General features: G+C 43.0%; 2 protein-coding genes across 2 annotated transcripts in view; one reads left to right on the top strand and one right to left on the bottom strand.

Annotated features, from left to right (window-relative positions):
- Positions 1 to 916: 916 nt before the first annotated feature.
- On the bottom strand, positions 917 to 38727 carry LOC144509871 (dnaJ homolog subfamily C member 11). The gene is made up of 16 exons (XM_078238795.1): positions 38592 to 38727; positions 24644 to 24773; positions 23222 to 23295; positions 21677 to 21778; positions 20101 to 20226; positions 18597 to 18719; positions 17128 to 17201; positions 15073 to 15262; positions 13136 to 13221; positions 12198 to 12314; positions 11192 to 11347; positions 9384 to 9453; positions 6644 to 6701; positions 5393 to 5535; positions 2332 to 2461; positions 917 to 1313 (listed from the first exon to the last, which is right to left on the bottom strand). Exons 1-16 carry the CDS (start codon positions 38661 to 38663, stop codon positions 1288 to 1290), a joined length of 1677 nt encoding a protein of 558 aa, XP_078094921.1. The 5' UTR covers positions 38664 to 38727; the 3' UTR covers positions 917 to 1287.
- A 19594-nt stretch (positions 38728 to 58321) lies between these two features.
- The window catches only part of LOC144509869 (calmodulin-binding transcription activator 1-like), a 1175789-nt gene continuing 1172659 nt past the window's right edge, over positions 58322 to 61451 (top strand). Inside the window, exon 1 of the mRNA XM_078238794.1 lies at positions 58322 to 58441. Coding sequence (XP_078094920.1) covers positions 58417 to 58441 — 25 coding nt within the window. The 5' untranslated portion in view covers positions 58322 to 58416. The remainder of the gene's footprint in view (positions 58442 to 61451) is intronic.

Raw genomic sequence — 61451 nt, 5'->3', positions numbered from 1 at the left:
TCCAACTGCAGACTCATAGTCCTTCTTGAACAGCCTGCAGGCCCCTCCCCAAATCATGCAAATGGGCTGATACTCTAAAGACCTGGATCATGTCCCCTTGCTCAATGTTCATTTCTCCACAGAAGACAAGTTCAGCACTGGGAACACAGTAGTGCAGATTTAAAGCAGAGTATTTCCAATGCAAAGATCCAATAGAAAGAAATCTCAACAAGATACTTTGTGGTCGATTTCGAGTTTGTGCAATGGTGGAAACGGGTGATGGAAAGTTAGCTATTTGTTTCACATCTCTTCTTGATTTTTCGATTAAAAAATGAAAACTAGGCTGTGACCTGATGTCACCTGTTTTAAATATTGCACAAGATTGAGATCCACCCTTTTTTGCTCATATCGGCCCAGTAATAGAAAACCTATTCCAAAGCATGTCACATAAATGAACAAAGGGCACTAAGCATGAAGAGGAATTGAGATAGGTGGTACAGTGGTTAGCACTGCTGCCTCTCAGCACCAGGGACATGGGGTTTCCTCCGGATGCTTCAGTTTCCTCCCACAGTCTGAAAGATGTGCTGGTTAAATTCCCCCCCCGTGTACCCAGAGGGGCACCGGATTGCAGCAACTAGGGGATTTTCACAGTAACTTCATTGCAGTGGTAATGCAAGCCTACTTGTGACACTAATAAACAAACTTAAAACTTAGATACCTTGATTGCCCATTTCTGAAGTGGGAGAAAGGTAGTGAGGCAAAAGGTTTTACAGAGGAAATTCCGGAGTTTAGGGCACATACAGGCGGAGATGCAGCTTGTGGGGTTGGTACCCGAGGTCCAAGCTTTGGTTGGGATGGAGAGCTTGAGGAGTTTGCAGAAATGGTGTTGGGGTGCAGGGATAGGGATCAAAGCAGGAAGGGATTTCTATACAAGCATAAGGTTTATAATGGCAATTGTGTCTGGTTTTATTTTTTTATTATACATCAAATAGACTCAATAAAACGGAATCTTCTTCCAGGGCACAGGAATCACTGACAAAAGGTCTGGATCCTGTACTTCAGATTGTTACAGACTCCCATGACAAGTATGACATGGAGAAAACCACAACCGAACGTTGCTACTTAGTGATCTGTAAAAGCAGTTTTTAAATCTTTTATACATGGAAAAGAACCAAAAAAACTCTACATACATAAAAATAATTATATATGTGCACTTTCTTTTTAATTTATGGGACATAGAGAAGATTTTTAGCAGCTGGTCTCTCTTCGGGTCCAACTTTTCCATCACTGTCTGCACATCACTTCCCCTCAGCCGTCTGTGTCAATCCTGTGTGCTGTGGAGGGAATCAGAGGGGACGGTGATCCCGCAGTCACAGATTGCACGATTGACAAAAATAGATACAACTTCAAAACTTAAAAGCTGATGAAGCAAAACTAATCTTTACTAAGACACAAAGGGACAGTGGGATATATGTTCCTATTAGCTCAAGTTGCAGATATATCCAACATCTCCATCACCCTTATAAAGGAGAAAATATTGAAAATAAACAAAATCCTAGTCTGCAGCAGTAACTTAAAAACTACTGCATGGGCCACAAATCTTGATTGTAATGGATTTATTCTCCATGTGGAACTGGAGACACGGGAAATGCTGAAAAGTGCTGAATGACATGGCAAAGTTTGGTTTCCCATTTTAAGCCTGTTTCCAGCAGTAGTGCTCACTATTTTATAGATTGTACTCCTGTATTGTAATTCCATATCTCAGTCATTAATACACAGCCTGTCCAGGAGCTTTCTGAATGCTCCTCTCCACAAGGCCATTAACATCTTTGGGGTAAAGGGAATATATGTACAACAAGCTAATTAAACATCAAGATAGTTAATCCCTTTCTCGAATTCATGCTAACTGCCCTTTACACTCAAGTGTTTGCATACCATGTCTTGCAAAATCACTGCAAATTATTTCCCTACAACTGATGTTAAACTAACTAATCTGTTAGTTTAATTCAATTCCACCCATCATTTTTCAGATAATGAAGTAGTCGGTGCCAGTCTGAGGCATAACTTGGACAACATTCAGATTGGGTTATACATGGAAAGTAACATTCGCCTCAAGTGGAAGGCACTGACCATCTCCAACAACTTTCTCTCAACAGTCAGTGTGGAGTAAATCAGCCAACAAGATTCATAACTCAAGACACATCCTTAAATCCCCTTTGCTTGCTGTCTGAATTGTACATTAATAATGGTGCGCATTGTTAACACAGTTAACATGGTCCAGCTTTGACCTCCTTTGCTAACAAACTGATGGTCAACAGGGGTGGTATGAGGATCACTTTGAATATAACTCACATTGCTTTGGTATCCTAAGGGACTCGTTGTCTGCTGTCATGACCTGGTGCAGAACCCCACGGAACAGATAGATCACTTTCAGACTCTTTTCCTCTCCAACACATGGGTCATAGAATCCTGGTACGCCGATCTGTGATAAAGATCGTGAATGAGGAATTTTACAAACAAAACTTGGCAGGAAGAATCTGGGAATGTTTACTGTACCAGGCTCCCAAGGAACTTGCAACTGCACCCCACTGCCCCACTCCAACCCACTGCTATGGGAGATTGTTAGTGCAGTATGGAGTCATACAGCCTGGGATTCTCAGTCATTAATTTCATCTGTGATGAATCATAATCAGGGCGGTAGTAAGAGAGCAGCAACAGAAACTTGCTAGTAAGATGAGGAAAATGAGAATAAATCTTCCAAAGTCCCTGCTCCTGAATAATATGCAGGGATTCCTGTTGTGGAGGGCACAACTACAAATCCTGGTTGTGATGAAATGCAAAATTAGTTAAATCGGCAGTCCCAGTTCAAGGATTACAGTTCCTGGTGGGCCTTGGGATTTCTGTGCATGCACTGGCTGGGAAATGGCTGAACATATGCAGCCATTGGTTTTACATTCTTTATGTCATAAACTGGTGCTGCGCACCTGCACAGAAGAACAAAACATAGTGAAACAATTTGCAATGCAGGTCTGGTGACCAGAGCACCATTACGATGAGGGTGTCCTCGGGAGCAGGACACAGGGAAGGGGACAGGGAGGTCCCGGGTACGGACGAGGACAGAGACCAGAGGCAGATCCTGTTGAGTAAAGTTGAGAGAAGGGAGTAGTTGAATAGGTCTGAGATAAAGAGACAGCTGCGGGGAACCGACTTGACGTGATGCAGCACAGCAGCCCAGAGAGGTCAGCCCAAGGTTGGTGACTCTGTCGTGTGGGCAGTGAGACAAATGTACTCTTTTTGTAGCAGTGGTATTCCAAAGACCTATAAGTGTACATCGAAGGTTTAGCGTGAGCGTACTTGGAGATCCATGGGAAAGGAATCTTGGAAGGCGAGATTGAAATCCTGGAGATGGCTCCTTGTTGAAGACGTCCAAGTGGGAGTGATACTGGCAGAGCATTCTCAGGGCGATTTCTTCAAAATTGGAGACAGGAAACCCTTCTGAGAAAGACAGAGTTTCAGTGGGACGAGTTGGTTCACTATGACAAGTGTCTGGTTGGGTTGTTGAGAAATCCAAGGAATCTGCTTTGGTTGCATCTGTCATTTACTATGGAGTATGTTATGTTTGACCACAGTTCAGAGAGTAAAAGAGAGTTGAAAAAAACTGGTAGTTTTCCAGGTGGCAAGGTGTAACTAATGGTGTGTTACAACAATCCATGGCAATGACTTGGATAATGGGATCGAGTGCCATATGACCAAGTTTAATGATGATGCAAAATTAGGTGGAGAAGCAAATTATGAGAACACAAGGAGCTTGCAAACAGATACAGACAGATTAAGTGTGTGAAAAGAAAGTAGTAGATGGAGTATCATGAGGGAAATTATCCACACATTTGTCGGGAGAAAGGAATTTTCTTTTAAAAAGGAGACTATTAAATGTTGGTAAGTAGAAGAATTTGGATTGCCCTGCATATGAGACACAAGAGATACAACAAACAATAAGGAAGGCAAATTGTATGTCAGCCTCTATTGCAAAGGAGGTGAAGTACTAGAATTAGGAAGCCTTGCTGCAAGTATATGGGGTTTGGTAAGACCACACCTGGAACAGTGTGCAGTTTTGGTCTCCTTATGGAAAGAAGGATATACTAGCTTCAGAAGACTTGCAACAAAGGTCCACTAGATTGATTCCTGGGATAAGGTTACTGTCCTATAAGGATAGACTGAGTATAAACCTATATTCTCTGGAGTTTAAAAGAATGAGGGTGATCTAATTGAAAGGTATAACATTATTAGAGGACTTGACCAAGTAGATGCTGAAAAAATGTTCCTCCTTCTCATGAACTAGGGTCATGGTCTCGGGATAAGTGGTTTGCCAAGTTAAGTGGTTTAGGAATGAGATGAGGACAAATGGGGAGGCGGTGGTGTAGTGGTATTGTCGCTGGACTAGTAATCCAGAGACCCAAGGTAATGGTCTGGGTTCAAATCCCACCACGGCAAATGGTGAAGTTAGAATTTAATAAAAATCTGGAATTTAAAAAGTTTAACGATGACCATGAAACAATTATCAATTGTCGTTAAAAATACCCATCCCTTTAATGCCCTTTAGGAAAGGAAATCTGTTGTCCTGTGGTGTACATGTGACCCCAGGCTCACAGCAATGTGGTTGACTCTTAAAATACCCTCAGGGATGGGCAGTAATTGTTGGCCCAACCAGCAATGCTTACATCCTATGAATGAGTAAATCCAAAAAAAGATTTTCATTCGGAGGATCAAGAATCATTAGAATTGTCTGCCTTTGAGGATGCTCAATCGATCGATATATTCCTGACTGATATCCAAAGATTAGTGGTCACTAAGGAAACGAGGGATTTCGGGATAGAGCAGGAACGAGGTGTTGACTTGGATGAATGGTGAAGGAGGCTTGAATGGCTGCTTCAGCCCCTATTCCTCGTGTTCTGATGTCCTGACCAATATTTATCCCTCAGTCTATGTTGTGAAAGAGATTATCTTGTCATCATCATATTGCTGTTTGTGAGAACTTGGTTTGTGCAAGTTGGCTGCTGTGTTTCCCACATTCCCACCAGTAATTGAAATTCTTCAACAAAAAATAATTGTGTGTGAAATGCTTCAGGACACCAAGGCTGTGGAAGACGTTATATTGTGGAGATCTTCATTTCCTTTGTTTCCTGATCCAGACTTGGATATTTGTGTGGGCGAGCCAATGCAGGTCAGGGAAACCTCAGGGGAGGAAGTGAAGAATGGTGAGCAGGAGGTGGACAATGGTCTTGGGGGACAGGGAGGGTGAGGCGACAGGGAGGAAAAAAAAAAGACCCCACAGAATGAGAGCAGTGTAAGCAATACAATGTTGGAGAACTGAAGTGAAGAGCAGGTCTTTATCAAAAGAAACATTCAGCCTCACCTTACAGGCTTCTGTAAGAATTAGTTTTGACTCCTTCACCAGGCACTGAAGAGGAACAGTCACATCAATCACTTTCGCCCTCTCATTCCTCCCACTGCTGTCGGTCACAAATTTCCCATACCAGGCATTGGTGATAATTAATCCTGAAGACGACAAGTGGACACTTACACATGTTCCAGCAACACCACTCCCACATCAGACACGCCCAGTATTACTGCACAAGCCAGTGAAACACTAAAAAAAGAGATTCTCAAAATGACCTTGGAGAAGTTCTCCAAGGTCCTGAGGAGGGCATGGAGTCAGAGGATTCCTGTGTATATAATCTCTGGCACAGGGCACATCTGGAGCAGTGAGTTCATACTTGTTGACTTACTGAGGTTTGGCCTTTACTGCAAAATACCAATTAATATATTAGATCCGTGGCACTGTTTTTGTTTAGGTTCCTGAACCACTCTTGCCAGTTGGTACAGGGGCACCCCAGGACTATGTGGATGCTGGTCACAGGATACACCTGCGAGTTATGCAGATGTGGTTCGCGAGGACCTCTTGGAGTACGCAGGTTTGGCTGCGGGTATTGGCCTTGGGAGTGTAGAGTCATGGGGTGGGGGGGTGGGGGGAGGGGAGCGTTCCCATCCTGCCTGTCACGGGAATTTTAACGGGCGGAAGGGACAGACCATGCAAAGGTCCACTGACCTCAGGTGGGATTTTCTGGTTTTGGGGCGACCATAGCCAGAAAACGCCACCCATAGTGTTTTACAGCACGGAAAGAGGCCCTTTGGTCCAGGAGGACATGGATCAGAATTTCTCCCTGAAAGTACATCAAAACTAGCTGGAGGTGTCCACACAGGGGAGATTGGAAATGTGACTCTTATCATTCTCTTTTGAAACTATACACAGAATCCAAAGAAGTAGACTTTGGGAATTGTGATTTCCTTACAGGACACAAGCCAAAGAATTCTCCCTCCCCCTCATAAAGAACTTGGGCTGAAATTGGTTACATTTTTCATAAATTACTTTCTGCTGTGGCATACACCATTTTTCTCCGCTTGAGATTACAAACATGAACTAATCTCTAATTTTTGCATTTATTGCGGGGAAGAATTTCAATCTCAGTTACTGTGGTTTGTATCATGTTACAGCAATTCATCATACGTGTGGCTGGGCTAAGGCAGCATTAATGAGCAAGAAAGAAAATGCAATGAAAGAAAAAAGACATTTAAAAACAAATATGCAACTCAAACTAACTCTTACCTAGTTTAGATTCTTCCATTTCTATAATCCTCCTCACAGACTCTTGCATCAACCGAACCTAAAAAAAACCATAAACAGTTACACAGATTCCCTGCCATATACAGCAGAGAATGTCCATGCATTAGGTTAACTTTCTTACTCGATACAGTAATAGGAACATTTGTGAACAACACCCACTTATGTTAAGACTTTTTGTTTTTCTATACTAAGGGCGCAAGTTGTTGCTAATAATGAAACATAGGAACTGTAGGGTGAGAAAAGACCACAGCCCATCTGGTTCAGCACCTACCATTCAGATTGACATAAGATACAAAAATAACAAACTGGCTGACTAACTCCCAATAGGAGATTCCCTAATTTTAAGGATATTTTAAGGATATTAGTAAACTAGAAAGAATGCAGAAGAAATTTACTAGGATGTTACCGGGACTCGATGGTTTGAGTTATAAGGCGAGGCTGGATAGGCTGGGACTGTTTTCTCTGGAGCGTAGAAGGCTGGGGGGTGATCTTATAGAGGTCGATAAAATAATGAGGGGTTTAGATCAGCTAGATAGTCACCATCTTTTCCCAAAGGTAGGGGAGTTGAAAACTAGGGGGGATAGGTTAAAGGTGAGAGGGGAGAGATACAAAAGGGTCCAGAGGGGCAATTTTTTCACACAGAGGTTGGTGAGAGTCTGGAACGAGCTGCCAGAGCTAGTAGTAGATGCGGGTACAATGTTGTCTTTTAAAAAGCGTTTAGACAGTTACATGGGTAAGATGGGTATAGAGGGATAGAGGCCAATTGGGACTAGCTTAGGGGTTTTTAAAAAAAAAGGGCGGCATGGACAAGTTGGGCTGAAGGGCCTGTTTCCATGCTGTAAACCTCTATGACTCTAATTGCTCCACCTTTGGCGGCCATGCCTTCAACTGCCGAGACCCACTCCTGTGAAGCATCTTAAGATGTTTTCCTGTGTTGAAGTCGCTATACAAATGCATGTTGTGTGCTGCTAAAGAAAATTCAAACTGAAGCCATAACATTAATAACAAACTTTCTTGCATCAAAAGACCCAGCAGTGAAAATTGACTTTTCTTTCTAAAAGAAGCAGGCTCAATTATGAGTTACCTAGAAATCTCCAGAGCAATAATTCAGAAAACACAAAAGCTTTGGACAGTCAGTGCTCTCAAACCCTCCCCGTAGATGCATGACATTACCCACAATTTCTCACAATTCCATGCCCTAATAGCTTACACTTATTCAGTGATTTTAACTTTAGGTGCATCCCAAGGCATTTCACAAATTCAACACAGAGGAATGTAACATCAAGAGAGGCACTGGGGAGGGGCAGCTGAGAGCCTGGCTGAACACCTGAGGTTTGGGGGAAGGTTTTTTTTATTAAAAAGGGTGAAAAGAAATTAAAAGAATGAACCTCAGAGAGTAGGGTTGTGGTGACTGAAGGTGCTGCCAGAGGGATTGTGTGGCTGGAGTCAAAGGAGAATCAGAGGGAATTGCAGACAATTGTAGAAATCAGAAATTTAAAAAATAATACCCGAAATGTGCCAGCTGTGTTAAGAGAGCTTGCCAGTGTTCAGATCAAGTGCCTCAACTCGAATCATTATCCAGCCCTCCCCATTTTCAGATCCTGCCAGACCTCATTCTGGGCTGGTGGAAAGCTCTATGTTTCCACATAGTGGTGGAACTGTGGTACTACGATACAACACAGAGGCCTTTTGCCTTGTTTCTTGTGTTTAAAATATGGATCAATTTCCAAGAACATTCCATGGTTTGTGCTTCCACCTGATTCTCCAAGGCGCCTCACAATTTCCAACTTCAGAATTTGCGTTTTCACAGCAAGAAGAAAGTACTGCCACTTTATCTTTAAGCTAACTTGTGTCATTGTTAAACTAGGGACTTCTCTGCACGCTCACCCACATAAGAGCTATTGCATTTCAGCAACATAATGAGGAAATGATTTTTCCTACGGGCGTAAATCTTTCTTCCCTCTCAAATTATTGCTGGGGCACAGTTTCCAGGTGCTCTACATATTCTAGTTTTGGCTCAAATGACCATTTTTACTGCGCAAGTGTGGACTAGATACCCAATCACAGCAATTATCACTGCCTCCCCAACTGAGATCAGATCACTTAACACAGCCAGGATCAACTCTGGATCAGCCTGGACTTTATAGTTCACAAGTAGCCATGGAAGGAGTGCAGCAGATTGAACAGATTATCATCAAGATTCAGATGGCGAGAGATCACTCAAACTCCGTCTAAAGTTCCTGGAATATGGACAGTTAGTAGATTAGAGATCTTTTATTATTTTGAAAAGCATTGATAGGATAGACAGAGGAAAGCTTCTAATGCTACTGAGAGTCTGCGACAGTGGGACATAATCTAAAAATAAGAGCAAGGCAATTAAGGAGAGAAATTAGGAAGCGCCTTTGGAGTAAAGAAGTGACGAAAGTGTGAAACCTTCTCCCACAAACAATTAATAATTTTAGATTTATAGTTTTTTAAACAAGCCATGGGTATTTTGAGATATGGAGCCAAGATGGCTGGACAGAATTATGATACCAATCAGCCATGATACCACTTGGCAGTGGGATAGGTTCGAGGGACAGAATGGTCTCTTGTTTCTACCTTCCTATTGTACAAAGTGCTACTTTTATTCCCTCACGGACTGTGTGAGAGATTTATACTGTTATCAGTCCTAACTTTAGCTACAGCATACAGGGTCTGTGCCTTAAGTCGCATCACTTACCGCTGCCTCAGCCTCCTGCTTCTTCAGTGCTACAGTACTCGATGAACTCTCTCTCTGTTTCTCTAATTCTCTGTCAGATAGACACACACAAAACAAAATGGCAAATTACCTCAGTAACTATCCAAAGCCTCAAAATTTTTATACCTTTAAAAAAAAAAGAGAAAAATGATATTATAGGGGATTGGTAACATAGTAGAAATTATAGAGGGAATAACAGACAGCGGAGAGTGAGCTGCAGGCTGAATTCTAATGGAGGGGGTTCACATAACTTATGGGAATAGAATTAAAACATTTCCAGTTGCTGACAGTCAATTGATGGATATGCTTCTCTGCAAGGTTGTGGTGTAGTTTGGACAGGCACTTCAGAAACTTGCTTCACAGAGCCACCCAGTGGCTAGAACCTGTCACTACACTTATAGAATCCCTATGCCGGAGGAGGACATTCGGCCCATCCTGCCTGCACAGACAACAATCCCACCCAGGCCCTGTCCCCATAATCCCATGTATTTACCCTGATAATTTCCCTGACGCTAAGGGGGTATTTAGCATGGCCAATCAACCTAATCCGCACATCTTTGGAGTGTGGGAGGAAACTGGAGCAAACCCTCTCAAGACACGGGGGCGAACATGCAAACTCCACACAGTGTAAAAGATAGTAAGTGGAGCTACGGGCTAGAATCTAACACAGATTTGTATCGTTTGGACAAATAAAGTGACAGAGATCGAAGAACATGCTTCAGATTGGAATCTACCAGAGGGGTCTGAAAGATTTAGAAGTTGAATAATGCATACTTTGGAGTCAGTTGCAGGCTGGTGTCAAACCAAGGGGATCAGATAGTTATAAATAGAATAAGGTCTGTGAAAGTTAAAATGCTCAGACTTTAATAAAATCTTGCCTTCCCTGTAACAGCTTGCGAGAATGTTATTATTTTGCAGACCTTCAAGGGAGCCTGTCTACTTTGAATTAATCTTTCCCTTGCCTTGGATTCAAAACATTCTGCTTTTCGACCTTCACCGAAGGTTGAACAAGATCAGATTTTTTCCATAACAAATACCAAAGGCGAGATATTGGGATATGCTATGCAAATGAAGGATTAGCAGAAGTCAATTTTTCATCGAATGAGAAAGGGCGAAAGGCCAGGATTTAATTGGCAAATATGTCAATGAAAGATGTGAAAAATCTCTTGTTCCTGATTTGCTGTAATTGACTGCTGAGCTGTTTCTCTGTAACCTCAGAACCACTCCAGCCATTTCGATGGAGGGAGGGGGAGTTCCCCTTGTGCACAAGTAATTAAGGACCTCGCATTGGTTGCATGGTGTCCAGCGCTGTTTGTGTTAATAGTCGACTGAGTGTGCCTAAGGTTGCTGGTACCCAAAGAGCTCTGACAGGTTCACATGCTGGGAATAGTGGCTGACTGTCGCCAGGGTCCAATAAACAGCTTGTGAAAGCTGATGTGGCGCTGACATTCTCTTACTAGATTGTCCCAGTGCATTTAGCAATTACTGCAAGGTGCAAAGTGCACAAGGAATTTCAGAATCAAATGTTTGCTTTTCCCTTGGTCTATTTTCTCTCCCAACGACACTGACTTTTCGGGGCACAGATGTTGAGGTGCTCATTGGTCTCTCAATCGAATAGGCATTATTTTCAGATTCCTGGGGCTTACAGCTGCCTGGTTCAGCAGCACACGAGGCGGTACATTCTCTCTAACGAACAGCTGGATCTGGTGCAGCTGGAAGAATCTAAAACGTGGGAGATCCAGAAGGGAAAAAAAAAGACAGTTTGACACCCCCAATAAAGGAACACTCACTTTTCTTTCTGTAATTGGAGGTAGGGTTTGATGATGAGCCGGTGCATGGCAAAGTAGATGAGCAGGGGTCCGACAGTAGCGTAGAAAATGGCACTGGGCAAGAGTTGGTCTGTCAGATGAATAGGGAAGAAGTAAGTCTGGCTGGCTCGATTTAACCTGCAGTGAAAGGAGTTTTAAAAATAGAATTCAGAGGGGTAAAGTAAAATCCATGGATGAAGGTTACCCCACTGCTTAAGGGACTCCAGCTTGTTACACAATCTTCAGACATTATTTTAAGATGCTGCAGGCAATTTCACTTGCACATAATATACAGACTCAACAGCTGGACACCCCCTTTAAATTGCAGGGGTATGTTTCTTTTTTTTACAACAACAACTTATATTTATATAGACCAGAGAAAGCATTCTTTCTGGTTGTATCACAGCTTGGTTTGGCTCCTGCTCTGCCCAAGACCGCAAGAAACTACTGCCTTGGTTGTATAGCCCTCAATACTTGCACTGAATGAAAATCAACAGTGGACGGATGCAACACTGAGACACCTGTCAGGTGCCCGGTCTGGAATCGGGCAATACGTGTTTTCCTAAAATTTATTTTTAATGAAGTTTCTTTTCCTGCAGTCCATACAATCAGAGGTAGGCAGACAATCCGCCCTCTGCCAGACAGTTTGTTAATGAGTTGCTGAACGCAGACTGAGGAGGAAGAATTGGAGTCAACTCCTCTGATTTTTTATTTATCTGCCCTTCCTTTGGAAAAGCCATCACAAATCTTGGCAGTTTCCCCATGGCTCCACTGTCTGTTGGTGAGCTGCAGGCTGAGGTAGTGGGGTTGAAGCCACACTGTGCCACTCAGTTACTCAGCAGCTGCACATATCCAGGACCCAGGTGACCGGAAATGGAAAAGCTGCAACAAACCCCTCAAGTCAACAATTCTGGCTCCTTAACTTCACAAAGCAAAAGAATGGTCGCTTAAAGAATTTTACACATGCAATACATTGTTCAATACATACTTAATTTTGAGGGACACTCCCTGAGGCACTCCAATACTGACTGTTGCTCCTAGGATGCTGTGTCTGGAGATCTTCCTCTCAGCACCATATTCAACCAGAGTGCCAAAGAATCCTGTTCTGTAGGCAGAACCACACCAGTCTCCATAAAACAGTCACTTTAGTGCAGTTTTCATTCCTAGCTATCTATTATTAGATACCAGCCTGCTACTCACTCCAGAGTATCTGTTATTCTATACATGAACCCCCCCAATACCCTGTAACTTACTTCCAGTTATGTGCTATTTCGTATGTACACCAACTGAACCTTCTGAAAACCCTGCAGTCTGGAACCCATTCCTGGACGTACTTTATATAGAAACCCCCTGAACCCCTCAATCAGATTGCCAGCCTCTAACTCTCTCCCACATATATATTCTGAGAATTACGTGACCAGTCTACATCATAATTTTTCCCATCAGTGTTACAGTGCCTTTGCATTAATAAATAGTATCTAATATTATCATTTTTTAAAAAATTCATTCGTGGGACATGGGCGTTATTGTCCACCCCTAGTTGCCCGAGGGCAATTGAGAGTCAGCCACATTGCTGTGGTTCTGGAGTCACATGTAGGCCAGACCAGGTTAAGGCGGCAGATTTCCTTCCCTGAAGGACGTTAGTGAACCAGATGGGTTTTTCTGACAATCGACAATGATTTCATGGTTATCAGTAGATTCTTAATTCCAGATTTTTAAAATCAAATTCAAATTCAACCATCTGTCATGGCGGGATTCGAACCCATGTCCCAAGAACATCAGTGGAGTTTCTGGATTAATAGTCTAGCAATAATGCCACTAGGCCATTGTCTCCCTATAATACTTCTAATACAGTGTATTACAAGTGTCTGCTCCTTATACAGCTGAAGTCACTATATATTTAAAATCACACCAGATGTATCTTACTTGATTGTCCCCTTTATTCTGGTTTGGTCGTCATCCTGGAATTTGTATTGGTAGCTCATTAGCATAAACGAATTAGGAATTCCTAGCTGTAAACAAATCAGCATACATTATTTAAAATATTTACTTGAAAGGTTTCAATAACAGAGTTGGGACTGGGCGGTGCAATAGATGTACATCCTGGGATTTGGATTCAAACCCTGGCAGGCTGGATTATGGTCTCATCTCTAGCCTGCGGGAGGCCAGTGTAAAATGGGTTTGGACAGTTTCAATGCAATCTTGAGTGTCAAGCCACAGAACAAAACTATCTCTAATTGGACCCAAGCTGCCAATTTTAAGTCAGTCAAATATGAGTGGCTCCTCCTGTGGCCTAATGGTATGGATACCGAACTGGTAATCCACAAACCGAGGGCAATGCTCTGGAGTTCCAGGCTTGAATGCCACCAAGGTGGATGGTAAATTGTCCTGTGGCAGGCATGGGTGAGGTGAAAAATTTTGAAATGTAAAATCACATGAGTACTGTTGTTCGAACAGCTTAAAGGAAACTTTATTTCTAACTTATACTAAACTTGCCCTGATAGCGTTTGATGGTAGTGTGGGGGGAGCATTTAAACTGTGCTACGTGCAGTATCTGTCTTGGGAGTGTTTGATGGGGGAATGCAGAGGGAGTTTTATTTTGGATAAAATTAGTGCTGTACCTGTTCCGAGCAAGTGTTTGGTGGGACTGTGTAGACAGAACATTTAGTTTGTATCTAGACCATGTTGTGTCTGGCTTGGGAGTGTTCGATGTGGCAGTATAAAGGAAGCTTTAGAAGAACATAAGAAATAGGAACCATATGGTCCCTCGAGCCTGCGCCACTATTTAATCTTCGGCTCCAACTCCACTTTATTGCCTGCTCCTAATATTCCTTAATATACTGAAAATCAAAGGCTTTTTTTATCCTTTTATGGAATGTGGGCATCCTTGGCTAAGGCTAGCATGTACCGTCTATCTCTAATTGCTCTTGAGAAGGTGGTGATGAGCTACCTCCTAGAACCACTGCAGTCTATGTGGGGTAGGTAACACTCAGTGTTGTGAGGAAGGAAGTACCAGGATTTTCACCTAGTGACAGTGAAGGAACAACAATACACTTCCAAGGATGGTGTGGGGCTTGGGGGCGGAATTTGCAACAGGTGGTGCTCCCATGCATTGGTGGGTTGTTGCAGTGCATCTTGTAGATGGTACACGCTGTTGTCATTGTGCGTCAGTGGTGAAGGAAGTGAACATTTAAGGTGCTAAATGGGGTGCCAATTAAGTGGACTGCTTTGTCCTGGAGAGTGTCAAGTTTCTTGAGTGTTGTTGGAGCTGCAGTCATCGAAGCAAGTGGAGAATATTCCATCACATTCTTGTCATGAGCTTGGTAGATTGACAGGCTTTGGGGAGTCAGGAAGCGAGTTACTCTCTGCAGAATTCCCATCCTCTGACATGCTCGTGTAACAATAGCATTTATATGGTTGGTCCAGTTCAATTTCTGGTCAATAGTCATCCCCTGGATTTTAATAGCGGGGATTCAGAGATTGTACTGAGATTGAATATTATGGGAGATGGTTAGATTCTCTCATGTTGGAGACAGTCATTGCCTGGCACTTAAGTGGCACAAATGTTACTTGCCATTTATCAGCCCAGGCCCGAATGTTGCCAGATATTACCACATTTGGACACAAACTGCTTCAGTCTATTTCACTCTGCAACTAACCATTGCTGTACCTGGCCTGGGAGTGTTTGATGAGTGACTGAGATGTTCTAACCATCCACACCAGTCAGGATGATCATAATAAAAGTCACTAATTGCTAAGAGGAGGGCTGAAATGTTACAATCCAAAGTGAACAATAACTAGAGGAATGTTTGTGATCTAAAAGGCAATAGCACCTATTTTAAAAATGTTTAAATCCCCCTTACCTGCAATGCTATTGTAAAGTGGCTGGTTTTAGTATCCCTTACTAGACTGGTATTCATGGCAGACTGACTGCCCCAGCGCCACTGCAGGTAACCCATTGTGTTCTTGTCCAGGTTTCGTGCTAGGACTGTGGTTAAGCCAGGACGGATTCCACGAGATGAAAACTGTAGCCCGCAATGAGTGGTAATAAAACTGCACAGGATCAGGGAGAACAGAGAACATTTGTTGGTGAAGGCAATGTTTTGTTTAAGTATCTTTCCTGATTTTCCTCCCTCTTAGATTACCCGCATAGATGTTCATTAGGGGAAAGCAGAAGCAATGAATGTAGATCAGCCAAACCTGACCTTGCCCTCCCCAATTTTCATACCTGCAGGCTAGGAGTAGGGGAAATGGGCCATCAATGGAAGTGATTGGGTGTGGGAGCTCTGTCTGATTTTTTTCCCTTCCCAATCCAGGTACTTTGCCTCTATCAACACTCCAGCCCAGATCAGCTAACTCAGCAACTGGCCAGATTGTGCTTAATCTTCTTGTACATTGTGTATTTATCACTCCTTCAAAAAGATGAGTACTTTTAAGATGAAGTCTGTTTAAAATATTCTCAACTAATTAGGACATTTTCCCTACAGCAAAATAGTGTCGCAGCATTTTGTATTTGCTAATTGATTGTTGCCCATGAACCAACTTTGGATCTTACAGGCCATATAGCCAGTGCTCTCAACTGGGAAATGGTGTTGACTGTGGAGGGAAGGGAACAATCCTCATTGACTCAGTTTCAACTGAATGTGAACCTGAGGTCCTCGTTCAATAACAATGCCACGCATTCATCTCCTTCCCCACACACACTGCCTTAGAAATATAAGAATTGATGGACATAAACCACAGCCTCGGTCCCTCCAGTTTACCTTCCTCCATCCTAGTAGACATGGTACAATTATAACGAGTTAACTAATCAGAGTAAGTAATCTCTATTGAACAGTCTGAATAATTCCAGAAATGACACCAGGAAAATTCTGGGCAGTGGAGAGTTTTGAGAACCATAGGCCTAATGTCATCTGTTTCTCCAGACCATGTCACACTCACTGAGCCAAGTGTCACTCATTCATTGAAATAATGCTTCTTCAGATTAGTTTTGCATTTACTGTGTTAGGAGTGCAGGCTCTGCAAAGTCAAATAGCTGGTTATATCCGCTATTATATAGTCTATTTAGAATCTGGAAGATCAAATCATCTTTCAACATTTCCTATGGCAATGAGAAGATGCCCAATTAACCTCATAATCCAATCCCCCATCTCCCCAATCATTGCTCTCTTCCATATCCTTGCAACAACTGAATTATTATTTTTGTACTATGGTGATTGGAACTTTACGCAACAGTCTAAGTAAGGTCAGGGCAACAATTTACAAGTTGTAGGATGACCTTACTGTTTCCACTCAACACTGATCCTTTAACTATCCGAGCATCTGTTTTGCTTTACTTACTGCCATCGGGCAATGTGGCTCAATTTGTCAATCAGGATCCTCAGATCTGTTTCATTGTCCATACTGAAGATCATTTTCTGATAGAGAGCAAGTTGGCGAGTAGCTGACTTTTGGGTTCTACTTCTGTTGTTCTGTGACCCTCTGCCAGATCTGGCAAGAACCCAGACAGAAGCCCAAGCATTTCCCAACTAACCATCGCCTTGGGGTAACTATTATAAAGAGGAGCCAGTCGCAATAATTTCATATCAGCATTGGTGCATGTAGCACATTGGTAGCCATTTAATTTTATGGAGTGCTTTGCTTGAAGCTCAGGAAAGATATACAGGGGTGCAGTGCAGATTCACCAGACTGAGACCTAAGCTCAGAGGGACAGGTTGCATAGACCTGGTTTGTAGATTGAGAGGTGATTGTGATATGAAAGGATTTTCATTGGGTGAATCAAGAGAAACTTTCCTCTGAATATGAGCAGGAAAAGTACTGCTAGCCATTTTACTTTCCAGTGAACACAGAACAAAACACCAGTAACAACAGTCATATCTATTTGGACATTAGTATTGGAAACGGCTCAGGTCACTTACCTTTGTGAAGTGAGGTTCCTAAATACTTTTAACCCAAATAAAGGTCCTTGAATGTCTCCTGCCCCGAATTCTAACTGCGAAACACAAAATGAGTATTTAAGAATTATTGGAACATTACAGGCTACGTACTAATTTATATGGCTGCTTTAATATCAGGATTCTATGTTAATTTTGAATATTCCTCATGTTGCTAATATTCTTGCCTCCGAGTGAGTGGTTGCAGATTCAAACCCCACCTGAGACTTGAATATACAAGCTCGGCTGAAACGTGAGACGATATATTAGGATCTGTCTACTTGCTTTGCAGAAGCTGGCGAACGTTAAAATCCCAGGACACTACGTGAAGAATAGGAAGTTCTCCCTGAGACCTGGGCAACTTTCCGCCTTTTAGAAGAGAACGAAACCTGCTCATTCATCTTATTTGCTGTTTGTGTTTGCTATGGTTGTACAAAAGGCTGTGATGTTCAGCTACACAGTATTCTCTGTTGTTCAAATAAACTCACCGCTTTGAAATATTCTACTGAAATGTAATAAGGAACTGTACAAATGCAAAACTTTCACCTGCAGAGTATTCAGCTGGGTGTTGGAGAGCACAAATCACTAAAATCCTTTCCTAGTGATTAAATACCAGAGCCATTTTTAATGTGTTAATAACGATGATGATCGCATGCTACTTCACAACACAACCTGTTGCTGCATGACCCTGCACTGCAACTGATAACAGCAATGTGGCTGCACGCCTGAAGATCTCTGCCAAGTAGCTGGGAGACACTGGCAGTGGAAATAGTTACTTGCTGCTGTTGACTGATACGCATTATTTGAACAAAAGCTGCACAGTGCAAATATTTATCAAACAGAGAGGCATGGGAATCAATTAAAAGGAGCACTGCGCTGTATCAGCCTCTACTGGGGGACATAGCTGCAAATTCTCAAACTGACACAACCAGTCTGCCAATTAAGGATCAAAATATATTGGGAACATGCGATATATTTCAATTTGTGAAAGGAGGAGTTTGATAGCATGCCGTATAGACTGCAGAGATAAGTTGCCTCAGCCTTATATAAGCAAGCTATTTTGTATTCTTCCATGAATCATAGTCTCGCAGAACATGCTGTATTTGAATTAAAAAACATAAGAAACACAAATTTAAAGGTTACGCCAAATAAATTCACATGTATTCCAAAAAATCTGGGTACGAGTGTAAAATTCCAATGGATCAAACCCTTTCCAATTCACTCGCGCTGCAGAATTGGGTTTGGGGTGATTGAAGGAGCAGTGGAGCAATCATTTGCAAACTGTCAATTTTATGCAACTTTTCCACATCCAAGCACAATCCAAGTTCAAGCTCAACACTTCTTAGCAAATTCACCCTAGATTGGGAGTGAGGTTCTAAACAATAACTGCAAAGGAATTCCAAGAGTGGAAAGTTACACTCCGTCACTGTAAGGAGTAAAGTTTCACCCCTTACCTCGCCCCATCCCTTTGCAGAGGTTACCCGCCTCAACGCAATGTTGATCGAACCACCGCCATTGCCATTTTGTGTTGAGAGGCTTCCTGCCAGAACAGCTGTATCCGTTGTGGTTAATGGAGCCTGAGTGAAAAACATCAAGTAAGTTATATTTAACTTCACCTTTCTAACTTACTCTCCTGAAGATACTAACCCCCACAATGCAGTGCAGAACCACAAGTGGTGGCAGTCCTCTTGTATCTCATGTAGGCCAGGATTAATTTTGTGCCAGCTGGATGGCAGGACTTAGCAAGGTGGATGTCTTTACAGCCAAGTCCAAAAACACCCTCAACAAAACATCCACAAGCATGCTCCTTCCATTACTGGGTAGTGATCAGCAGCAGGAATGGCAACTACCTTTAACCCCTCCTCCTTACTAACCTACCAGTGTACTTTCGGCATCTCTTTAAACTCCACAACAGGGCCTGAGGGAATATAGTATTGGACAGCTTGATTGTATCTTCAGATTACTTTACATGAGAACAAAAATATAGCCACAGACCATATGTTCCCACCAGGCTGTTCTGTCATTCAATATGGCAATGGTTGATCTTCTGTCTCAACTTCACTAAGAATCATAGAATCCCTACAGTGCAGAAGAAGGTCATTCAGCCCATTGAGCATGCACCGACAACAATCCCACCCAGGACCTATCTTTGTAACTCCACATATTTACCCTGCTAATCTCCTGACACTAAGGGGTAGTTTACCATGGCCAATCAGCCTAACTTGCACATCTCTGCACCGTGGGAGGAAACTGGAGCACTCGGAGGAAACCCACTCAGACACAAGGTGAATGTGCAAACTCCACACAGCCAGTCACCCGAGGCCGGAATTGAACCTGGGTCCCTGGCAGTGTGAGGCAACAGTGCTAACCACTGTACCATCGTGCCGTCCCACTTCCCTGCCCACTTCCCACCCCCCTTAGTTTTCTGAAAAAAAGATTCTCAAAACGCTGACTTAAGGGTTGGTTTGCCTAAAGCAGAAAATAGTTGGATTGTTTAGCGCAGGACATTTGAAAAAATTAACAGATACTGTGGATTCAATGCGCAGCGGTTACAATCCTCTCGGCAAATGCAGCTCCTCACTTTTGCCTCAATCAAGGTCAGTTTATTTGGCATAAATGTCCTGGTCTAGAAGACTTCACACCACACCAGGGGCAATATTTGTTAAATCGACATCACGGCTTGTCACTCCAAAACCACAGCCAGGATCTGGTGGTGCCATTTTATCTCAAATAGTCCTTCAGGAGTAGAGGACATTGGTAGGAACAGCAGCAGAAAGTGTTCAGTTTTTGTTTCAGCTCTCTACATTTACATCTGGCATGGTTTATTCAATGAAACATCAGGAAAGTGTGACGGTACAGCTTCAAAACAATTAATCTTTTTGCAAACTTTTATTAGGAGTTCTGAAACAGTGCCCCGACAACACATGGAGGGCGCCAAATGATAAAGATGCCACCTACTTCAATAGATTGTGATATGTGCATTTTATTAATTTCGATTTGAGGAAATCGACTGCCTGACTCTTCAAATTCCTCATCGTAGCGATCAAACAGATCAGTGGCATCCACACCAACACTTATCGTACCCTGCAAGAAGATTAAGTAAGTTACTGCTGTTTCATTAGCATGTGCAATTCTAAAGTGACAGTGCAGCAAATGATGAATGCAGTTCCTGGAACTATTCAAAAGAACCCCAGCCCTTAAACTAACATATGTACCTGCCCATTTCATGCTGTGATGCACAAGAACTTAAAACCAAGTCTTATCTTCAGAGGAAATAGGGGTCAGTGGGCAAATCTGTAGTTTATGTCACCATTATAAGTTCCTATGTCCACATTTATAAGGGAAACAATGTACACTTGTCTCACACTAATGCCACACTAAGTTGTGGCACTGCAGCACCTCCAGTGGTGGGAGGTAGAAATTAGAACGTGACAAATTTATCAGGTACTTTACTTAAGTTCACACATAAGAATTTATAATAGAAAATGTTAACAGAACTCATACATTTTTACATGTAGCTATGGATATAGACTCAGACATACATGCACATGTTGAAGTGGTTTCAATTTTTCACCTCCTTTACCTGTTTGAAATTTGAAAATCACCAAGTCTATAGCAATACAGCGACTGTATTTCAAAAATACTTAATTGGCTATGAAATGTTTTAGGATGTCTTGGCATTGTATAAATACAAGTCTTTTCTTGACAGCTTAGGAACACGGGGAGAACGTTATGGTGAATGTGGTCAGTATTTTACAACCACACAGGCAAGGGCGGGGTTGTATTGAATTGAAACAGTATATTGTACTCCATGTGATTAAAATCTAGAAAACTGTGCAAGAAATGTCCTACAAGTGAACAAAACCCATTGGAAATAACATATTTCACAAATTAACAGTTAAGTTTTCAAGTCCAAAGCTGTCTTTGGACATCAAATAGTGAGCACAGTAATGTAAATGTAGAGCTTAAGACAAAGAGGTTAAAATACAACCTTGTACAAAGCTTTGATAACACTAACAAAAAAAAGGGTAGAACCCATCCAATCCTTCAATTAAAAATCATTTTAGAACCTACGGTACTAATGCTTTGCAGCTTAAATAATTTGGCCACTCTGTTCTATTTTTTAATCGCTGTACCGATTTCCCTGTCCTTCCTGAGCAGATCAGCTGTTACTCAGATGCCATTGCACAAGCAATGGCATATGTTCCAGTGTGGTAGCTATCCCAGTCAATCCTGACCTTGATCTCTCCCATATGTCCCCTCCCTCCAGCTGAAGCAGGAACCCTGGCTGATTTGTCACGTTCTAATTTCTACCTCCCACCACTGGAGGTGCTGCAGTGCCACAACTTAGTGTGGCATTAGTGTGAGACAAGTGTACATTGTTTCCCTTATAAATGTGGACATAGGAACTTATAATGGTGACATAAACTACAGATTTGCCCACTGACCCCTATTTCCTCTGATAGTCCCCTCCCTCCTCTTGGAACGCTGTAGCTCATTCTGGCACCTTATTTCCTAGCAGAGCCTGCTGTACCTTGGGATTTGTTCTTTGTTGTAGTCGCCTCTCTTCCCTTTCTCGTTGTAGCCTTTCAAATTCTTCACGTATTTCAGACGCTGCTTTCTTCCTTTCTACTACCTATAAAAGAGACATGAATTCACAAACTGCAGAATTAGTTTCTTTGTACATTACATGGCTTAATTGCAATTTTTTAATGAGCCAAAATATAACCCTGCATAACCTAATGCTCTCCCACCCATAACTGGTAAACTCCACTCCCTTCCGACTCAGGGGTTTGTGGCAGCGAGTGTTATCTGAGCCAGAGCAGAAAGGTCTCCGAACTCTGATATGGAGTTAGCTGATCTCAGCTGGGTTGGAAGGGCCAACTTAATAGTGCAAAGCCTCAGTTGGGAGAGAAAATCAGAAACTCATCAAGATGACTTTGAAAGAATCTTCCTACTTGGCAAACCCCACCATCAATAAGGACAAGTGAATTATCATCCTGACCTGGGCATATATTGCCATTCCTTCATCGTTGCTGGGTTAATATCCTGTTACTCCCTATCCAATATCTTTGTGGGAACACCATCATCACAAGGACAGCAGCAGTTGAAAGAGATGGCCGACCACGACCGTCTCGGCCATCTCCAGATGTTCAGTAGCCAAAGCCTCGCCTGTATCAACTACATCCTATGGGCACATATTTTAAGAAGCATAGGTTCTGTTTCAGACTGTGATCCAGTTAAAACTGATGGTGAGTGTGCACATGTGCAGACATCAATTAAGACAGTATTCAAGTCAACACCCAAAGCATAGGCTCATACAAGAAGCAAGGTGGTACCATATTGATTGAATTATACAATACCAGCTCAGTTGCTTCAGAGATGAAGATTGGGAAAGGGAGAGAAGCTCAACCAGGTGAAGTTTGACATGGATGTGAGATGGTACGTTTAAGAAGAGGGAAGGGCAGAGTTGAGAAATCGAAAAATCAAAGTTGATAAATGATATCTCAAGTAGGCCTGATGTGCAATTCCCTCACAGCGGTCACAGGGATCAGGGAACATGGCTTCTTGTGCAGTGAGTAATATCTTACAAAATGGAAAAGATTAAAACGAGATTGCTAGTCTCTCCCATACTACTAGCTCCTTAAGTGAATTGTGTACCATGACGTGCAAGGAAAAATAAAAAATAAAACTACTCCAAACTTCTGGATCTTGTATGGTTCCAACAGCAATTTGTACATCAGCATCAGTTTAATTCATCATTCTAGGAGCAATCTTTAAGCATCTGCAATATGTGTTTAAGACTGAACACTACTGCCACCAAGATGTGGGTATCTTCTGCTGCACCTCTGTGACAATTTTTGCCATTCTTCTGCCAACAAATCTGCGAGGTTGTTAATTTATTGCTGGTTTTGCAAACAATTTGGACTATGGCCTCATGGTCATCAGGAACGGGATTGAGAACACCCAAACTCCTTTCGTGCAAGACTCTTGAAGCCAGTAAAGAAAGATCCTTCTCATTTCTGTCTAAACGTGAATCCAACTTTGGGGAAAAGTGTGGGATAGAACATTGTCTTACCTCCCATCCTTCCATATCCAGGCCCCTTTTACCATAGATGTCATAGATGGCTCTGTTCTGAGGATCACTAAGTACTGTCAAGAAAAACAGGAAAAATAACATGGATGTAGAATGAACTATTCTTTAAAAGCAAGACACAGGATATACGATTCTACAACCATGGAGAGTTAGTAATCTAAAATGTGGCATGAAAGTGTGTGACAGAGTGGAAGAGAGAAAGAAAGTGAAAGAGAAAGGAGTGAAAGCATAAGAGAGATTAAACGAACATTTATCACAATAGAGTGAACAGAAGGGGAGCAGAGAAAAGGCTACGAGCAGAATTGAAGATGGCAGCCTCTTAATTTCCTTTTTGTCTTCAGACAGGATTGATTGTAGGAAAGGTGGACAATTGACATGCCACAATCTGAACTGGTTCACAACCACCTGCGCTACCAGAAAAAAGAAATATGAATAATTTGGGATTATTTTCTATGTAATAGACCAATTGCGCAAAGGTGATGAGGAAAAGGGTGGTAGTGGGAATATGGAAAGAGGAACTCAAGTTGCGTGTCCCACTTTTTTTCTACCACCTGTGACGCTATTGTGCCTTTAAGTGTATTTTCAATCATGTTCTCTGCGGTTTATAAGCAACCCTGTTTTTTGTTATGGGCCCAAACTGTCTAAGCCGATGATGTCCTTTTTTTGTTTTATTTTTAATTTGGGCCTAATGCAATGAATTGTTGGGGGAAGACTATTTGAATAAGTCAGGTGCTTTTGGACAGTTTTTTTTTCCATTGGGTAATCCAGAGCTCTTTATTTTCAGTTTTAGTTAGAAGCTGTTAAGACTGCAAGCAGTGTTTCTGTGTCACTTCCTGCTATTGGAAATTTGGCTCTTGGTGGCTGGTCAGTTAGGAACTAGAGGCAAGGAATGCCTCTGCTTCTTGAATTGGTTTGCTGGCTAGAAGCTAGAGGCCAGCAGTGGCCCTATCTCTACCTCGAGGTGTGCTGGGAGCTCCAGGACGGGGAAGTTAAGAGTTTCAATTCTCCATCCAAACGACGAAGTCACAACAGGTGTTGCAAAGCTGCAAGATCCAATGTCCCATGAACATACTTATTTTCTGTGCTAAACCAAAACCAGGGTGCATGGTGATAAGAATGTTGCATTGGAACAGTATTTGTAGCTGTTAAGATTTATACAATATCATTTTTTTTTGTTTGCAGTTGGTAAAAGCTATTGCTTTTTTTTCCCATGTGTCAACTGTATTCTTAAATAAACTTTGTTTGATGAAAGCTCCCTAGTAGATCATTTTGAATCATACCTGGAGTGAAGTATCTTATGGTTACCTGTGCCAAACTTCAAAGTGCAAAACTTATGGTCTAGGCTGACTTCATAAAACACCTTGGAGTTTCTAATCTGAATTATAACACACCCAAGGTACTTACCTTCATATGCCTGGTGCACAAGGTTAAAGAGAGTCTCTGCCTGTTGTTTCAGTTCTGGGTCTCGGTGCTTGTCTGGGTGGTAGAGCATACACAACCGGCGATAGGCAGCCTTGAGCTCATCTTGTGTGGCCTGTGATCAACAGATGAATCAGCAACATTAAGCACAAAGAGCCCAAAGCAAAGGTTGTTTCAAAGTGATCTGCTATAGAGTCAAGATGACAGCACTGTTGTGTGATCCAAAAGTTTAATTTAGTCCTCCTGATACATTTTATTGGAAGATATGTCACTCAGTTCTGTCTGCGTAATCTGTGTAAAGATCACTGATGTTGATAGCAGGGCAAAAGACAGGGGGGGGGGGGGGGGAGAGCTATTCTGGCACTTATTACTTCCCTGAAAAACTGAACACTGAATAAAAACTTCCTATTCATTCTCCAGAGTTCCTTGGATCAACGTAACACATTGTGCCCCATAGAAGAATCAAGCTTAGATAAGCCAACTCTCTCAGCCAGCTGACACTCTAGTTCTCTCTCTCAACTATCTTCTGAAAGGGCGGTCAGGCCATTTACTTTTATGATAGATGTGACAAATCTATTCTTAGAACCATGGGGAGGTTCAGGCACATTATTAGCATCTCTGAAGACCTGAAATTAAATGTAATGGCAGGAGCTGTCTTCTCATACTTTTGTCAACTTTTCTCTTGCCAATTTCATCTCTAGCACTTCTATAGTATTTCTCCTGGCTACTACTCCAAATGGAGCCAATAAGTGGCCATTCTTTATGTATGGGCCTTCACAGAGCGTCTATGACAGGTTATTCATGGGAATTGTTGGACAAAAATAATAATAATATGGTTGCCTTCTACCATCCTGTTAGATGTCTGATACAACAATGTTGGAGTTGTAGGGAAGGAAATCTGCTGTCCTTACCTGGTCTGGCCAACATGTGACTCCAGAGCCACAGCAATATGGTTGACTCTCAACTGCCCTCAGGCAATTAGGGATGAGCAATAAATGCTGGCCAGCCAGTGATGCCCATGTCCCATGAATGAATTAAAAAAGTCACAATAATTAATCTCTAGTCAACAACAAATGCAGAAATGAGGTGAGGAACATCCCCAGTGGAGGAGATCTTTGGGAAGCATAGGTCCTAAGGACCAGTCACCGGCTTCTCCTTAGTATGCTACAATGACTACATTATGTCTCAAATAACTCATATACTATGTCCAAAAATATCATGTTCCAAGAAAAATCAATCTAATTTACATTTGAATGAGGCAATACCAGCTGTTTCCACTGTTTCCTGAGGAAATTTGTTTCATACATTTACATGAGAAGATGCTGGAGTGGTGATAATGTTCCTGGACTGGTTATCCAGAGACCCAAGCTCATGTTCTAGGGACATGGGCTCAAATCCCAGCATGGCAGCTGGAGGAATTTAAAATAAATCTGGAATTAAAAGCTAATCTCAGTAATAGTGACAATAAAACTATCATAAAAAACCCATCTGGTTCACTAATGTCCTCTAGGAAAGGAAATCTGCTGTCCTGTCTGGTCTGGCCTAGCCTAGCTGTGACTCCAGACCCACAGCAATGTGGTTGATTCTTAACACCCCTGTCCAGCCCTGTTGGCCACTTAAAAATCTGATCCATCGATCTTTGGAATAGGGCTAGTGCAGATGTTATTCCAAAAGGTCATGAATGCAGCCCAATCCATCACGCAAATCAACCTCCCATCCATTGACTCTGCCTACATTTCCCCCTGCCTCGGCAAAGCAGCCAGCATAATCAAGGACCATATGCACCCCGGACATTCTCTCTTCCAACGTCTTCCGTCGGGAAAAAGATACAAAAGTCCGAGGTCACATACCAACCGACTCAAGAACAGCTTCTTCCCTGCTGCTGCTTAGACTTTTGAATGGACCTACCTCGTATTAAGTTGATCTTTCTCTACACACTAGCTACGACTGTAACACTACATTCTGCACTCTCTCGTTTCCTTCTCTATGGACGGTATGCTCTGTCTGTATAGCGTGCAAGAAACAATACTTTTCACTGTATGCTAATACATGTGACAATAATAAATCAAATCAAAAAAGGCAATCTTTTATAATTAAAAAGACCTTCATGAGGAACAATGGTAAAGATTCAGCGGCTACATTCATCTGTGAATATGCTTGTAACAGATCAATCTCGCTGAATTTCTGCCCACCTGATAACCCAGCAATCTTCCGTTAAAGGAAGCAGATATTAATTGATCGGCACACAACACTGGATTTATGGTTGTTTTAAAATCGCAAATACAAACTGAACAGCCTGGTTTCAGGATAGGTACACTGGGGCAGCCAGGTTATCATCGGAACCAGCTCTAACATGTTAACATGTCATACTAATTCTTCTTTGACCTTGGGATGAATTACATATGGCATCGCTCTTGCTTTGAGACTTTTTGACTGACTATTAGGCTTTATCGTGAGCTTCACTTGAATGAACTCCCTTCATTGAACCAAATGTTTCTTTGAATGCACACACAAGATGTGAATCAGGTGCCTTCCTGGCTTGGATAGCTCAGCTTCCCACTCAATAAACCTAACAAGCCCTTAAAAAGGCTTAAAGACAGTTAAACACGGCGCCAGGCACCTAGGAACACAACATTGACTGAAATGGGCTCCAAGGGATTCTGAGAAAAGCTGCTCGACACAGTTGGTAATGTTTATTTTCTGCAGTTACTCTGAGGTTTTTTTTGTAATCTTCTGCAACAAAGTTTCCCCTTTAACAGTTTGGAGAGTGGAACCTGTTGGTAGAATGAGTAATTTAAAACTCAGAAGCTCGAGAGATAAATTGTTCTTCTACCATTTCTCTCTAGGAGGAGTGCATCAGCGGAGTCACAGTAACTGTGTGAACACTGTTTCTTAATCCTCCACAGCAATAACCATAAAACCAGGAAATGCTTTTCTAAAATGTACCCCCTTTCCTGAAGAAGCTGAATTTTGATAGGTTATAGCTTTGTGGTCTTCAGCAATCTCACCCAGGGTGAGACTGGATAGGGTCAGTGGGGTGCTAAAGTATGGGAGATTATCAGTCCTGGACAATTCTGTTATAATCATCACTTAGCGCATTTACCCACTGGGCAATCGAGAATACCTACTTCATGATCTTATTCAAAAACACTTGAACGGTGATTACTTAATAAAGTGACTACTTGTGACCTGCCTTGCCCTCAACTGTAAAGGTAAAGTCGCCATAGTCCCAGAGGACCATAGGTTCCGCTCAAAGGGGAGAGCTGACTGGAAGTGATTTAACCTAAGGATCACCTCACCTCAAGCGAAGGATTACCTCAACTGCATCTCACAGCTGATCTATTGCCTCTGGGTTTCAGCTGTGACACCAGCGAGGTGCAGTGCTGTTCTTTCTCTCTACTGCTCTCCAGTTATCTGGTAACATTCCCACCAAGGAATTTAAAACTGAGATGAGGAGGAACTGCTTCCTGTAGAGGGTGGTGAATTTGTGGAACTTGCTGCCCCATAGCACGGTGGAGTCTGAATCATTAAGTGGTTTCAAGAAGGAGATATAGGTATATTTCTGATATTTTAAAAAATGGGTTAAAGGGATATGGGGGACAGGTGGGAAGGTAGATTTGAGACCAGGGAGATGATCTGATTGAATGGCGGAGCAGGCTCAAAGTGCTGAATTGCCTACTTCTGCTCTTAATTCCTATGTTCCGAAGGAGCCGGGAGATCCGAGGTTTAAACCCCACTCCAGACAGCAATGACAAGTGTAGACCAGAACCAGGAGGTTCAAGTTTTGGCTAATGTCCAACAGGATAATCACATCGAGAGGGTGAAGTGTGAGTGCAGCCCCACTTTCACTCATTGTATGGATTGTGGGAGCCCATAAAATCCTCTCGCCATACAGGACAAATACCCTCCCAATTGGTATAAACATGGCTGTGGCCAAGGGAGAAGTGTTCATGTTGTGGCCTGTCAGACTGCCTACAAACCTTTCCCTATCTAAATAACAACATTGTCCTCTAGTAAAAATAAGCCAGCAGTCAAGGTTATCCCAGCTTTTATGCAGCATGTTAGTGCTGGACACTTCCATGCCTCAAAAAAAGAAACATTTCTGTACATTTTTACTGCCTTGGGCACATGTAGAAGCACGTACATGTCAAGAGACAGCTTTGAGGAGACAGTAAGCCACTGGTGGAATCATTTCTTTTAATCAGAATCTAACAAAGTCTCTTTACCAATTTCTGCTTTCAAATGCGAGTGCATGCAGACTTGCGTCAGTCACTCCAAATGGTTTTTGCTCTGGTCAGATATCAAAAGCAAAAAAAAAACACTTCACACTTTATCTACTTTGCATGTTGGAATAATAAATATTTAAAAACCCGAGCAACAATTCATTCTCCAAAGGCTGCCTCCACTTGTGATGACACTGTGCTATTTTGATGAATTTGATGCTTAAGGAGGGGTTGCTTTAAAAGGAAATGTTTTGTTACAAGAGTTAATTTGCCTGGTAAACATGAAGCAGATGCTAAGAATACAGGTTAATTTTAGCTAAGAATGTGTTACTTTGTAGAGTAAATGGATCTTCTATTTATTTAGGTTCTCCTTGGATTTCAGACTAGGTATGCAGAATCATGTGAGTTTTGATTGACAGGGGCAGAGTCATGTGATTAATGGGAGGAGCTACGGTCACAGAAAAGACCATTTTCATTTTTAAAAATACAAGCAATTGCTGCCTGGACCTGCGGGAAGAAACAGGTGTGTCTCTGCCTCTCCAGAGGTTTTCTGAAAGCTCCAGGAATATTAACCTAAGGCAAAAGCAAGTATGCCTGTGTTTTTCTAACTAATTTAAAGAGGGGTTCAAGTCTATAAGGGAAATTTTGTTTGATTGGAATTCAGTGATAGGTTAGCAATTAAGAATTGAATCTTGTAATGTTTAAGTATTCAATTGTTAAAGGTTAAGCTAATTCATTTGTTATTAAATAATATTTGTTTTGATAAAAACTCCCTGGTTTGTCAGTACCATCACACCTGGAGTGAAACATCCTATCCTCACATTAATGCCAAAACGGAAAATTGGTGGGGACTAGTCTGGCTTCACAATATATTTTGGGGTTTCTGATCTGGTACCCTAACACAAAACAAAGGAGGATTATCTCAAGAGATACATCAGGCAACAATTGTAGGGCTTTAACCACCTGTCTCCACATAGAGTGTGAAGATTCACTGATAAAACAGTTAGTGTATGGAATCATAGATAGTTACAGCACAAGAGGAGACCACTTGGGTCCATCATGTCTGTGTCAATTCTCAGCAAGAGCAACTGAGCAAGTCACACACTTCCCTACCCTTTCACCATAGCCTACAAATCTTTAGTCTTCAGGTGCTTATCTAATGTCATTTTGAAAATCCCAATCTAATCTGTCTCCACCACATACTCAGGAAGTACGTTCTAGATGCGAACCTCGTTATGTAAAATCCTATCCTCTTGTAGTCGTTGGCTCTTTTGCCAACTACCTTAAATCAGTGTCCTCTGGTTCTTGCCCCCTCCACCAATGAGAATAGTTTTTCTCTCTCTACTCTACTACATTTGACTGATAGAGTGCAAGATATTATATTCAATTCAAATGTAACAGGAGAACTGGTGAGCTGCATCTATGGTGCATCATTCCACGGTAAGAGGATAACTATTAGTCCTGTGTTACACTATCCCAGTCACTGCACAAATTAGGCAGCATGTTTTCTCACAGACATGAGAGATTTGCTTCCAGAAACTGCTTTCTTGTCATACACGCAAGTTAAGAGTTGGGAAAAAGCCAGAACTTCAACAAGTGATGAGCCTTTTTAAAATAGGAATATTTAACTAAACTATTCTCCCAGAATTTTGCTTTCTTCCTGTCTGAAACAGCAGCATCTCCAGCTAATAACTGCCCACGGCAACACAAATGAAATCAGGAGCTCAGTGTGTAGTCACAGGTGCTGAGTGCCCCATGCCACACCACAGTTCACTGCATTCCTCAGAATAACCCTTTAGCACGACACTGGTTTGCACTTTGCTTCTCAACAGAGTTCTTCAGTAAAAGTATATCAAAGTACAAATAGGAACATTGTTGCAAAGCTTGTTGTTTGTATAAATGATTTTGAACAAGCAGTTTACAATCAGACTACTTTCTGCATTGAATGGCAACTTTTTGTAAGAAAATAATTCATTAGAAACAGTAATTCATTGGAATCACAGAGCAAATCATCCAGCATTTGTAAATACAAATGTAATCTTACACTTTTTTGGGTGCATATCTTTCCAGTTCTAATGAAGAATACACATCTGGGGCACAGTGGTCAACACAGCTGCCTCTACAGTACCAGGGGCCCAAGCAATTCCCGGCTTGGGTCACTGTCTATGTGGAGTTTGCACGTTCTCCCCGTGTCTGCATGGGTTTCCTCCGGATGCTCCGGTTTCCTCCCACACCTGAAAGACGTGCGGGTTGGGTGCATTGGTCATGCTAAATTCTTCCTCAGTGTACCCGAACAGGTGCCAGAGTGCGGCGACTAGGGGATTTTCATAGTAACTTCGTTGCAGTGTTAATGTAAGCCTTACTTGTGACAATAATAAATAAACTTTAAAACATCCAAAATATCATTCAATCTTTCCTCTCTACTGATGTTGAACAACCATCACAGTTTTTTTTTAGAAAAAAATAAATCATTATTTGGAAAGGTTTGACTCTCAAGATTTTTTCCTCTCCCACTTGACATAAAGCAGTATTCCCAGCCAGTGTTCTTTAGTCAGCATCACAAGGCACATGAAAGGAGTCTGGATCTGGGTCAACCCCGACATTCACCCTTCAGAATCACTGCCTCTTGCTCACCAACCCTGCCAAAAAGGTTGATAGGAGGAGTCATTGTGCAATATCAAGCCACACCATGGAATACCAGTGCGCAACACATCGCACCAGAGTAGATCTTGAAGAGAAGTGCCAATGCTAATGTCGCGATTAAATATGTCCATTAATTCTGACAGCACGGGAAAGATAGTGGCCTACACCATTTTACCTGCACCCATCAGGCGAGGGTTCATCCACAAAGTCCAAATGCACAAGAAATGTGACAGTTTTCATTAAAGAGAATCAAAGACTGAAAGTAAAATATTGCATGAACCTTTGATGCAGCCAATCACATTATGCACAGTTATAAATATAAAACTAAATTAGAAGCGAAGATCCCTGAATAGGCAACATCACAAATGACCTTCTCTCTCTATTTGACAAATTGTTTAATAACCTATCGATTATGTGATATAAGTGAACAGTTTCATTTCTTGTGAATATTGAATTCATCAAGACAGCAGATTGAATCGTCCATCACGGTTGAGTCCTTAAGGTCAGGTGTTCAATACCCGATGAATGATGACTCACGTCTGAAGTGGTTATAAAGTGCAAGGTACTGCTACCATTTAGCTCAATGGCAAGCTGCATCAGTCAATCCCACATTCTCAGTGGTCTTTCAATCAAGTATAATGGAATGAGAGAGAAATTTTCTTTTCCCACCTGCTTCTTCCGCATACTTTCTGCTTTCTTCTAACTCCCACCTGGGGCCTGGCTGTGATTTGAGCCCAATGTTCAGCCAAGCAGCATTTGTTCAAATCAACCTGTTCATCTGAAGGAGACATTGCAGCCCCAAGTTCTGCAGGTACATACCAGCAGGGATCACTGGATAGGAATTAGCAGTAGGAACCCTGGCCGATCTGTTCCTTCCTCGCCCAGCAGGAACAAGATTAACGGTGATATCCCATCATATCGAGTCAGCACAGACCAGGGATCTGCTTGATCCACAACAAGTGACAACACACTTATAAACTGGCTAAATCAGCAGAGCTAAAGAACAAGTGGATTAAGCTTTTACACATTGTAATTAAGCCACTTCAAATGGAGGGTGCACTACAGAGACTACAACAGTGGTTTCAGTGCCTCAATTTCTTGCGTATAGAGAATCACCAAGCATCAGGGCTCTTAATTAAAGAAGCAGAAGCACTGGGTGGTGGCTGACAGTGGTCAAAAGCTTGAAAAATCAATGTTCGTTGGAGTAAGGCTTGTTTAAAAATTTTAAAGATAAGAATTCCTGCACGGTGAGCAAGCATTTGAGTTGGGATTCATTAAGTGACCCATCAGACCAGTCGCAAACTTAACCAACTTAATGTTTGGCAGTAAAGACAAAGTTCAGTCTTCAAAACCCATGTTAATTTGCATGTTTTGGTTTCCTTAAGAGAGGATGGAAGGAGTTGTTGATTTAAACCTTGCTTTACCTGACCTGGGAGTGTTTGCTGGGACAGTGTAGAGGCTTGATGGACCTAACTTGGGAATGTTCAATCCCCTTTATTGCACTTAGCAACTGAAATCTTCTTTCTTTATAACAGCTATCATTCACAATTAAAATTTAAAACATTCAAAATGACGGACAAGACTTCAAAGAGTAACTATGGTGTAAAAATCTCAACCTGAGGTTTGCACACAGAGTTGATCCATCAGTGAAGAACAGAAACAAACATTTAATGATAGATAGCAAAACTGAAATGATTTTGACTATTTAAAGTCACATCACAAACCACAAGGCAGCACAGGAGATATCAAGCATAGCAATCTAAAGGGACATTCAGATATTTCAAACACACCGCTACTGGATTTAATGGATTGGTACCGATGGGCCATGTCAATACTAGCTCTCGCAAATATGTTGTGTAATTCCCTTTATTCATCTCAAATTGCTCTTGCGGCCAAATTCCGCTCCAACTCCATTTTCAAATTTGCTGATGACACCACCATAGTGGGTCGGATCTCAAACAATGATGAGACAGAGTACAAGAAAGAGACAGAGAATCTGGTGAATTGGTGCAATGACAATGATCTCTCCCTCGCCCAATGTCAATAAAATGAAGGAGTCAGTCATCGACTTCAGGAGGCAAAGTGGAGGACATGCCTTTGTCTACACCAATACGGGTGAAGTGGAAATGGTAGAGAGCTTCACGTTTCTCGGTGTCCAGATCACCAACAACCTGTCCTGGTCCCTCCATACCGATGCTATAATTAAGAAAGCCCACCAACGCCTCTATTTTCTCAGAAGGCTGAGGAAATTTGGCATGTCCACCTCAACTCTCACCAATTTTTACAGATGCACCATAGAAAGCATCTTTTCCAGAATGTATCCTGCTCTGACCAAGACCGCAAGAAACTACAAAGGGCTGTGAATGTAGTCCAGTCCATCATGCAAATCAACTTCCCATCCACTGACTCCGTCCAAACTTCCCACTGCCTCAGAAAAGCAGCCAGCATAATCAAGGACTTTACGCACCCTGGACACATTCACTTCAACCTTCTTCCAGCAGGAAAAAGATACAAAAGTCAAAGACCACGAACCAGCCGACTGAAGAACAGCTTCTTTCCTGCTGCCATCAGACTTTTGAATGGACCTACCTTATATTAAGCTGATCTTTCTCTGCACCCTAGCAATGTCTGTAACACTACATTCTGCACCCTCTCCTTTTCTTCGCCCTATATGCACTGTATGAACGGTATGCTTTGTGTGTAGCATGCAAGAAACAATACTTTTGCAGAAACAATACTTCACTGCATCCCATTACATGTGACAATAATAAATCAAATCAAGACTGTTTTCTCCTGTACTTTACTCCAGTTTATACAAGTCAGAACTTTCCAGATATAGCTCACGTCAAATTCTTTCACTGTACTGCTAGATGCTTTCCAGTTTGGATGGACATACATAAACAGAAACATTTGATATCTAAACCATTTAATTTTGCAGTCCCAGTGATTGCTTCAGGGACAATTCAATCTCAAAGGCAAGGTCGGTAATTGTTTTCCAGAATGCTTTGCATGTTTGAAATAGACACAAATTATGAGGGATGCGTGTGTTATAGTAACAATTTTTCCAATCAAGAATACATTGAGTATTTTATATCTGCTAAACTCTGACAACCCATCTGAAACTTATACAGCATATATCTTTTACAATCCCATTTCTTAAAAAAAATTAAGCACTGGTTCTACCTCCTCATCCCTACCCTAATTCACAGCAAACCCATCCACTCACTAAGGCTGTTTGCCAGTAGGTTTATTTCCAATGAGTGGGGAAATTCACTTGGCTCCTGAGGTCACCGGGTTCTGTGCCCATTCAACACAGTTGGGCGCTGTTGGCAACTACTGATTGGAACATGGTATAGATTGGCAACATTTTACTTATTATGTTGAAACAGTGCACCCTAAAGCAGAAGAATGCAACTTGGTGCATCAACATAACATTTCCATTCTGTGCACTCATCAATTCGCCAGTTTCCTGGCAAGTTACGCCCCCTGGATTGACACCCATTTGAAACTGAGTTCAGGTTAAACGATCCTGTCATGAATGATTTAATTTGATTTATTATTGTCACATGTATTAACATACAGTGAAAAGTATTGTTTCTTGTGCGCTATACAGACAAAACATACCATTCATAGAGAAGAAAACGAGAGTGCAGAATGTGTTACTGTCATAGCTAGGATGTAGAGAAAGATCAACTTAATGCAAGGTAAGTCCATTCAAAAGTCTGACAGCAGCAGGAAAGAAGTTGTTCTTGAGTCAGTTGGTACGTGACCTCAGACTTTTGTATCTTTTCCCCGAAGGAAGAAGGTGGAAGAGAGAATGTCCGGGACGCATGGGGTCCTTAATTATGTTGGCTGCTTTGCCGAGGCAGTGGGAAGTGTAGACAGAGTCAATGGATGGGAGGCTGGTTTGCGTGATGGATTGAATGGTAGGGTCACGAGGTGTCAGGCTTTCCACTTGACCAAATTTTGAACAGACAGAGTCTCCATTCCAAAAAGTTGCACTAGGAATTTCTAAAGCATGCTTAATATGGGAACCCATTTTTTCCACTGTCCTGTGATATGGAGGTTTTAATTATTAAGGCTATTGATTTTTGTTTTGGTGAGCAGCAAAGCAAATCGAGTCTTAAATCACTGCCCCCATCCATTTTCGACTTGGCAAAGGCAATTACTCTTGGGACTGTCACTACATTTATTTAGTATGAACATTGATACCAATGCACTGTGGCAGCACACTTCTTGTACAATGCATTAATTCATTGCTACAAATCACAACCATCACCAGCAACAAAACTGAAACCTCAGTACTTCACTGAATTGGAATACAATCAAAAACAGTCTCTTTACAGAGAGTTTATGAGTCCATGCCCATTTGAAATTGGGCTGAGCTCCACTCAGCATAAGTTCACGTTAGATACATGCAGCTGTCAGACAGAAGAGGCTCATTGATTCTGCCAAGTCGAAACGGTTAAAGGACAGATCCCTCAGGCATGGAGGCAATTTCACCACCATTTCCTTTAGTGAATAATCCGAATCACTAATGAATGGGATGCATTGGAAATTGAAAGCAAAGTCACCAATGATGGAGCATTAAGATCAGGAAGGCACATGAGGCCAGAACTGGAGGAGCACAGAAATCCTGAAGGTTTGTAGAACTGAACAAGGTTTCATAGACAGGGAGAGACAAGGCCACAGGGAGACTGGAACAGAAGGATGAGAATTTTAAAAGAGGCATTAACATACTGGCAGCCAATAAAAAGCATAGGAAAGATGGGTTAGCAGGGCTGGTTAGCAAATGGGCTGTAGAGTTTTGGGTGAGCAGGAGTTTGTACAGGGTGTAATTGATTGGCTGGTGAGGTTTGGAAATGGACAAGTTTTAGAGTGGACGAGTCTGGAGTAACAAAGGTATAGATTAGGGTTTCTGCAGCAGATAGTCTGAGGGCAAAGGCCAAGGTGGGTGATAACTTTTGGAAGGATGTGAAGGCATTGGAGAGAGCACTGAAAAGATTCATAAGAATAGCTCTAGCGATCAGGAATTTCAGTTATGAAGGTAGATTTTCACCAACTTTCTCAGAAGGCCAAGGAAATTTGGCATGTCAACTCTCACCAATTTTTAGACGCACCATAGAAAGCATCCTTTCCGGATGTATCACAGCCTGGTACGGTTCCTGCTCTGACCAAGACCACAAGAAACTATGAAGGATTTTGAATGTAGCCCAGTCCATCATGCAAACCAGCCTCCCATCCATTGACTCCATCTACACTTTCCACTGCCTCGGAAAAACAGCCAGCATAATCAAGGACTGCACATATCCCAGACATACTCTCTTCCACCTTCTTCCGTTAGGATAAAGATACAAAAGGTCTGAGATCATGTACCAACTGACCCTAGAACAACTTCTTCCCTGCTGCCATCAGACTTTTGAATGGACCTACCGTTTATTAAGCTGATCTTTCTCTACATCCTAGCTATGAGTCTGACACTATAATCTGCACCCTCTCCTTCCCTTCTCCCCTATGTATTCTATTAATGGTATGTTTCGTCTGTATAGCATGCAAAAAACAATACTTTTCACTGTATCTCAATACATGTGACAATAATAAATCGAATCAAAATGGAGAAATTGGAACTATTTTCCTTGAATAAAAGAATGCAGTGTGGAAATTCGATTGAGATATTCATAGAATCCCTACAGTGCAGAAGGAGGCCCATCGAGTCTGCACCGATCACAATCCCACCCAGGCCCTATTCCCGTAGCCCCTCATATTTACCCTGCTAATCCCCCTGACGCTAGAGTTAATTTAGCATGGCCAATCAACCTATCCCGCACATCTTTGGACTGTGGGAGCATCCGGAGGAAACCCATGCAGACATGGGGAGAATGAGCAAACTCCACACAGATAGTGACCCGAGGCCAGAATTGAACCCAGGTCCATGGCGCTGTGAGACAGCGTGCTACCATGCCGCAGTCAGAGAGGTCTGGACACGGTAGCTATGGAAAAATGATTCCCAATCGTGAAAGGAGCGAGAACATGTGGGCACAGATTTAAAATAATTGGCAAAAGTAAAAACAATTGCTTCTGCAATTGCTGAGGGAAAGCATTTTTACATAGCGAATGGTTAACGGAAAGCATTTTTACATAGCGAATGGTTAAGTGCCTAAGAACATGGTGGAGGCAGGTTCAATCGAAGCTTTCAAAAGGGAATTAGGCTGTTAGGTGAAAAAGAAAATATGCAGGGTCATGGGGAGAAGACGGGAGAATGTCACCTGGCGAATTCCTCATTCAGCGGGCCGGTGCTGACACAATGGGCCGAATGGCTTCTTTCTGCACTATAACAATTCTGTGATTTTACAGAGTTAGAAGGTGTTGATAGGGGTCAGAAGCTCAGCTCAGAATTCACATCAAGAGCTCTGACGAAGGGTCATCCCGAGTCAAAATGTTGACCCTATTCTCTCTCCCCAGAGATGCTGTCAGATCTTCTCCAGCATCTTCTGTTTTTGTTTCAGATTCCAAATCCGCAGTATTTTGCCTTTGCCAACAGTCTGGTTCAGTCTCAGGGAGATGTGGGGACAATGGCTGGGGAAACACAGACAGCCCAAAGTTGCACAAACTGTCCCAGATCTGGACAGATGCCAGTCCTTGTTATGTCATACCTTTGTAAGGACAAAAATCGACTCTAGTGTCGGCGTTTTCTCACAGAGCGTAAAAACTTCACACGCTCAGCGTTAAGACAATTGAAAATAGTCAAAAGAGATCTCCCATGCTGCTGGGCTCGGTATAATAAATAGGTTAAACAGCCTGACTAATAGGCAACTGACTTAAATAGGTTTCTACATTAGACCATAGGCTTGTTTTACACATAAAGGGGTCTCTGTCCCGCTGCACCATCAACCACACGGTGTTGGCCGGGCCCTGCCTCACATTAACTGAAACCCGCCAGGCGCCCGCCGTCAATAACAGCAAAGCGGCGGCTGACTGGAAACGGTGCCATCGCCTCATCCCCCCCGCCCGTCCTTCTCCAAAACGGCCACTAAACAGCCCGAGTGCACCAACAGGAACCCCCTCACCTCCCTCCTGACGTTCAAAAGCGCGTAAAAGTCATCGTTATTAATCTCTTCATCCACCAAGGCCGCCGCCATTGTCACCTTTCACCCCCCGCAGCGGGGCACCGGCCTCCAGCCAGCCCCGGCTGCCAAGGAGGGCACAATTCACAAAGAGATTCCCCCCTCTCAGACTACCTCACCCCCCTCCGTTCAGTGCTGCGCTGGGAGGACCAGCGGCGAGAAGTGGAAAAACTATTGTCCCCGCCCCACTCCTCCCCTCAGTGCTGCCCTGGGAAGACTAGCGGCGGAAAGTGGAAGAACCATTGTCTCCCCCCGCAACCACCCACCCTCAGTGCTGCTCTGGGAAGACCAGCGGCGGGAAGTGGAAAGACAATTGACCTCACCCCGACCCCCACCTCCCGTCAGTGCTGCCCTGGGAAGACCAGCGGCGGGAGGTGGAAAAACCATTGGTGTCCTCCCCTCCGAGTAAGAAAAATGTACGAATATCTTTATTTGTTATAGCGCCTTTCAGCTCCTCGGCACATTCCAAATATCTTATATTAAAAAATACAGAAAATGCTGGAAATACTCAGCAGGTCACTGGAAAGGGAAGCAAGAGTCGGACAGGTGGAATTTTTGCCGACTGACATCACGCGGCAAAGTAGCTCACCGGGCCCGGGGCCTGCAGCTCAGGTGCCTCAGTGGCGCCACCAGGAGTGATGGTCACTCCTGAGACTGCAGCCTGCAGCAGCTGGGCCAAAGAAATAAAAAAACTACAAGAAGGGTGTTCCCCTAAGGCAATGGTTCCCAAACTTTTTTCACTGGGCCACACTTTCGGAATAAAAATTTGCTCGCGCCACACCGAATTTTTTATTGATAAATACATTCAAAAACAAAAACAAAACAACTCCTTGCAGTGCTTGATTCATAACATAGAACACAACTACTTTATAATATGATCATGGGGCATCGTCCTCAGCATCACTTGATGCTCTTGCTCTCACTTTGGAAAAATATCTATCCATGTTTAAATGTTTCTTTGATTGTCCTTGAATCTTCCCGCCACACTTGCCATCCTCTCTCGCTGCACCAGTGTGGCGCGCCGCACCCTTTGGGATCCACTGCCCTAAGGGAATCGCCTTTCAAAATAACCCCAATCTCCTCATGTGGCTGGGGTTCGGTTTTGTCGATGCCTCCATAAAATGGCCCTGAATTGGGTCATTATCCGCGTGTGGGCACTCTGACTTGGTTCCTGCCATCAGCGGATGGATTATATTATTATCACATGCATCAGGATACAGTGAAAAATATTGTTTCGTGTGCACTATATGGACAAAACATACCGTTCATAGAGTACATAGGGGAGAAGGAAAGGAGAGAGTGCAGAATATAGGGACAAGTTTTCCCATTCCGCCCGCCACGGGGAATCGAGGGGCGGATCCATTGACCTCAGGCGGGATTTTACGGTTTTGGGGTGAGCGCGGCTGCAAAATCTCACCCATAGCGTTGCAGTTGCCAATAGGGTGAGGAGAGTGATCAGCTTAATATGTGATGGTTTGGGGAACTGATGTTGATCAGGGTCTGCCATACTTTTACGTGGACCTAGTAACTAATTCTCATAGGATGTTATCTCCTTATTGTTTTATTAAAGTGAGGGGGGGAAGGGAGCAATAGAATTCTCTCATATAGTTTGGGTCTGCCCCAAAGATCTGTACAGCCGATTAATTATTTTTGAAGTACAGTGACTGTTTTTAATTAGGCAAGCACGGTAGCCAATTTCTCCCCAGTTGACAACAATGAGATCAATGACTCATTTGTCTGTGCATTGCAGTTAAGGTTTGTATTTATTGCCCAGTCACCCTGAGAAGGTGAGGGGAGACTTTCTTCTTGAACTACTGAGTAGCAGTAATAGGGGTGGCACGGTGGCACAGTGGTTAGCACTGCTGCCTCACAGCACCAGGGACCTGGGTTCGATTCCTGGCTTGGGTCACTGTCTGTGGAGTCTGCACGTTCTCCCCATGTCTGCGTGGGTTTCCTCCGGGTGTTCCGGTTTCCTCCCACAGTCCGAAAAATGTGCCGGTTAGGTGGATTCTAATTCTCACTCAGTGTACCCGAACAGACGCTGGAGTGTGGCAACTAGCGGATTTTAACAGTAACTTCATTGTAGTGTTAATGTAAGCCTACTTGTGACACGAATAAATAAAACACATATATACTATCTTGCCAATCAGAATTAACCATGTTGATGTGGTACTGGAGTCACAAATAGGCGACATCAGAGAAGGCGGGAGGTAATGTGGGTCAGTGAGATGGGGAAGGATGCAATTTAGTGCAGCACAGATATGTGTTGCTGTTTTTGACAAATTAGAATTGCTGGATATTGGGGTGGGGTGGGGGGGTGGGGAGGGTGGTGGATATTAGAATAGCCAAGTCTCGAGTTGATGAAGGAATCCATAAGGGTTTCAGTGGTGGAGGGATGTTGTAGGGGAGGAGCTGGGCGATGTTGAGAAGGAAAGTAAGTCGCCCTGCCAATAAGCTGTCAGTTAGGGTCAAAGAGAATGCCAAGATTATGGTCGATCTGCTTCAGACCGAGAGAGTGGCTGGGAGGCCAATGACGTCTATGGCAAGGAAACAATTTGTAATGGAGGCTGAGGAAAATGGTTTCAGTCTTCCCAGGATTGAGCTGGAGGAATTTTTGACCCATGAAAGACCTGATTTCACCTAGACAGTCGGACAATGAAGAGAAAGCAGAGGGGTCAAAAATGGCTCTGGAGAAGAAGGCTGGGTCTCATCAGTGTACATGTGAAAGATGACCCCATGCGTTCAGATGATGTTGTTGAGGGGCAGAAAGTAGATAAGGCAGAGGAGGAACGAAGGATAGATCCTTGTGGGATCTCTGAACTCATCCTCTGGAAGAAGAAAGAGAAGCTACACAATAGGTGGGAATGGAAGCACCTAACAGCAATGTGGAAGTACCTTCATCACACAAACTGTACTGGTTCAAGAAGGCAGCTCATCATCACCTTCTCGAGGGAATGGATAATAAATCTGCCCTTGCCAGAAATGGCCACATCCTATGAATGAATAAATTAAAAATTGCGAGAGCAACAGAGAGGATGGTGTTTCAAATATCAATTGTTTTGAAGTTGAGGAGAATGGGGGTGGGGGGGATAAAACACTCCAGTCACAGACAATGCCATTAATGAAGTGGCCGTAGGTAATGGGTAACAAAGGGCAAACTCGCCGCTGGTTGGAGTCAGTCCTGGTACATAGGAAGATGGTTGCGGTTGTGGAGGGTCAGTCATCTCAGCTCCAGGACATCTCTGCAGGAGTCCCTCAGGGTCGTGTCCTAGGCCCAACAATCTTCAGTTGCTTCATCAATGACTTTCCTTCCATCATAAGGTCAGAAGTGGGGATGTTCGCCGATGATTGCACAATGTTCAGCACCATTCGTGACTCCTCAGACACTGAAGCAGTCCATGTTCAAATGCAACAAGATCTGGACAATATCCAGGCTTGGGCTGACAAGTGGCAAGTAACATATGCGCCACACAAATGCCAGGTAATGACCATCACCAATAAGGGACACTCTAACCACCGCCCCTTGACATTCAATGGTGTAACCATCACTGAATCCCCCACTGTCAACATCCTGTCAACATTGACCAGAAACTCAACTGGACTCACCACATAAACACAGTGGCTACAAGAGCAGGTCAGAGGCTAGGAATACTGCGGCGAGTAACTCACCTCCTGACTCCCCAAAGCCTATCCACCATCTACAAGGCACAAGTCAGGAGTGTGATGGAATCCCCACTTGCCTGGATGGGTGCGGCTCCAACAACACTCATGAAGCTCGACACCATCCAGGACAAAGCAGCCCGCTTGATTGGCACCACATCTACAAACATTCAATCCCTGCAGCACCTACGCTCAGTAGCAGCAGTGTGTACTATCTACAAGATGCACTGCAGAAATTCACCAAAGATCCTTAGACAGTACCTTCCAAACCCACAACCACTTCCATCTAGAAGGAAAAGGGCAGCAGATAAATGGGAACACCACCACCTGCAAGTTCCCCTCCAAGCCACTCACCATCCTGACTTGGAAATATATCGCCGTTCCTTCGCAATCACTGAGTCAAAATCTTGGAATTCCCTCCCTAACGGCATTGTGGGTCAACCCACAGAACATGGACTGCAGCGATTCAAGAAGGCAGCTCACCACCACCTTCTCAAGGGCAACAAAGGAGGGGCAATGGATGCTGGCCAGCCAGCGACGTCCATGTCCCACGAAAGAATATAATTGCCATTATTCAGTAGGATGTTCCATCGGTGAGTGTTGCAGTGTAGTGTCAGTAGGAGCTATGTGATAGCATTAATGCTCTATGAGCAGCATTGTGGCACTGCTGTCTCACAACGCCAGACACCCGGGTTCGATTCCCAGCTTGAGTCACTGTCTGTGGGGAGTCTGAACGTTCTCCCCGTTTCTGCGTGGGTTTCCGCCGGATGCTCCGGTTTCCTTCCACAGTCTAAAGATGCGCAGGTTAGGTAGATTGGCCATGTTAAATTGCCCCTTAGTGTCAGGGGGACTAGCTAGGGTAAATGTATGGGGTTCTGGGGATAGGGCCTGGGTGGGCTTGTGGTCGGTGCAGACCCAATGGGCCGAATGGCCTCCTCCTGCACTGTAGGATTCTGTGATTAATGGATATGACAGTATGGCCCTGGAGGGTTTCATGATAAAATTTGGGGAGTTGAAGAATATAATGGTCTGCCAGATGTTATGTTAGTGTTCAAGGTTGTTATGGTATGGAGCTGATAAGTATTATAGGAAGATGTTACTGGGTGTTATGATAGTATGTTGATTTCAAATGCCTCTGTGGCCTCACCTGTCCCTATCTCTGTGATCTCCTCCAGTTCTAAATCCCTCCAAGATCTTTGCGCTCCTTCTCCTGGCCTTGAGCACATTCAGGATTTTAATTACTTCACCATTGCAACCGTGCCATCAGCTGCGTGGGTCTAAAGTTTGAGAATTCCTGATCCAAATCTCCCTGCCACTCTCTCCCCTCCTTAAAACCTACCGCTTCGACGTTGGTCACCTGTTCTAATATCTCCGTATGAGGCACAGTGTCAAATTATATTCAGTACAGCTCCTGGAAAGCACCTTGCATTATTTTACTGTGCTAAGAGTGCTACATAAATGCAAACTGTTGTTGTATTGGAGCTGTTGCAGGAGTGGTTCACATTGGTCAATGTGTTGTGAAGGAGTTGTCTGATCCTGTTACGTAAGCTGAACATGCACAGAAATATTGCATTATGTAAAAAGTTACACTGGGAAAAATGGCAGGCCATCTAAAAAGCAGTAAAAAAAAGAGAAGGGATATGATGATCTCTCAGCTGGGACATGGAGTTTAATGTCATTCGGCAGCCCTGAAATCTCATGATCTTTTATAACAAAGTCATCATTTTTTAATGACTGACTGGAGGTTGGTGCTGCTGGATTAATGCAAGTCATGTAACTCTTCTATAAATTACATTCGTCAGCAGGTCCCAGACGAACAACTTGCAAAAAAAAAAAATGCTTTGGCTTGTCTCCATAGAAACTTAACATTCTGTGAGGAGCCCATCAGATAAAATGAATACCGACAGCACTATGATCTGCTAAAAATGTCGTTTATTTTTAACTTTCTTTTAGCACCATGTGAATCTTGTTCTTATTAAGGTAAGGAATGTCTGCATTTAGGAATGGAGCGCTTTCATTTTGGGTTCCAAGCATGAAGGATCAGGTACAGTGTAGAGGCTGACTTAAACAGCCTCTCCCAGCCTTGCATCATTTACCACCAGGAACAACAAGGACAGCAGCATCAGGGGATACAATCTCTCTGAAATTCTCCTCCAATCCATACGCCATCCTGATTTGAATTGATTGCTGCTGCTTCACGCCGACTGGATTAAAATCTTGGAATTCCCTGACAGCATTAGGGCTGCACGATAATCGCACGGACTCCAAGAGATCAAGTAGAAGGTCCACCATCACCACCTTAGTGACGGCCTTGTCAGAATCACCCAAATCCCAAGAACGAACTCTGCTCCAACAAGGCATCTCAGCCTGAATCCAGGAACCCTGCTGCAGATGTGTGATGATTTCCATTGCCCTGGCTATCATGTTGCTTCCATGGATCAGGCTATTAGTGAGGCATTAACTGTTGTTGAACTAGAGACAATTTTGCACAGAGTTTTGAATGGATATCTTTCTCATCATGAGGCTGCCCCACAGCACCTTAATCTTCTGAAATGCAATCATTCATGTAGGCATACACAACAATCACTCTGAGAACAGCAGGTACTCACAAAAAGCAACGGGATAAATGGCCAGATATATGTTTTGGTGGTATTTTCTGAGTGATAAGAGGAGCCAATTCTGTGCTGTGAGCTCAAGGTATTGTTATGATACTGTTCAGGTCCAGGTAGGATCCCTACAACCAGCAGAAAGCCCCATTAACTGGATTTAATTTTAACCCAAGTTCCAGCATCAAAAGGCTAAAATCTATTGTACCGTAGTATCCAGAGCCAAGATACATGTAACAAAAACAGATAATGCTGGAAATACTCAGCAGGATACTATCTCTCCACAAATGCTGTGTGACCTGCTGAGTGTTGCACTCCTGTTTTTGTTTTTGATTTCCTACATCTGCAGATTTTATTTTTATTGCAAGTAATATGCATTTCCTGAATAAATGATGATGAACATGACCGAGTGCAATGGAAACTGGTTTAATGTTGAGCTAGCTGAGCTTTGGGAGTAATAAGCAAGGCCTCATTAGATATACATTTTAACATCTTTTATACAGTATTCAACTTTCACCCCTGGTGCACCAACTCACCATTGCGTTTGGTATCAATCGTGTCACCAGTCCTCCATTACCAATTCAGAGTGACTATTCTTGTGAATGAGGTTAGGCAGTGAATGCTGATTAGCAATTGGACCGTAAGTTACACTGACGTTGTGATTCCTATCACCTATCTGCACTATCACTAAAGTGAGCTATTTCTACCCCAGTACATTGCTTGACTTGCCCTTGCCTCAGCATACTGAAAGCTCCATCCATGCCTTCATTCCCTCTGGACTTGATTATTCCAGAGCAATCCTGGCTGGCTTTCCATATCATAGTTTCTGTAAACCTGTGGTCCTTCAAAACCCTGAATCCTGTGTCACATGAAGATACGAAATAGGAGCAGAAGTAGGCCATTCGGCCCCTCCAGCCTGTTCCATCATTCAATCAGTTCATGGCTGATCTGTTTGTGCTTCAAATTCTACATTCCCATCCACCCTGATAATCTTCGATTGCCTTGCCAAACAAGTATCTATGTACCTCTGCCTTAAAAATATTAATTGACCCTGCCTTCACCATCTTCTGAAGCAGAGAGTTCCAAAGTTGCACAACCCTCTGAGAGAAAAATTCTCCTCATCTCTGCCCTGAAAGGGAGACCCTCAATTTTAAAATAGTGCCCCCGCCCCCATTCTGGACTCACCCACAAGAGAAAGCATTCTTTCCATGTCCGCCGTATCAAGACCATACTTCAATCAAGTCATCCCTCACTGTTCTAAATTCTAGTGGAAACAAGCCCAGTCCTAATATTTCCTCATAAAACAACCCACTATTCCAGGTATTAATCAAGTAAACCTCCTCTGAAAAACCTCCAATGCATTTACATTCTTCCTTAAAAAGGAGACCAAAACTGCACACAATATTCGAGATGCGGCTTCACAAATGCCCTGTATAACTGAAGCATGTGCTAGCAAATAAACCTGTTGGACTTTAACCTGGTATTGTGAGACTTCTTACTGTAACTGAAGCATAACATTCTTGCTTTTATGTTTAATTTATCTCGTAATAAAGGATAGCATCCCACTAGCCTTCTTAAATGCTTGCTGTACCAATATACTAACTGGTGACTCGTACACTAGATCACCTAGATCCCTCTGCACCTCATAATTCTGCAGCTGTTCTCTGTTTAAGTATTACTCTGATTTTTTATTCTTCCTGCCAATGAGAACAACTTCACATTTTCCCACATTATACTCCATCTGCCAGATTTTTGCCAACTCACTCAACCTATCTATATTTGTCTGCAACCTCCTTTTGGCCTCTTCACAACATTCTTTCCCACCTATCTTTGCGTCACCTTTGTGCAAATTTAGCCACCACACCATCACTCACCTTAGTCTAAGTCATTGACATAAATTGTAAAAATTGAGGTCCCTGCAGACTCCTGTGGGACTCCATTTGTCACACAATGCCAATCAGAAAAAGACCCATTTATGCATACTCTCTTGCTTTCTGCCAGCCAGCAATCTTCTATTCATGCTAATATGTTAATCCCTCACCATGAGCTTTTATTTTCTGTAATAACTTTGAGTGACACCTTATCAAAGAGAGGCTTCCCTTTATCCCCAGCACATGTACTCCGACAAAGAACTCCAATAAATTGGTTAAACAAAATTTCCTTTTCACAAAACCATGCTGACTCTTCCCGATTACTTTGAGTTTCTCTAAGTGACCAGCTATAGCCTCCTGAATGCTCGATTCTAACACCTTCCTTCCAACAGACATCCTGTTTTCCGCCTCCCTCCCTTCTTGAATGGAGGGGTTATATTTGCTACTTTCCAGTCTGATGGAACCTTTCTAGAATCTAGTAAATTTTGGAAAATTAACACCAATGCATCTACTACCTCATTAGCCACTTCTTTCACCAAGTTCCCCTCTCCCTTCCACCTCTTGATTTTAAGCTATTATGGAATTTTTTTGATTCTTCTATAGTGAAGCCAAAAGCAAAATATTTGTTAATTTCATTTGCCATTTCCTTATGATCTACTATTAACTCCCCATTGTCACTCTCTAGAGGACCAACACTCACTTTACTTACTCTTTTCCTTTTTAAATACCAGTAGAAATTCCTCTCATACTTTAATTCATTCTCTGCCGTTCTTTATATTCTACCTAATCATCTGACCTACCACTCATCTTCACGCAGTTGGATGCTTTTGTCTCAGTTTGATGCTTTCCATAACTTCTTCAGTTAACCACGAGTAGTGGACCCTCCCTTCGAACCTTTCTTTATTGTAGGAATATACTGATTCTGAGTATTTTGTAATATCCCCCTAAATGTCTGCCACTGCTTCTCCATTGATATATCCCCTAGCCTGGTGTTCCAGTTCACTACAAGTAGCTCAGCTTTCATGCCCAAATAGTTGCCCTTATTTAAGTTTGAAATACTAGTCTTAGACCCACTCTCTTCCCTTTCAAACTGGATGTAAAGTTCAATCATTTTACGATCATCATTTCTAAGGGTGCCTTCATTCTGAGGTCATTAATTAATCCTGACTTAACTTGCCCCAAATTCTACTTACCCATTACCCCTGCGTTTGTTTACCGACATTGGCTCCCGGATAAGCGATGCCTCCATTTTAAGATTCTCATCCCTGTTTTCAAATCCTTTCATAGGCTGGCCCCTCCCTATCTCTGTTATCTCCTCCAGCCTTATGATCCCTCAAGATTCCTGAGTTCCTCTAATTCTGGTCTCATTCTAATCACCTCACCAAGGGCGGCCGTGCTTTTAGTTGCTAAGACACTCAGCTGTGGAATTCCCTCCCTAAAACTCTTCAACTCTCTACCTCTCTTTCCTCCTTTAAGTTGCTCCTTATAACCTATTATTTAAGCAAGCTCTTGGCCCACCTATGCTAATAGCTCCTTGTGTTGCTGGATGGCACATTTTGTTTGATAACACTTTGAAAGCACCTTCGGATTTTTATTATGTTAAAGACACTATATATATGCACGCTGTTGTTGAAGGCAAGCCAAATCAATCCTATCCTGACCAATTTCCATAAAGTGCATTTTCCAGCAATCATCACTGATAGTGATCAGGGGTGAGAATCCTGGTAAATTTTCACTCTCCCTAGCTTGCCGATTAAGGCCAATTGTAACAACCCAACTGAAGCTAGCTGACACAGCACAGATAATACCTGGGACCTTTCTGATCTGTATGGCTCAGCTCCACCTGACACTGTTTTATTACTGTAGATATAAAAACTGATTTCTTCAAATAAATTCATTTTTATATCTCAGCGTAGCTTGTAAGCTTTCCTTCTTGTGTGTGCTGCCGCTGATGTGTGTCGAGAATCGATTATACACTTAACAGAAGTGCGTTGTGCTGACACTTCCATGGCAATCAGCCCACTTTGCACAGTTCAATCCTGGAGTGAATCCAGAGTTGCTTCAGCTGAGTTAGAAGAATTTCGCTGGCAGACAGTATACTGAAATCCTGAATTCTGGATTGCTTCCAGAGTATTAACTCTCTTCTCGATGGGCAGTCTGGTAGCTTTAATATTATAGCATGGCGTTTAACCGAAATCTGACTGTCACTCAAATCTACCAGCCACAGGAAAGCACAGAGTAACTTCCTTGATCAAAGGGCTTCTGAATTTTGAAAGCTTCGGAGTATGTATGTTGAATACTCGCTGAGCATTGTCCTCCCTTCCATTCCCAATTTCCTTCATCCCTCCACAGAGCGGCACGGTGGCACAGTGGTTAGCACTGCAGCCTCACAGCGCCAGTGACCTGGGTTTAATTCCCGGCTTGGGTCACTGTCTGTGTGGGTTTCCTCCGGGTGCTCCGGTTTCCTCCCACAGTCTGAAAGATGTGCTGGTTAAGTGCATTGGCCATGCTAAATTCTCCCTCAGTGTACCCAAACAGGCGCTGGAGTGTGGTGACTGGGGGATTTTTCACAGTAACTTCATTGCAGTGTTAATGTAAGCCAACTTGTGACACTAATAAATACATTTTTTAAATTGGCAGCTGTGTCTTTAGCTGTCAGGACTCTAGGCTGTGAAATTCTCTCTCCAAATGTCCCAATTTCTCACCTTTTATCTGCTTTTTAAATGCTACCTTTGTGACAAAACGTTTGGTTAACTCCCGTAATATCACTTTCTACGGCTTTATCTCAATTTGTTGCCTGATACACTCTTGTGTTGGGACTTCTACAAGTTAAAGGTACCTTATAAATGCAACTTCTCGTCATCAGAAAACCATATTGCTTTGCCTTGGCAGACTGAGCAGTGCTTTATGAAAAGAGTTGAGGCCCCCCTCCCGCTCCACCCCATGCACCCAATACTTATTTCCCCTCCTTTCCTCAGTTGCTGACTCCTACCTGGGTATGATTCTTTGTGCACTTCCATTACCTTTTGTACTTCAACACAATTTCCAAAGTCCCACTCCAGAGACTTGAGTACTAATCCAGGCCAACATGCCCAGGGCAGTACTGAGGGAGCATTGCATTGTCAGAATTGCTGTTTATCTGATGAGATGTTCACTGAATCACAGAAACCAACACCCCCAGTCCTCTCTCAGGTGGGTGTAAAAGTTTCCATGGCACTATTTGAAGAAGATAAAAAGATTTCTTCATATTTATCCCTCAGTCAACATCACCAAAAACAGATTCTGACCATTATCATATTGCTGTTTTTGGGACCTTCCTGTGCACAATTTGGCTGCCATGTTTTCCAACATTACAACAGTGATTACATTTCAAACGGGCTGCATTGACTCTAAGGTGCTTTGGGAAGTCCTGAGGTTGGGAAAGGTGCTGTATGAAAGCATGTCATTTTTTCTTTTTTATTTACTATTCATCATGCCTAGACATAGTTTTAATCCATCGTCTGACCATGTGACCTATCACAAATGTAATAAGTCTGCAGTGGCAGAAGTCCTTTCACCAAAATCCCTTTATTTACAACTCTAACAGCAGTACACAGAGTGCTATCAATTCGCAGTCTACCTCTGGGTAGACACGCCCGGTATGTACAAGGCTAAGACTCCCTGATTGGCCCTTCAATTGAATCCTTAATCAGGGACACCTTTTGTTGGATCCTTAATCAGGGATTTCTTTTCACACCGATCAAGTATTTCTTTTGATACCAATCAAGTAAACGAACTCAAATTAACTTAGGGACAAAGTAAAAGGGGCGGCTCCCCAAAAGGAAGGGGGGAACAGCCCGAACGAAAAACAAAGTCGAAAGGAAACTTAAAACATCAAACCAAAAGGTGATTATCGGGGTCGATAATACACCCCAGCCCCTGCGGCGCCCAGCGGTCGCGGAAGGCGTCAACCGCGCCCGTGGACACCGCATGCTCCCTCTCCAGAGACACCTGGCCGCGAATGTAGCCGCGGTAGAGGGGCAGACAGTCGGGATGGACGGCCCCGTTGATGGCCCGCTGCCTGGACATATTGATGGCACGTCTCGCCAGGCCCAGGAGCAGGTTCACGAGGAGGTCGGCATCCCGACCCGCCCCTCTCTGCACCAGGTGTCCGTAGATCAGGAGCGTGGGACTGAAGTGCAAACAAAACATCAGTAAAAGGTTTTTCAGGTAAACAAAAAGGGAGTGCAACCTAAGACACAAAATGTAGACATGGTCCACGGACTCCACAAGACCACAGAAGTGGCAAGCTTGGGAGCCCCTAGAAAGAACCTACGGTTGTACGGGACTGCTGCGTGCAACACCCTCCACCCCAGGTCCCCAATATAATTGGGGGAGATCCCTCCATAGAGGGACCTCCACTGGGGACCTCCGCTGCCCGGCGGCAACAAGGCCCGCTAAGGTGTATCTGGGCGACAGGCGAGGACGCAGTAGTGGAAAGCGTGCAGCTGCAGCCCGTACAGGAAACGCCTCCTTGAGGTGGAAAAGAGCACAGAGGACATTTCCGTGAGGCGGCACATGTTGTGGGGCACCTGACCCGGTGGGGGTGGGGGTCTAGGCTTTGGGCCAATGTGAAATTCCGTCCAAGCAGGAGAACGCTCGGGTGGGAATCCTTAGTTAGGGAGTTCATACTCCAGTAGACCAACCTCAACGGCCTGATTGAAGTCATTACAACTGAACAGAATTATTCTCCTTCCCCTTCCAGTGACCTCTATGCTTGTACACTTGCAGATTCTCAGCAGGGATGAGGGGTTTGGGTTGGGGAGGGGTGAGTCACTTAATAATGCCCAGGAGTTGAATTTCATCTTTTCACCAGAGAGTCCTGAGGCCAGTTGGAGTTACCCAGCTGCTGCAATGGATGAGTTCAGCTAACTCGGAGCAGGCCAGCGATCAAACCTGGGACGTTCCTGGGTTAGTATCAAACTGAATGGTGCTATTATCCATTTAACATGTGAACTGTGTCAGAGGTGAACTGCATATACACACTCCTTCATTTCTCTCGATCCCTTATCTCCCCAGAATCACATCTCGATGCCTCTTGAACATACTTACACCATCGATTTCAAAAATCCTTCCCAGTAACTTGTTCCACAAAACCATGACATTTTATTTAAAAAATAGTTCCACCTACTTCCTGTTTACTCCTAATTTACAGTTATTTATTCACAGGAGGTGGGTATGACTGGCAAGGCTGGCATTTATTGTCCCATCCCTATACAACGGAGTGCCTTGCTAAACTACTACAGTTAAGAGTCAACCACATTGCTGCAGGTCTGGAGTCATATATGAAGCCAGATTTGGTTAGGATAGCAGATATTCTTCTCTGAAAGACATTAGCAAAGCAGATGAGGCTTTACAACAATCCAGCAATTTTATGGTCACCATGACTGAAACTATTTTTTTTCAAATTTCAGATTTAATTAATTAACTGAATTTAAATCCCACAGCTTCCACAGTGGGATTTGAACTCACGGATCATTAGTTTAGGTTTCTGGAGTACTGGTCCCCGTGTCATAACCACTATGTTATCATACCCCATGAATTTTTAATTTGTATCCACTGGGTTTCAAGTCCATATAAGAGTGCACAATTTATCTGGATCAATTTTGTCAATTAAAATTGATTCAAACAAACTTTGCTCCTGTTATTTCTTTTCGCTTCAGAATAGAATCACTACAGTGCAGAAGGAGACCATTCAGCCCATCGAGCCTGCACCGACAACCATCCTACCCAAGCCCTATCCTCGCAATCCCACATATATCCCGCTAATCCCTCTGATTCTAAGGGACGATTTAGCGCAGCCAATCAACCTAACCCGCACATCTTTGGACCGGGTGAGGAAACTAGAGCACCCGGGAGAAACTCACGGAGACACGGGGAGAATGTGCAAATTCCACGCAGTTACCCAAGGCTGGAATTGAACCCAGGTTCTTGACGCTGTGAGTCAGCAGTGCTAACCATTGTGCCACCATGCCGCTCTCAAGTGTCTTGTTAAATGTCTAGATTTCATTCAGAACCTGGGGGTTCCTGCCCATTTCCCTTTTCTGCTGCTGCTGAAAAATGCAAGTTAAACTTGTATTTATGTGGCATCTCACAATTGACCCACACTGTTTCATGGACAATGAATTATTTTGATGTCCAGTTAATGTTGTGTAGGAAGTGCAACAACCATTCGAAACACAGCAAGGTCCCACATCAGCATTAAGACAGATGGCCAGTTAATCCACTTTTTTTGGTGTGTCTCCAGCAGAGGGAGGAATGCTGACTAGGAGAACCTGCTTGTCTTGTGGTTTTGCATTATCAACATCCATCTGAACCAACGGGCCCAGAAACACTTGATAGAAATACCTTTGTGCACTGTTGCCCCTTGTGTACTGTGGCTTGTCATAATCATAGTCATGTGACTGCTGAGGTCATCCTGAGAGAGACAAAGGTTTTGTGGAGAAGCTATTTTTACCCACCATGTGAAACACGGTTTCTGTCAAAACCCTACAGTGCAAAAGGAGGCCATTCAGCCCATCGAGTCCACATTGACTCTCTGAAAGAGCATCTTACCCAGGTCCATCCCCTACCCCCCCCCCCCCCCCCCCCCGTCTCCCCCCCCCCCCCCCCCCCCCCCGCATTTCCCTGTAGCCCCACACATTTACCACCTAACCTACATATCCCTGAACTCAAAGGGGCAATTTACCATGGCCAATCCACCTACCCTGCTCAGCTTTGGACTGTGGAAGGAAACCGGAGCACCCAGGAAAAACCCACGCAGACGCGAATGTGCAAATTCCACACAGTCACCCAAGGCCGGAATTGAACCCAGGTCCCTGGCGCTCTAAGGCAGCAGTGCTAGCTACTGTGCCGCCCAGAAGTGTGCAGCCGAATTTGAGTGGATTTGACAGCTGTAAGTGAACCAGATGCTGTAAGAAACAGCCGAGAAATAATTAAAACTTCAGTCCGCAACCTCGTACAGAGCATTGACTGCCGGGTGGGTCAATATGATTTTGGATATTCCAGAACTGACTCCAATAGAGCTGAAGGGAGATCAATTAAATTTCCATGGAGTTAAACAAAAAGCTTGAACAAATAAGAGTTGCAACCTTTTAATCAATGTTGGGGAAAGAGTGCTACAAGCTGTATTGCAGTCTGGATCTCACTGAGGAACAGAAAAGCCAGTTTGGTAAAATTTTAGAGGCCTTAAAAACCTATTTTGAACTCTTGAGTAATGTTATTTTCGAACGCTTGGGGTGAGATTTTCGAAGCCAAGACTGGAAAATCCCACCCGAAATCAACGGACCTTTGCATGGTCCATGTCCCGCCCACTACAATTCCTGTGGCGGGTGGGACAGGAAAATTCCGCCCTATGTGTTCAACACCAGAGTTCAGGAAGAGGGAGAGAATATTCATCAGTCTGTGACTGCACTAAGACGTCCAGCTAAACATTGTGGGTTTGACCACCTGAAGAACGATCTGATCAGAGATCGAAACAAGAGACATAGCCTTGAAAGCACAACTGTTGAGAGAGAGAAACATAAAATAAAGATATCGACGTGTAGAAGTTCTGAAGTGGTCAATTATCAGCTGCAGAGTATTGATGGGAGAACTGACGAGACTTTGCACTTATGCTGAGAGGCTGTTCAGGCCTTCCAAGCACAAGACAATGGAGAAAAGGTAGAACGACTTACAGAAAGGTCAGCAGAAAGATCAAGGCCAAAGTACAGGGCACCACACAAGAGAAAAATAAGCTTGTCCGGCATGGAGAAAGTATTGCTTTCATTGCAACAAGCAGAATCACTTTGCACACATGGGTTCTGCAGGAAAGAAGAAAAGCAAGCTGATAAAGATAGTTGCTGGAGAGATGTTGGGTGATGATTCTGATGTATCAATCTACATTCTAGAACAGGTTGGCACTGCCAAGTCTCAAGGTAAAAAATGGTTTGTCACTTTTGGAAGGATGACTGCCTAGGAGAGGATCATGCTCATGTGAACTGTCAGCGCTGCAAGCAACATCATGAGCTTTGCAGACCTGTGTGAAATCGCTCAAGGTGATGACCCAAAAATGAAGCCATCAAAACTAAAGTTGAGGCTACATGAAGGAATGATGCTCACTCCAAGAGGACAAACTAAGCTGCAAGCCCAGTGTAAAGGGAAGGAAGGAGATTTGCAGTTCCAGATAGTGGACACAAAGCAAAATCCATTCATCTCATATGAAACAAGTCAATAGCTTGGACTGATTACCCTCCTTGTAAGAAGAAGTTTGCAGTGTATTGCACAGCATCAAGCCATTTACCACTGAACAGAGCCTGACAAATTACAGAGATGTTTTCACAGGTCTTAGATGTCTTCCTGGTGAATATCTTGAGGTAGATGAAAGTGTGAGACCAGCTGAGCATCTCTCTAGGAGAGTCCTCAAACCCAGCCTGAAAAACTGGGCAGAGAAGCTCATAGAATCCCTCCACTGCAGAAGGAAGCCATTCGGCTCATCAAGTCTGCACTGACTCTCTGACATCTTAACCGGGCCCATCTGCACCCTATCCCCATAACCCCATGCATTTACGCTGCTGATCACTCTAACCTACACATCTTTGGACACTAAGAGGCAATTTAACATGGCCAATACACCTAAACTGCATGTCCTTGTGACTGGGAGGAAACTGGAGCACCCGGAGGAAACCCATGCAGACATAGGGAGAACGTACAAACTCCACGCGGACAGTCCCCTAAGGCTGGAATCGAACCTGGGTCCCTGGCGGTGTGGGGCAGCAGTGTTATTCACTGTGCCATCCCCATCATGTTTCTTGAGTCATCAAGAAAGTGACATCACTTACAGACTGGATTAGCAGCAGTGAAAAAACCTGGAAAACTGAGTGTGTGCATAGATCCAAAGGACTTCAATAAAACTTTGAAGAGGTCTCACTACCCCATGCCAACCATTACCACCCGAGACACTGTTCTCTTCCAAAAAGAAAGTCAGTGAAGGAGATAACTGGAGCATAATCTTTAAACACTTTATAAGCTTTTACTTACAGGGATGCACACTTTTTTTTTCTTTTTTTCATGGGATGTGTGTGTTGTTTGGCCAGCATTTGTTTCCCATCCCTAATGACCCTTGAGCTGAGGGGGCAGTTAAAAGTGGACCGCGTTGCTGTGGAGTCACATGTTGGTCAGACCAGGTAAGGACAGCAGATTTCCTTCCCTAATAGAATAGTAGTGAATCAAATGGGCTTTTACACCAATCAACATTAGTTTCATGGTCATCGCTAGACTTTTAATATTTCTGTTGAATTCAAATTCCACCATCTGCTTTGGTAAAAGCAATGCCTGCGGAACAAGGTCCCACAATACAGCATTGAGTTAAATGATTAAATAATCTATTTTGGTGATGTTCATTGAGGGATAATTGTTAGATCAGGACAATCTCACTCCTGCTCTTTTTAAAATAGTGGTAAAGTACTTTTTAGGTCAACCTGGGAGAGCAGATGAGAGCAGGTATGAAAAATGGTGCCTTGACAATGCGCATTGAAATAGTAGTCTAGATGCGCATACAACTCTGGGGTGGAATTTGAATCCAAAACATCCTGACACAGAGGCAAGTATGTTAGCAAAGCTAAATTTCATTTTTATTTCAGGAGAGCTAATGAATTTTATCTTATAATATAGTTTTGAATAATAATTACTTGCTGTTGTTTCAGTTATATGTTGGAAATTCCAACTCAGAAAACAAAATGTTATCAATTGGGACAACTCTTAGTTTTTCCACTAGGTGGAGTCGAAAGATCTGCTTTTACATGTTGAGCAGATGATCAACGAAGTTGCCTTGTGGCAGGGATATGATGTGTTTGTTTGCTCTGACTTTAGAGATAAAAGAGTATAATAATCTAAAATAATTAGAGGCGTTTAGGATAATTTTCACTTTAGAAAGATAAACTTTCCAATGGCCGAAATTTTGATTACCAGAGGACACAGATGTTGATCCTTGATGCAAGAATCAAAAGATGAGAAATCTCTCTACTCAATGGCTTATGATCTGAATGCACTTCTGAAAGAGTGGTGAAAGCTGATTCAAAAGAGATTTTTAAAAACATGTTCTTTTGGTGTGAGCATTGTTGGCAACACCAACATTTATTGCCCAAAGGTGGTGGTGAGCTGTCTTCTTGAACCACTGCAGTCCATGTGGTCTGCACTCATGGTGTCATTCAGGATAAACAGGATAAGAAGGGGAAACATTTGCAGAAATATGAGGAAGGGGCAGTGGTGTTGGCCCAATTGGATAAATGTGGTTGAACTGTCCTCTGAAGTGGCCTAGCAAGTACAAAACTGCAACAGAAATTCAGAAAGGAATAAAATCACAGCAACAATCTAGGCTCTGGAAATTACAATAGCATATCCAGCCCTAACGGCCTTGCAAGTTCCTCCTCACTACCATCTCGGGTCTTGTGACAAAATTGGAGAGTGGTTCCAGTCAAGTATTAGTCATATTCACCAAGTTATCTCCAACCAATGTCCTAGAGATCTTTGCCATCACCATCTTTGTCATCACCTTGTCACTAAATCAAGATCCCAGCAGCATTGTGGGTGAACCCGCACTAGATCGACTGCAGCGATTCAAGCTGGCTCACTAGCATCTTCTCAAGGGCAATTAGGGATGGGCAACATGTACAACCAATTAAAGAATGAAAAAAACTTTCTTTTGAATGGCCTCCCTCTGTGCTATATCATTCTCCAAATCTATTTTCAAATAAATAATTTAGAATCTTCTGTCAGGTGACAACACTGACCGCCTGTTTTTAAAATTTATTTTACAAGATGTGGGCTCTGCTGGCCAGGCCAGCATTTATCGCCCATCCTCAGATGCCCTTGAAAAGGCGAAGAGCCTCCTTGAACCGCTGCAGTCCCTGTGGAGTAGGTACACCTACAGTGCTGTTAGAGAGGGCATTCCAGGATTTTGACCCAGCTATGGTGCAGGAACGGTGATATATTTGCACGTCAGGATGGCAGGTGACTTGGACGGAAACCTCCAGGCAGGTGGTGGTGTTCCCACAGGTATCTACTGCCCCTTTTGTCCTTCCCGAGGGCAGTGGATTGGGACTGCATTTTAACTGATAATAGTCCTCTGGGCTGCGCGGCGCTAGACTCGGAGGACCGACGTGAGGCAGCTGACGCTGCCCATCTTGCGTTGAGTTTATACTCGTTGGTGACAGCTCCCGAGTCGGGGAGGGCAGTGTCTGGAACTCTCACGAGATTTTGCGCCGGCTCGTGGGCGCGCGCCCGTGCCCGGTCGGACGCATGCACACGTACGCACGCACACGTACGCACACACGCAACGAACGCCGTACGGCGATGGGAGGGGGCGGGGTTGGGAACAACCTAACCCGCTAACCGGAAGCTCCGGCAGAGTTGATGGATAGGCACGTTGTCCAATAGAACGTCGATCCGACAGCCTAAGGGGCGGGAGTACGGGGGGCTGGGTCCAATGGGCTGAGTGGCACTGGGAGGGCGCGAGGAGGGGGGCGGGCTGGGTTCTGTGTGCCCGGTGCTCAAGGTTGGTTGAGCGGCGGTCTCTCCGGCGGTCGGGTTTAGGGATGTAAGTGGGGGACTGAAATGGCTGCCGAAAAGAAGCCGGAAGGTAAGGGGGGCTGAAGAGGCGGCGGTAGGAGGGGGGAAAATTTCAACGTGCAGATAAATCACTGATATTTAATCTTTAATTATGATGACAACCTTCGGGACGACGAAAAAAAGCTAAATCTGACAGAACAAGGGGGGTGTGAGACGCTGCGAATGGAGCAAAAAACGGTTTTAGCCTTAAATATAATAACCGCTGCTGTGTGGAATATGGAGGTGGGGGTGGACGGTTTCCACACAGAAATGGGGCAGATATCTGAATATCTTTTATCCTCAGCAAACTGTCACTTTTTAACAAGAAGGAAAAAAAATATTATTTAAAATAAAATCAAATATGCAAGGTTGTGTGGCATTTGCTGGAGGTAAAATCCACAAGAGGGCGGTAATGGATTGTTTATCTGGTGTGAAAGTGATTTAACTCCTCTCGCACTCAAATATTGAAATACTTTAAGTAACATACTCCCAAAATAACGAGCAAGATCATTATCGACAAGTGGAAAATTGCGTACCACCAGTAACCTCAGATTTATATTTTGGCCTGATTGTATTTCAGATGCAAACTTGCAAAAATTTTTTTTTTTAAAAAGGGGAGAGATTTCAGTTTGAATGTTTTTGACCAAATGCTATCAAATTCTGTGTGGAAAATAATCGAAGTTTAGATTATTTCATTATAGTCATTTTGTTGCAGGTGTAACAGTAAATCCAGATTCCAGAACGCCCATTCTGCACGCCCCCCATTTGCTCGAATTTATAAACTTATTAGAAAAGTTTTTATTTAAAACGTACAACTTGTAAGTCGAGTGTTTCCCTTTTGAAGTGCAACATGCTGAAGGACGCTCTTCACTCTTCAATTATCTACTATTTTAGAATTTGATGAATATATACATATACATCTCGGGCAGCAACTAAGTTTTCAAACACTGAGTTCTGAAATATGAAAATGCAATGAAACTCTTGCAAGTCGACTGTTCCCATAATGAGAGCGCAATCTGTAATTTCCCTGTATACACAATTTGTGTAAATGAGGAGAAAGCCATGCATGATATAGTAATTTCAAGTAAATTCTTGTAATTACAGTCAGGTATTATTTATTCCATTAACATAAAATGCTGATTACGCTGGTATATTTTACTTGCAGATTTGTAGTACCCGAAGCATTCCTTGTATATGCTACAGGGATGAAAAAAAATCAAATGACATAGCAATATGTAGTAAGTTACTTATAGATTTGTTCGATACATAATGCTGGTGGAGATTCCCAAGAATCTAGGGCAAAGATTACTGATAAAAATCAATTTTTTAGTAAATGGTATTTCTTTTGAAAAAAAGTAAAATCACTCACACCAGTAACTGGGAAAAAAAAACAATTTTTGAATACATTGTGTGACATTATTTTGTATTCAAATGAAGATTTTGCTGTATGAATTCAGGAACAGAAATTGTTCACTACCATATATGTCGGGGTGCATGGGGACATCTCTAAGGTTTTCAAAGTCTTTATCGATCGTCAGCGTAACCTTTTGAAAAAAAATGTTCCGAATAGTTTTAAAATAAATTGGGAACGGGCAGCTTTAACCCTTTATTTTGTTGCTGCTGTTTGACATGTGAAGCATGTCTCTTTTATAAGTAATACATGATGTGGATGCAAATCGAGCTTGGCTCTGTGTTAAGAAGAACTGGTCTTTATTTGTGCCCATATGATGTATATGTATTGCTTCCTTTCAGAAAATAGATGTTTGACACACCTACGTAAACCCTGTTTTCCTTGAAAATTTGGGCTCATCAGAAATAATTAAACCAATATCAATTCCACTGGATGAGGCTATTTTGATGGCTGCCAAGATTTTTTCTGTTCTCTTGGCTGCTGGCTTTGCTCATGATTAAATGATCAATTTCTTGTTCAGCAGAAGGACCAGGTTTCGGGCTCCGAGAGACCCTGCTTTTTTTTTTAAGCAATTTCTTCTCGCCCTTGTAGACATTCGAACAGCTTACAGTATTCTTGTCATACAACAATAGCAATGAATCAAACACTCAATGGTAGCTTGTGTATTATCTCAGTCAAGCTGTCAGTTTGAGGAATCCTTTTGTAGTTTTACCTGTTCTCTGGCAACTTTAGTACCAAGTAATTTCATAACTGATCATGAAAAGTGAAACGAGGCAAGAGTATCTCTGGTATTAGTATTTAGCGTGCTTTTTGTTCCATATGCTGATGACAATAATGAAAATTAAGAAAGTCTAATTTATTGAAGCACAGCGTTATAATGTGAGAGGATTATTGTTACAAGCCTGAAAATTAAAAAAAATGCTAATTGCATAGCAGAGTGCTGCATATGCTGGAAATCTGAAATAAAAACAGAAAATACTCAGGTTGCGACAACATTTGTGGAGAGAAACTTAGTTAATGTTCCTGACTCGAACTAGGAAAATCTTTTTAAAGTGAACACTGTTCACATGGAAATGGTTCAGGAAAAATAACTTCCTTTTTTTTTTACTCCTTCGAAGTTTCAGATGGTCCCATCTTATGTTCTCTGCATCCCTGCAACCTCCCTCACTCATCCTTTCCCTGGGCGTCAGAGCCCGCAGCTGTGCCTACTTCCCTGCAATCTACAAAATCTTAAAACCCGGGCTTTGCGTTATCAGACTCTTGCTAGGTTCATCATCTGTCCTCAACCATGGCGATATCCTGCACTGTTAGCCTGTGCGGAGCCAAGTTTCCTGATAGAATAAAAAAAAATGGAAAGAATTCGCTGATCCGTTAGACAAGTCTTACAACCGCCATCACCAATCTATTGCTAAATATACTCGCACAGCCTGAGAGATTGATACCTTTGAATAGGTCGAGTTGTGTTTGCGTTTGAAGTTTTGTATTTGAAGTAGGTATTGTATGTTTAGTAATGTTGACAATATGTTTAGTTAGAAACACAGTGTAATTGTTGAACATATGTTACAATATTGTGATTTTTTTTCACTTGTAATGAATTGAAGTGTCATTGGAGAAGACAACTCTCTTAGCG

The sequence above is a fragment of the Mustelus asterias genome, chromosome 22 (assembly GCF_964213995.1).
Source record: "Mustelus asterias chromosome 22, sMusAst1.hap1.1, whole genome shotgun sequence".
Lineage (NCBI taxonomy): Eukaryota > Metazoa > Chordata > Chondrichthyes > Carcharhiniformes > Triakidae > Mustelus > Mustelus asterias.
Note: the sequence above shows the minus strand (reverse complement) of the source record. Positions and strands in the feature narration are given on the sequence as shown.

Bases quoted from the DNA above. Each gene is read 5' to 3' on its own strand.
- LOC144509871 (XM_078238795.1), bottom strand. From the start codon at position 38,663: ATGGCGGCGGCCTTGGTGGATGAAGAGATTAATAACGATGACTTTTAC. The intron at 18,720-20,100 runs GTAGGTGGCATC...TTTTTCACTCAG, and splicing joins ACATATCACAATCTATTGAA to GCTCCATTAACCACAACGGA. The intron at 6,702-9,383 runs GTAAGTGATGCG...GGTTTTTTTTAG, and splicing joins AGCAGGAGGCTGAGGCAGCG to GTTCGGTTGATGCAAGAGTC.